This window comes from Pagrus pagrus, assembly GCF_965226575.1.
Source record: "Pagrus pagrus genome assembly, chromosome: 17".
Lineage (NCBI taxonomy): Eukaryota > Metazoa > Chordata > Actinopteri > Spariformes > Sparidae > Pagrus > Pagrus pagrus.
The window spans coordinates 28,600,970-28,653,524 of record NC_140201.1 but is presented as its reverse complement, the minus strand read 5'-3'; the positions used below and the strand labels follow the sequence as shown (position 1 = coordinate 28,653,524).

Below are 52,555 nucleotides of genomic sequence, written 5' to 3'. Positions count from 1 at the left end.
CAGCATATCCGCTCTGACCGCAACTGCAGTGCAAGAGAGCAAGAACCCCCCAATCCCCCCCCCCCGGCTTGGCGGTGAATTGAACGCGTTCCCTCGACGCAGAACTTCGAATGCTCAATGACGGCGTAGGGTCGACGACGTAGCTCCGCCGTCGCCGCGACGCAGAAGCATAAACTAGGCAGCGTACACGAATGACGTCAGAGCATGCGACCGACAGATCGAAGGACCCACCCGGAAGTGTGTAGAAGTAAGCATGCAGATTACTATGCGGATGCGTAATTTACAGTAACATTAATTCTTTTACTGAAAACTGCGTTTTATTTGTGGGTAGCAACATTAACACATTCAACAGGTAATTCACTAAAATCCCATTTTGAACTATGCTTGATGGCTAAAGTATAATGTAAGCTGTAAGCTGTAAGTTGTAGATTTTATTCTCACGTGTTTATGTGACTTGCTCCCTCAGATATTGTGCTACTGTTGTGCTATAAATTCGTATGGATACGAAATGTCGCGTTAATATTTAACTTTTGTAAGGTATGTCCTGATATTTGACTTAGAATAACATAATTCATGAATGGGAACAAAAGTTTCACCCCAGCAAAAACTCCAAACACAATACTGTACTGTTAGACCTGACGCCTTTTAACTGGGCAGATGTTTCAAACAAGGACTAACACTACACAACAGTTACAAAGTTTAAATTATTGCCCATATGGAAATTATGCTAATGTACATTGTAGAAAACAACAGAGCCAGAGTTTGTCTTTTTAAACAGTGTCATTGAAGATTTCTGTGAACCTAACTTTATCTTCCCTGATGCACAATGCTGATGTTCCTTTTCTTCAAACAGAGATGTCGTGTTTTGGTGGTGATCCCAACTTCTGCCCAGAATGTGGGAGTGTCCTTCCTCTCCCGGGAGTACAGGACACAGTGCGCTGCCCTCGCTGCTCCTTCTGCATCCCGGTGGCAGGTACCTGTCACCTTCTGAACGCTCCCTAACTTTGAGGGAATTTCTTCAAATTTGGCACTAATGTCCACTGTGACTTAAAGCAACACTAGGTAGTTTGGACTCATTACTACCCCCGGCTGGTTGAGAAGCGCAATTATCTGTTACTAGTGTCGTAAATACTGTCACTGTATGAGCATCCCTGGGGAAAATGAATACATGTGAATTTGTTGACGGAGCCGGCGAATCACGAAGCCTCGTTTGGAAACATCAAAAACATGAAACCTCAATCGAGTGCCAACAATAAGCTAGATTCAGAGATAGCAGTTGGTAGTTTGTTAGCATATAGGCTGCACAGCACATTAGCATGCTAGAATTATTCTCATACCGAGTTGGTTATAGTGATTGCACCGACTAAGTTACTTCCAAAACACGACGCGTGTGCGTGAATGTGTTTAGTAACGTCTGAAAATATAACTATGTTTTCGGGAGTTACTAAATACAATCGCAAGTTGTGACGTTGTGTTCGGCGTAATGACTACAACCAACTCGGTATGACAACAGTAAGTAGCACGCTAACGTTACCTCCCGATTACACTGTTCAACAATTACGTTGATTATCTGCATGAACTAGGGAATCTACAACTTTTCAAGACAAGACGTTCATAGTGTTTTAGTAAGTTAGTCATCGTCTACAGTCACTACATGAAAACGTGCAAGCTGACGTGTTTGGTGCAATAACTACAACCAACTCGGTACAACAACAGTAGCTAAGTGGCATGCTAACGTTACCGATAACAACAATAGCCTAACGTTACCTCCCGATCACACTGTTCAACAATTACGTTGATTATCTGCATGAACTAAGGAATCCGCAGCTTTTCAAGACAAGACGTTCACAGTGTTTTAGTAAGTTAGTCATCGTTTACAGTCACTACATGAAAACTTGCAAGCTATCGAAACGGACAGCATTAGATTATCTCCCGGCTTTATTACGGTTATAAACTGTGGAGAAATGGTGCCCCAATGAACCAACTATAACCAACTCAGCTTTACCCCTTTTAGTGGGTAAAGCTCAAAGGTTGAAGAGACAAGAAACACATTTTTGGCCATTCCTTGACATTTCATATGACAATAACAACACAATCTTACACAGATCTTTTAGTATAAAATGATTAAGTGGTGACATTTTATATCCAAAAAGGTCAAACGTGAACTTCACTGAGACATCATGTCGTTGCAATCAGTGTGGAGTCTGAAGTAGTTTGGACGAGTGGCTCTCAATGAAGCTGCAGTGACCAATATGATATATAGCTGCACCTTTGTTCACTGTCAAATTCAAACTGTGTTTCATTACCAAACTGGGTTAACTATATTGAAGTTTATTTGGCAACTTAATTTCCAAACAGAGCATGAAGTTTCTTGTAGATATTGTTAATTAGAGTATGTTCTTTTTCCATGTTCAGGTGACTTAAGAAGCTCTTCAGCCAAAGTAACAGTTGGCATTTCATTTTTTTTCTCTGCAGTGAATGGCAACACAGTATTTTTCCAAAAAAAGATAAAATGTAATAAATTGTGAATAGAAGCCAGTAATCTATCATACTCACAATACAAAGACATAGGCAACAAATGTCAATCTGAAGTAGCCTACTTTTTTAGCCAGATGTTTTGCTTAGTAGTGTCTGAATGATTGTTAGGTTGGTGCAACATATGATATTTTTGTGGAAAATCAATACATGCAGCAGAAATTTCAACCTAGTAATAATTGTCTGACATTAGGCATCAATTGTTGCACAAAAGAAGTCTTGTGTTTGTTGAAGATTCCACAGCCCTAGAGATGATGCACGAGAGCCTGTCTAAGACTGAGCGGAGGTGGTTTATGCAGTTATGGTTGTGTCACAGGAAGATTTATTTCAAATACAATATTCAAATACAATATTTCAGCTGAAATGGAATTTAACATAAGTTTTGTCTTTCCTTTGAGATTTTGTTTTAGCCTCCTAATCATGCTCATGCATACGTCAAGACAATCAAGACGTACACTTGTCATTTCATAATGCACACACACCAGCAAACCTTCATGGTCAAAGTTGTTTAATTTTAGGTGGGTTGGTTTATTCATGAACTCAATCATAAAAGTCAACTCATATAATAAATAACAGTCCACCTCCCCCAGTGTTTCCTATACGTACATGTGCTCATTGTAGTATGAATTGACATTACAAGTCCACAGCTGTTTTGTTTCATTTAAAAGTATGTACAATGTAAAGTTAAAATAGCAATTCAGTTTCACTTTACTCAGAAATTAATTTTCTGTAAAGGTTATGATGATAATGCATTGTATGTTCATATTTTGTCGAAGTTAAAGGAATAATCATTTCCTGACAAATCAGAAGGACAGTTTTGACTGTAGGTCAGGTTTTTTGAGTCAGTAGGATAAACATTATAAACTGTGCAAGGCCAGCACCTTATAGGCCAAAAAGAGTTATTCAGAAACGTCAGACCTTAGTTTGTTTATCATTGAACTTGTCCATCACACACTGTACAGTCAAACACGGTATTGTCACACCGTGCTGTCACACAGCACGCCATCACATGCCGCACCACCTGCCATTACCACCACAAGTAAATCGTCAACCTGTGGGAAATGCTTCAAGTTATAGCCTATATCTTGCCAAGACCTGCCCTTAGCAACATTCTTTGGTTGATGGTGGCCATGTTTTTTGACAGATCTTACACATTTATAATAGAAATGTGTATATCAGTCCTGCAGTGCTGTTGATGGGAGTCAACACTATCACCGTTTTTCAGTTTATACTAATAAGCAAAAATTCCATCAGCCTTTATTGTTAAAGAAACCTTTTTATAGAGCACATTGAGCTGGACTTGTGTGTCTAATTTGTGGCCTTTACTACAGCACCACCATCTGTCTGATTGAGCTGATGTTTTTTTGGCAGCCAAGTCAAATTTCACATCCCTCTGTAATTCCAGCTCACTGCAATTTGAGCCACAGCATTAGAAAAATCAATCAATCAATCAATCAATCATTCAATCAATAAACCAAGACAAACACAATAGGGTTCTGCCTCTTCATGACTTGAACACTACAACAGTAATGCCTCCAGAGACCCTTTGTAGAATTTCAGCTACATACCATTTAAAACGTGGGAGCAAAGCAGTTGGCATCTGAAAGGACATCTGAATGCATCTGAATCTGTGAACACACACACACACACACATATGTGTATATGTATATATGTGTGTGTGTGTGTGTGTACACACACACACATGTGTATACAACAGCTTATTCTGCTATTGACTCTTGTTTGGTGTTGTTTGGTGGATTGGATGATTGACGTCTGAAGAAACAAGACATATTGGCAATTTAACAATCAATTTATTAATTTAACAAACAGGAGCCTCAGTAGCCAATGTGGTTGTGTTGGTCACTCTGGTTGAGGTCAGGACTGCTGGCAGGCCATTCCATCCTCTCCACTCCCAACTTCTGGAGGTAGTCTCTGAGAAACCCGGCTCTGTGTGACCAGGCTGGTGACCAGCATGAGGAGGAGGAGCCAGGCTGTTGTGGCTGTGTATGGTTCTTCCACATGATACTGAGGCTCCTGTTTGTTAAATTAATAAATTGTTAAATTGCCAATATGTCTCGTTTCTTCAGACTTCAATCATCCAATCCACCAAACAAGAGTCGAAAGCAAAATAAGCTGTTTGGCAGAGAAGATTTGGTAAATTTTTCATGGGTGCAACCCACATACTCGGCTCTGCTGCTCATCCCACAAATGCATGTTCCTTACAAATGTGGCACCATTCAAAAGGGAAATAAACAGGCTTTCCAAATGTATAAGATTTATTGCCAAGAAGCATCGTTACAACAAAGAAATAATCTACCAAATGCAAATTTCCTTACATTTTGTGCTATGTTTATAATATATATATATTATATATCTTTGACTGTTCAGAGTTCTCAGGCCAGGAGATCCATTCTACAGTTATCTTCAACCCTGTGGAGCAGTCATCGGTGGCTCTAGAGGACGAGGAGGACTCCGAACTGAAGGGACCTGTGGTAAGAACAGACGGTCACTGACTACTGTTTGTGATGGTGACAACTGGACACTGATAAAAAAGGCAACTTGCTCCCTGTAGATTGACAGACGCTGCTCACGTTGCAATAAAGAGGGGATGGTATACCACACCAGACAGATGAGATCTGCAGATGAAGGACAGACTGTTTTCTTCACCTGTACACACTGCAGGTAATCAACACTGTGTGTTGTGGGACTCAATTGGAACATTTTGAGTTGCAGTGTGATATTTTGCTGATCACTTTGATTTTGGTGGGACAGGTATCAAGAGAAGGAGGACTCCTGAGAAGAAATGCAGCTCACTGTCTCCATTCCTCTCCATGCAGCTGATCTAATGTGTGCCAGTGTTGGATTTTATTTCTTCTTTCCAACAACACACAGATTGTAAATATAAGTTTGAAGGAGCAAACAGTCATCTCCTCTGTTAATTGACCCTTTGCACTGCAAAGCTTCTCAGTGACTGTTTCTAAACTATTGGCATTCATACTTTGCGAATAAAGTTTGACTAAATAATCTTCAGAGTCCACTTCCTAGCTTTCTTTTTCCAGAGCTTTCAGTATAGGGTCTCTCAACTGAGTTTTGAATGGAACTACTGTAGTTGCTGTCATTGATGATGTACTGATGAATGATAATGCGAGGTACAAGTTAAAGCTTTCAGTGTTTCAATTCTTTGCCATGTCAGTACAGTTGATAGGAATTCTGCCTTAGTGCAGCTCTTAAAAACAGACAAGAGAACAAACACACATAGGAAGATACAATACATTAACAAAGAACAACAGAAACCGTTATACATTCAGACATACATGATATATTAAGTTCTAAAGTGCATAGTGCTGCCATACTTGTATTCAAGTGCTGGTAGCCCAGTGTCGCTACCTACCAGTGGCGTCACACCTGTGGGGGATGGGGGTGTTGCAACACCCCACTTTTACAACAAGGTGATTTCATCCCCCCCCCCCCCCCCCCTTTTTCCTAAGGTATTAAACCGTTTGCTTGCCTTCGCGTACCAGCGTACTGAAATGGAGCGCACCTCAGTCCCCCATACATGAACTTACAGCACTTTGTAGAAGGGCGCTTTATAAAGTTCACTCCATTGACTTGTATTAGTTCACGGGGCAGAGCTGCCTCCTCCAATATGGCGGGGACATCGACGTACGGTCCAGCGCTCAATGAGATGTCCATGTATATATGTCTACGGCTGTGTCTGAAATCACTCGCTACTCCCTATATAGTGCACTGCATAGTGAGTACGCCATTTTGTAGTGCTGTCCGAATGTCTAGTGGGAATTATTATACCCTATATAGTGGACTCAAAGTATCCCACAATGCATCGCGAAAAGTAGTGTAAAACCGATGGTCATTGCGCTGAGAGAAAAATGGCGGACGAACGCATTATTTGTGTGTGTTTTTATATGAGCTATTTTTACCTTATTTATTCATGTATGTTTTTATGAGCTACTGTGCTACAAAGTTGTGACATGTCTGTTTTGACAGGAGGGGGTGTAGTCTGACAATACGAGTGAATTATTGACACTGACAATGCAATAATGATTTAGATGTCTTGTATAAATGTAAAATCCTTTATATATATTATAATATCTTTATACTTACAATGTGATGACGTCTTGCTAGATTAGCAAGAGCCGCAAATCTCACTCTTCTTTGTCTTGTTTGTTGGGTTCTTATTCTCCTTCTGAACAAAATCATCTGGATGATGGTGAGTAAGAACACATAAATTTATGTTTGGTGGCATTTTGGGGAGCTCTGAGACTAGTATGAAATTGCGAGGTAAATGGGGTCTAACTATAGCTCTTTGATCGCACGGAACAAGATAAAAGAGACAAAAGATGTGGCGCGAAAATGGTGTGTATATATACACATACATGTATATAGTATATATATTTTAAATATAAATATAATTGGGATGTACACGAAAATGCTTGTGTTTTGACTCAATATTAACAGTATACTTTTAAAATACTCATTTTAATATATTTAAGTATTTATTATGGATAGTCCACAACCGCCGTTTCAACTGTGCGACAGCAGTGACGTAATTAACAGCGCCTGAGTAGTGTCCGAAAGTGCTTTTTTCTCTCTGCCGATGAGCTCCCTATATAGTCCACTATGTTGGACTCCCTGTGTAGTGACTAGGGAGTAGGGAATGAGTGAGTGATTTCGGACACAGCCTACAATCTACACCACTTGATGTCGCCATTTTCTTTCTTTCTTTCTTTCTTCTTTTTCGGGCGCGCAAAGAATCTTGGGATATGGGAGGCCGCGAAGGATAGTAGCGGTGCATCCTCCAAAAAGACAAAAAGAGGGAAAAGAAGGCTGCATTTGTGGGGTGCATTTGAAGGAGCCTTCGAATTGGGACAGGCTTCGCGCGGCGTTGTGATGTAATTGGCCTTCAAATGTGTCCTTTGAAGGATGCAGCCTCTGAATTTGGACACAGCCACTGAGGAGTAACTCCACTTCAGTAGTGTCAGTCCACACGTATGACTCTCCTGCGAGGCGCCATTGTTGTTGTGCCTTTTCTAGTAATTACGTCAGGCCAAGTTGGCTTTACAGTAGAGGTTATATCGCCACCTGTTGCTTTGGCGTGCGCTTGACAATAGGCTCGTTCGAGATGAGCCAGGCCTGCGCAGAATCGATCACCGGCGACCACCGCACAATGCATGCCGGTTAGATTTGTGTCCGACTTGATCCCGACTTGCTCTGACGTCATTGACGCGCCGGCAACGATAACCTCGCGAGATCAAGGCGGCCGCAGTTTTTAGAGCCAGGCGCCGCAGTTGCTCTCCACCGACTGCAAGACCTCAGGGCATGATGGGAAACGCCTGGCTGTCGCCTGATCAAAGAGCTGATTGGTTCTTAGTTAGACTACAAACACTACGTTTTGTCGGAAATCCTAATTGGGGCCCGAGCAGGGAACCTGCGAGGTCCCTATTGTTTTTGCAATGATTATTTATTTTTTTAGGGCCCGAGCACGAATCTCGTGTGAGGACCTATTGGATTTGCTTGGATTCTTATTATTAGGGCCCGAGCAGGGAACCTGCAAGGACCCTATTGTAATTGTAATGATTATTATTTATTAGGGCCCGAGCAGGGAACCTGCAAGGACCCTATTGTTTTTGTAGTGATTATTAGGGCCCGAGCAGGGAACCTGGGAGGTCCCTATTGTAATTGTAATGATTATTATTAGGGCCCGAGCACAAATCTCGTGCGAGGACCTATTGGATTTGCTCGGATTCTTATAATTATTAGGGCCCGAGCAGGGAACCTGCAAGGACCCTATTGTTTCTGTAGTGATTATTATTAGGGCCCGAGCAGGGAACCTGCGAGGTCCCTATTGTAATTGTAATGATTTTTAGGGCCCGAGCAGGGAACCTGCGAGGTCCCTATTGTTTTTGTAGTGATTATTAGGGCCCGAGCAGGGAACCTGCAAGGACCCTATTGTTTTTGTAGTGTTTCTTATTATTAGGGCCCGAGCAGGGAACCTGCAAGGACCCTATTGTAATTGTAATGATTATTATTTTTAGGGCCCGAGCAGGGAACCTGCAAGGACCCTATTGTAATTGTAATGATTATTATTATTATTAGGGCCCGAGCACGAATCTCGTGCGAGGCCCTATTGGATTCGCTCGGATTATTAGGGCCCAAGCACGAATCTCGTGCGAGGACCTATTGTATCTGCTAGGATTATTTATTAGTCAGGGCCCGAGCAGGGAACCTGCAAGGACCCTATTGTTTTTGCAATGATTATTAGGGCCCGAGCAGGGAACCTGCAAGGACCCTATTGTTTTTGCAATGATTATTAGGGCCCGAGCACGAATCTCGTGCGAGGACCTATTGAAACTGAAAGGATTATTAGGGCCCGAGCAGGAAACCTGCGAGGTCCCTATTGTTTTTGTAATGATTATTAGGGCCCGAGCAGGAAACCTGCGAGGTCCCTATTGTAATTGTAATGTTTGTTATTATTATTTTTATTTATCCCAAATGATCGCATTTTTCACTGCCTGAACATACCCCAAAACTCGCCAAACTCTGAATATACGTCACACCTGCCGAAAAATTTTATAATCTGTCGTCGTTGTGAATTTTCACCACTAGGTGGCGCTGTTATCAAGGAAAGTGCGTTTTGCCTAATAACTCCCACATACTTTTTCGCACATTCAAAAACCTTATATCCACGCGTTCAGTGAATCCTCCTGAATCTCTGGGTATAGGCCACGCCCATATCCGCCTACCGTTTTTTTTCGCTAGCTCGCAAAATGTCGAAAACCTACTTTTTCGAACTCCTCCCAGGCAATTTCACCAATTTGCACGAAACTTTGCACACAGCATCTGTGGACCCTCCTGACAAAAAGTTATTAAAAGAATTTTGAAGTTTCAGACCACTCAGCGGTAGTACTAGATCTCCGTTTTGACCTAAAACCCAAACATTTTAGGTTTTGGCGTCTTGACCCTCTCTTACTTAGAGAAGAAAAATTTTGTAATTATATTTCTGACTCCATCACTGTCTTTTGCGACACCAACAAAAATAAAGAGACCTCCCCATCTTTACTATGGGATACCCTGAAGGCTTTTCTCAGAGGCAAGATCATTTCATATGCATCTTATGCTAATAAACAACGCAGAAAGCGTAAAGAAGAACTAGAAATATTAATTGCAGATTTGGACAGATCGCTTGCAACAACAAATACTCCGGACTTGTATAAAGAGAGACTTAGACTTAAGACAGAACTTGACTTACTCCTTTCAACAGAGGCTGAAAGACTACTTCTGCGCTCCCATGGAACGCTGTATGAACACGGTGACAAGGCTGGGCGCCTTCTAGCACACCAGTTAAAAGCCAGACAAGCGTCTAACCAAATTGTTCAGATCAGAGATGAATCAGGCACGGTAGTGACCGACCCAATTAAAATTAATACCTCATTTAATTCGTTTTATCGTCAATTGTATGAATCTGAATCCCCCGGCGATGAAACCCAAATGGACGCCTTTTTTCAAAAACTAGACTTACCAAGTGTTTCACCTAATGACAATCAGACACTAGATGCTCCTTTAACACTTCCCGAGATAAAAGAAGCAATAAGCTCAATGAATAGTGGCAAATCACCGGGCCCTGACGGGTACCCCGTTGAGTTTTATAAGCGATTCTCTAATCAGTTGGCCCCTTTACTTCTAGAGATGTTTAACTATTCACACAGCCATGGCTCTCTACCAGCCACTTTAATGCAAGCCTCTATTTCCCTCATCCGTAAAAAAGACAAGGACCCTTTAAACTGTGCATCGTATAGGCCGATTTCCCTTCTACCTGTTGACGTGAAAATACTCGCGAAAATTTTGGCTCGTCGCTTGGGGTCCATTATGCCTTTAATCATATCGGAGGATCAAACGGGGTTCATTGGTGGGAGACACTCCTTTTCCAATGTCAGAAGGCTTCTCGGCGTCATCCATACTCCATCCTCACCTATAGATCCGGAGGTGGTTATATCTCTTGACGCCGAGAAGGCCTTCGATAGGGTGGAATGGCCCTACCTCTTTTCTTCCTTGCGGCGATTTGGGTTCAGCTCCTGTTTTATTTCCTGGATTAAATTGTTGTACTCCTCTCCGCAGGCGTCAGTCTGTACGAATACACAGCGCTCTGATTCTTTCCCCCTTTTCCGTGGCACACGCCAAGGGTGCCCCCTTTCTCCACTGTTGTTCGCGCTTGCCATTGAGCCGTTGTCCATAGCATTGAAATCAGAAGGAAGATTCAAAGGAATTAGGAGACATGGAGAGGAACATCGGGTCTCGCTGTACGCTGATGACCTACTCCTGTATGTAAGCGATCCCCTGTCAAGCCTTCCACCGATTCTCTCAACTCTAGACTCGTTCAGCGTGTTCTCCGGGTATAAATTGAACATCTCCAAAAGTGAGTGTTTCGCGATAAATCAATTGGCTACAGAAATCCCAACTCACCTTATACCATTCAGGACCGCGGCGGTGGGCATAAAATACCTAGGTGTGACGGAGTGGTTCAATCAGTTGCCATGACAACGCCACCCAGGGGAATTTCACCCCCGGGAAATTATTGAGAGGGGGTTACTATTTTACTATAGAGTTTTCACTTGATATTAGCACGCAGGACACAGGTTCGATAAAAGATTTCACGGGGGCAGAGAACGTTTTAAATGCAAAAATGATTTATTAAATAACCAACACAAACCAAAAACAACAATAAAGGAAAACCAACAAAAGTAAAGACAGGACTGGGCTTACCACGGCAGCAGGGATCAAAACGAGGAATGGGGGTCCACAACCAAACAAAAATCACCCGTGACACAGCAAACCAATCAGGAGTGTGAAGAAACCCACCACCAGAGGAGTGGGCTGCTGCCTGGGGCCACAGCACCTGTCAAATAAACAAAGAAAATTAACACAAGTCTGAAAGTAAAACAATACAAAGACATTAATAAAGGCAATAACGAAATCCAACCAACCAAATGAATATTAACAAAATACAAGACAAGATAAACATATGTTTAAGATTCTTGAGAGAATGTAAAGCAACAAATAACTAAATAACTAAATAACTAAGGAGTGAAAATGAGAAACCAAAAGCATCAAAACGAAAAGGGATCAAAGCAGCGGTCAGCAGCAGCGCAGCCACGTCAAAACTGCGGCGACTCGCCGCTTCAACCAGTAGTAGTGAGCAGTTGCAGTCAGTAGCTGCACAAAACGGACATCAATGTCATCCAGAACGCCTCCAAAACAGCAGCAGCCGTACTTGGGGGTGGTGGCCGATGACAGGCCAGGCACCTTGACAGCCCCGGCGGGCAACGGCACAGTCTCACTGACAGGGAGGAGGAAGATAAAAAGGGCAATAAGCCATCAGTCAGCCGAGTCTGGTGCCAGCTGATATAGCCGGGCAGACCACGCCAACTCGCCAGGAGGCCCGGACGCCAACCAACCCAGGCTCCAAGCGGGGCGATCTGTCCCTCCGCACCAACAGCCAACTCGAGACAACCGTGAAGAGCGTTGGCGGCCGCGTTATCGTGCCGCACGGACTGCTCCGCCACGCCAGGCTGCAGCCACCACCACAGGGATCATTCAGCGGAGAGGAAGAGAGAGGAAGAGGTGTGGTCAGGCACCTGCCTATATAGGTGCGCATGGTGCCGCCCAGCGCACAGCACAGCGAGACCCCAGCGCAGTGCCGTACAGAGGCATGGCGGGCCACTACATCTTCCGGCCACATAGGCATAATGGTAACACGATCTATGCGCACACTGAAAGAACGGAACTTCTCAGCACTGACGGCAGCAGTCAAACAAGATCTTCAGAAATGGAACCGCTTACCACTGTCTTTAGCGGGTAGAGTGCAAACTGTAAAAATGAACATCTTACCAAGGTACCTCTATCTCTTCCAATGCTTACCAATCTACCTCCCTCGATCATATTTCAATCTTATCAACAGCATCATATCCACTTTCATTTGGGCAGGTAAACGGGCCAGAGCGAATAAATCCTTACTTCAGAGGAGCAGATCACTGGGTGGCCTGGGATTGCCCAACTTCCTAGGGTACTATTGGGCAGCTAACGCACAAAAGATTTTGCTCTGGTTCACCGCACCTCAACATAGTTGGTGCCAGTTAGAAGCAAACTCTTGTTCCACGTCCCTTCAGGCTCTAGCTTGTAGCACCCTCCCCATCTCTCTTGCGAATTTCACATCCAACCCCATTGTAACTCATACATTAAAAATTTGGACTCAAATCAGGAAGCGGTTTGGATGGCTCTCTCTCCCTCAAATTACACCTCTTTGTAATAATTACTTATTTGTACCAGCCAAGCTTGATTCGCGCTTTGCAGCTCTGGAAAATAAAGGCCTGAAATGCCTGGGAGACTTGTACATAGATGGACTGTTCGCCAGTTTCAACCAACTACGCTCAACCTTTGGACTAGGTAGCACAGACTTTTTTCGCTTCTTCCAACTCCGCGACTTTGCACGAACTCACTCCCCTCAGTTCCCCCAAGCCCCACCCCGCGCGCAGAAAGATTCTTTTCTTATGGAAATCCTCCCAGCCACCTTCCTTTAAATCCTGGCTACAAGATTTATTATTTTTACTGAAACTGGAGAAAATCAAATTCAGTCTTAGAGGCCGTCCCGAGAAGTTTTATTCACACTGGAAACCTCTACTTGAGTATGTCGACAAACTCCCTGCCACTGAAACGTCCCCCTGACTTTACACTCACACCTTGCTGATCCACCGACCCTCCTCCTCTCCTTAGAGATGACTCTTTACACATAGATTGGCCGACCGGCTAACTGGCTAACCTGACATGTAGAGACGCAGGCAGCAAACAACAAATGTTACACGTGCTGTTGTTTGTTTTGTGTTTGTTTTTGTTTTTTGTTGTTGTTGTTTTTTCTTTTTTCTTTCTTCCACTTACTCATCTGAAGGTAACTATCTGCATTTTATTTTTATTTATTTATTTATTTTTTAAATTCTAATCTTACTATTATTAATATTATTATTTATTATTTATTATTATATTATTATTTTTGGCTCTGATGTATAGGTCTCCGGGATGGGTAGGGTGGGTGTTGGGTTATATAGAAAATGGAAAAACGAAAATGTGACTTTTTCTGGATGTACTGTCCACTGCAACTGTGAATCAATAAAAAGATTTTGAAAAAAAATAAAAAATAAAAAATAAAAAATTTTGATATACCAAAAAATACTCAAGTTATTAAATTACAAATTCCTGCAGATTTCGCTCAAAACAGGAAGTTTTGCATATCTCCACATTGGTGTGTCCGAATGACTTCAAACTCAGGATCCTACTTCCCTATGAGGCCCTAAGGCTCTGTTCAAAATTTTGGCCGATGACCACTAGGTGGCGCTCTTTAAATTGAAGTAATTTATATCTCCACATTGGTTCGTCGGATTAACATGAAACTTGGTACACTCATTGCCAATGCCCTCCTGAGCATAGCTGAAAAAGGGGTTACAGATCTGCCACTAGGTGGCGCTCTGGTGGCAGTTTCATCTTACATTTGGCACTGTGCCCACACCATAACACTTATGGATATGAAATTCATTGGGGTGTTAGAGACTGGCCCCGGTAACTCACACACCAAAAATGACGAGCAGGTGGCGCTAAATGGCTCCATAGCGCCCCCCGGAATATTTCAAAATTGAAGCCCTGCCCCCTACATGCACGTACATGAACAAAATTCGGTAGGCTTATGTATCATCACCAGCCGCACAAAAAACCCTCTTGGACACATACCCTCAGTCCAACAGGAAGTCCGCCATTTTCCTTCAAATTCAATCCTTCGCCATCAAGCAGGAAGTCCTGATAACTTCAACATACAATTTCCCATCGGCATCAAATTGCTCACACATGTAGAGGGGCTCGCCCTGAACACGTCTCTGCATCAATACTGTGTCATATCTATAGCGCCACCCTCTGGACACAGGAAGTCACTGAAGATGTCACTGTTGTGATTTGTTTGACACGGACCCCATTTACATTAGGTAGGACAGTTCCACAGGCAACGGGCAAGCACACAACTGGGCGCACAGGCCTCCGACGGCGCCACAGCCCAACGTACGTGGACTGCGAGGGCCCGTTCATCGCTGCTTGCAGCTTTAATTATTATTATTATTTTTATTTTTAGGCCAAAATGATTGCATTTTTCACTGCCTGAACATACCCCAAAACTCACCAAACTTATTGTCGTTGTGAATTTTCGCCACTAGGTGGCGCTATTATCAAGGAAAGTGCGTTTTGCCTAATAACTCCCACATACTTTGTCGCACATTCAAAAACCTTATATCCACGCGTTCAGTGAATCCTCCTGAATCTCTGGGTATAGGCCACGCCCATATCCGCCTACCGGTTTTTTTTCGCTAGCTCGCAAAATGTCGCAAACCTACTTTTTAGAACTCCTCCCAGGCAATTTCACCAATTTGCACGAAACTTTGCACACAGCATCTGTGGACCCTCCTGACTAAAAGTTATTAAAAGAATTTTGATATTACAAAGAATGCTCAACTTATTAAATAACAACTTCCTGCAGATTTCGCTCCAAACAGGAAGTGTTGCATATCTCCACAATGCTGTGTCCAATTTACATCAAACTCAGGATACTACTTCGACATGAGCCCCCAAGGCTCTGTGCAAAGTTTTGGCCAATGACCACTAGGTGGCGCTCTTTAAATTGGAGTAATTTATATCTCCACATCCGTTTGTCGGATTAACATGAAACTTGGTACACTCATTGCCAATGCCCTCCTGAGGATAGCTGACGAAAATCTTACCGATCCGACACTAGGTGGCACTCTGGTGGCAGTTTCATTTTATATTTGCCACTGAGCCCACACCATAACACTTATGGATATTAAACTCAATGGGGTGGTATAGACTGGCCCCTGTATCTCACGCACCAAAAATGACCAGCAGGTGGCGCTGTTATCAAGACAAAAGCGTTTTTGGTTAATAACTCCCACATAATATGTCGCACAGTTTAAAACCTTATATCTACGTGTTCCCTGAATCCAGATGAATTGATTGATGTAGGCCACGCCCACTTTCGCCCCAAATTTCCATTTTCAGAATCGAGAAAACTGAAAAACGTAGTTTTTCGAACTCCTCCCAGGCAATTTCACCGATTTGCACCAAACTTTGCATACAGCATCTGTGGACCCTCCTGACAAAAAGTTATTAAAAGAATTTTGATATTCCAAAGAATACTGAAGTTATTAAATAACAACTTCCTGCAGATTTAGCTCCAAACAGGAAGTGTTGCATATCTCCACATTGGTTTGTCCCAATGACATGAAACTCAGGATAGTCCTTCCCCATGAGCCCATAAGGCTCTGTGCAAAGTTTTGGCCAATGACCACTAGGTGGCGCTCTTTAAATTGAAGTAATTTATATCTCCACATCCGTTTGTCGGATTAACATGAAACTTGGTACACTCATTGCCAATGCCCTCCTGAGGATAGCTGACGAAGGTCATACCGATCCGACACTAGGTGGCTCTCTGGTGGCAGTTTCATTTTTTATTTGGCACTGTGCCCACACCATAACACTTATGGATATTAAACTCAATGGGGTGGTATAGACTGGCCCTTGTATCTCACACACCAAAAATGACCCGCAGGTGGCGCTATTTTCAACACAAAACCGTTTTTGGCTAATAACTCCCACATAATATGGAGCACATTGTTAAACCTTATATCTATGTGTTTCCTGCATTCAGCTGAATTGTGTGATGTAGGCCACGCCAACTTTGGCCCCAAATTTCCATCGCAGAATCGCGAAAACTGAAAAACTTACTTTTTCGAACTCCTCCCAGGCAATTTCACCTATTTGCACCAAACTTTGCACACAGCATCTGTGGATGCTCACGACAAAAAGTTATTAAAATAATTTTGATAGTCCACTAAACACCCAAAATACAGAATTACAATTTCCTGCACATTGTGCTCAAAACAGACAATCTTCCGTATCTTGACGAAATACAGTCCGATTAGCACAAGACTTTAACTTATTGTGTTCCATGGCCCACTGACGGTTTGTGCAAAATTTGGTGCAAATCGGCCGATAGATGGTGCTTTTATTTCTAAATGATGAAAGAACAGCTTGACTGCCATCACTTTTGATTCCTCAACAGAAGTTGTTGCATGAACAAGCCCCAACAGCAGCATGTAGCGACAGCAGCACGCCGCGACATCAGCACGCCCTGACGCGCGTGGACTGCGAGGGCCCGTTCATCGCTGCTTGCAGCTTTAATTTTAATTGTAATTTTATATATTATATAAGTGTAATGTATGTTCTGTATTTTGTGTGCTACTGGACACTTGAATTTCCTTCCGGATAAATAAAGTATCTATCTATCTATCTATCTATCTATCTATCTATCTATCTATCTATATATCTATATATCTATCTTTTGTTCCTCTCTGCTTGCGCCCCAGATGCGGCAAATTTCAAGTTTTTTTCTGTGTCAGAGGCAGGGTTTGATGACCCAGTAAGCTTTTCAGTGCATCAACAGATCTCCGACTCTTTCAAATCACGTTAAATCTTAATAAACAACATGAAATTCTTGGGATTTGTTCTTTAAATAAATATATGAATATTATTATTTTATTTTATACATTTTTTAAAAACTTTTTTTTATACTATTATTTTTTTCTACACGAGAGGTACCAGATCTGCCCAAATAAGTCCCGGAACACCAAAAGGCCAAAACCAAGAGGTGGCACAAATTAACCCCTGCGTAGATGTCATAATGTTAGAACTGTTTTGTCTTCATACATTCTGTTTAAGTGACATTATGAATGTTCTCAACCAAAATTCTTCCATATTGCAGAAAAAAACCCATTACAAACACATCATTTCATGAAATAAATGAATAAATAAAGGAGCATGCCCAGTCCACTGCTCCTGTGTGAGCAGTGCTTGTGCATTGTGGAACCTCTTGCTTTTCTTTTGGGCACCATGTGAACAGCAGCCGCACAGCTGGCATCAGCTCAAGCAAGGCTACAGCAGTGCACCAGCTAGAGATTATCGTCTTTTTTCATGTGCGGTTGACAATCTGTGGATAGTCATATCAACATCATACTTGTTTCATACTGTTTCACTACAGTTTCAATGTCTATATCTGTAGAATATATCACAGACATGAAAAGAATATACACAAGGAATGAAGGGCAGCATTTTGCCATTGTGCTTTCTTTTTCTTTTTAAGGAAGTTAAAGGAAAATCATGTCATCATCTTTACTGATAATTATCAGCAGCAGTTCAGCAACACTGCTGTTGAACGCTGCTCCTGCTGGCAGTGTGGACCAGGCATAATCTGGACACTGCTTTTATCAGTGCATTGTTTGGGACTAGTCCCAGCAGTGGATTAATACACATTTGGTGCTCTAGCATATTCAGCTGCAGGACTGTGAGTATACAATACCAGCAGCTTGTAAAAGTGTTGTAAGTCCTGAGAGATACAAAATGCTCCTGTGCTGGATTCAAACCTGGAACACATTCTGCTGTATGCTTGTTGGACAAGTGAGCCATCAGGGGTTGGACGAACAAACAATATGTTCAGTATGCACCTAACCCAAGCATGTGCCTTTTTCCTTTGCATACAATGTAAAAGAAGATTGTGTTCACCTTACACACATTTCAGAGCAGCATACACAAGTTTTTTCTGGAGACAGCTACAGGTGAAATGATGAAGTTTATATGAAATAAAAAGTGAGAGATGTGACCTCAGAGTTACGCATTGTTTTTTAAGGTTGTTTTTAAAATGTCATTAGCCTTTTTCACACAGAGACGCTGCATTATCTCCGCAGCGGCAGTTCGCCAATTCTCCGCCTTTGTTCACACAGAACCAAGCAGCTCCGGCGTAAAGCCGCACCAGTGTGTAATTCACACAGCAAGCCGGCACTGCCGATCCAATAAAAGCGTGACGGTACACATCATGATGATGACGTCTGTGTGGTTTTTCAACATGTATCCCCCAGTGTCCTCCTGTTAATCTAAACATGTGCCGCTGACTGTTTATAATCACATGGATGCTGTTATAATGTGTTGTGATTGAGATCCTGACCCACCATGCATCCTGGAAAGTGACAAAGTTACATTTTTTGCTCTAAATTACATAATTACATAATCGCCATCAGTAAACAGGACACTGTCTGACTCTCACTCGCGGGGAGGGAGGCTGTTTTCTGGGGGAAAGTTCACTGAAGTCTCGGTCAGGAGGGCTGACCGTCACCATGAGACAGTAACTACAACAACACAATAGTGGAAGGAGACAAACACTTAGTGAGTTAAAGTTTTATTGCTGGGGACAGAGTTTTTCTGGCAGAAATGTGATGAAGAGTCGGTAGGACAGACAGGAGGACAGACAGGATGACAGACACTTCTCCAGGTATAACTGTGGTATATCTGTCCTCATATAAGTTGCCAAAGACACTACCAGTTACCACATTACTGTTGTTTGGTCCTGTAATGTTGCTTTGTGGGACATTTCTCTTTTATTTGATTAGTGAAGGATCTGTTTAGCTGTCAGACTGTGAACACCGTCAGACGGACACACCCCTGATCTACGCCTCCAGCTTTTCTATTCACACAGACGCCGGCTCCCCTCTGCTGTGGCTCTGATACTACCTCCGGGGGCGGATCACAGCTGCAGCCAAACTGTCCCCCCTCTCCGCATCTGAAACTTTCACACACAGGAACATGTGGAGAATCAACGCATGATTCCCGCACTGAAAGTGTGTGTGAATGGGGCTGCTGACTTTACAGTCCACAGCCATCTGTAAAATGTCACTCAGAGGCACATTAATAAACTTAATGAAGTTTATTTAATTATGAGGGTTGAATTTATCATTCTTTTTTATTTACAATGGGACCATTTCTTCCCTGTTAATGATGAATGTTAATCTGTTTCAGCTCATAGATCAGGCCTATTCAGCTACTTTTTAGAAGGGCCTGATTTAAAAGTGAAATGCCAAGGGGCCAGACTTTTATATTCCTATGTCCAGTAACCCTGACCTGTAAAACTCTTTATTTAAATGTGTTTAAACTTTTCTCTTATTTTTTATTAGTTTTCACAATTGAAAAAGAATGATTACATGTACAAAAGTACAGGGAAACAAACAATGCACCTTTTTTAATATTAGAGGTTGGTTGTCAGTTTAAGTCTCATAAATTCCCCCTGCTTAAACAACCTGGGTTAAAACTTTTTTATGAAATTAGAGTATTTTTGGGCTTAGCAACAGACATACAGTAATAGTTGTTAAAGGGCCGTAAGGTTAGTTAAACTTGCATCTTAACTATATGACTCATACATGTGGACGATTTGCCACCATTTGTGAGGCCCTGAGCAGCTAACTTTAAAGGGGCAATACATAGTGTTGAAAAAGAAATTCAAACTCAGAATTTTAATATTTACAATATTAATGAGGTAATAACACAAACAATAAAACAAGCTGTTCTCAGAGGAAAATAAGGTCCCAGAACACTGTTTGAAGCTAGAAAGGTGGCAGGGTCCGCCACATGTAAACAAAGTAAAACAGTATAAATTGTGTTGTCCTTTAAGGTCAGTTTGTTTATTCAGTCATGAAAACAAAGAGAGTTTGTTTATTTAGTTTGTTTATCAGTCAATGAAGATAACTAACTAAGATAAATAACTTAAAATTGCTGAACAAAGCTAATATTCAGGGTGATGCCAGGCTAACTTGTTAGCTTCTCACTATGAATACAATAAAACATCAATTGTGCAATATAGTTGGGTCGCCTTGTTCAAACTAAATGATAAAATTAATAAAATGACAAAAATGTGGAAACAGTCCACCGTGTCAGGCTAAAGCTAGAGGGGACTAGAGTGTGTCTGGTCCAATGGGCCAGACTCCCAGCCATGCTATATCTGAGCTATGAGCTCAGAGTAAACAACTGCAGAAAATCTGAGGACACCTTCTGGGAGTTTTAGAACTGACTGCATAGATGGTCGGGACAGGAGCGTGACATTGTGTCTTTGTGGTTCCTCACCTTTAAAACAGGTCATATCTTCAAGGATGCAAACAGGGCATTCATTAGTCCACTACAAACTAACGGCAACACTGGAAATGTTCTGGACGGTGTAATTACCTAGCAAATATTTTACATTTCTTTCAAATATCCCTCAAATGACCACAATAATTACCTAGAAATTTATTGAAAAGTACCCAAACATCATTTAATAATAATATTCTGCTTTTCTTCAATAAGCAGTTAATACATTTCCAGGAAGCTTTCAACTGGTTTCTACTTAATTTCTGCTGATCATGGTATTTTCATATCTGACTAGTTTGTGTCAAACTTCCCCTCAACAGTTCACTAAACTGAAGTGAGTTGTTGCAGCTTCACTGAATGAGAATGTAAATGCTTCAAATCTTTTACTTCAGTTCACTGACTACCAGAAGTTCATCAGAAACCAGTTGGAAGTTTCCTGCAAATGTATTAAAGAAATTAAAAGTTGTTTTTATTATTGTTATTATACTGCTTATATATTATAATACCAGAATTAAATCATGTTGGGGGTTGAGGTCACTATTGTTGTAATTTTGGGAGAATTTCAAAGAATCTCTTACTTGATAATTACCACCTAGTTACCATGACATTTGTGGACCTGTAAAATTAAGTGTTACAAAACTGTTAGGCAGGCAAGATGCCCGAACGGATTGTTCAAAACAGACCAACATGAACATGACACATGCCACTGTTAAGGACTGCAGATGACACAACCGAATGAATGCTTTCAATGAACGAGTGACTCCTTCAGCATGTAGACAAATATCAAAATAGCTGATTTTATTTATACTGTATTAAAGTTATAAACACATCAGGCAGTGGTTGTACACATCACCATACAGACATGGGAATCAATGTCACCTGTGGATATCTCCCAAAGCTAATTACAGTACAGTGATAATTATTTCTCCTCAGCCTTCTTGTTGCACATACAAATAAAAACTATCAATCTGTGGTTTTTCAACAAACCAAAGCTGACCAAACCATGGTTTGGATGTCATGTAATTACAACTGCCCTGTATCAGGGCTTCAGGGTCATCAGTAAAATGTCAGACTCAGTGATGACTGAATCTCATTTGCAGCTTGGGAAACTTGTTAGACCCTCAAGTTCAATGACAGTTCAATCATTTCAAAATAGCCATGCCATAATGATTCCATACCAACCTTTTTATGATCAATTGAGACACGAAGTTCACTCACACTAATAAAGCGGTGTAGTGGAAATGATCCTCTGAAAGCAGAAGGGAGCAGCAGAATGAATATGGTGCTGCCCACAGTCATCACATTAACAGAGTTTTAACAGGGCTGCTCTGCAACACTTAAGACTTTACATTACTCCCACACCCCCCAACAGGCCTTCCAAGAACCAGCTCAAGCAGGAGATCAACCATTAAGGCCTCAGTGCTCTTAAACAAAGTGCTAAAGGTATCTGAAAACCTTTGACAGTGGAACAGAGGGAGCTGCGTCTGACAATGTTCATGAGCCATCTATAACACCGACTTCAGGCAGTGATTCAGCAGCAATAAACATGGGTTTGTTTCAAACTTATCTCTTCTGCTCTCTACTTCAGGAGAGTACTCTGCAATTTTGTCACTCTGTCCCATTGATGAAGAGGCCTTTGGTCTTTAATATGACCCATCAGGGCTATGACTTCATATAATGACTTCATCCAGCACTGGATATGGCCACTGTTTAACACACTGTAGCTTTTCATCTTTCTTTGGACACAACTTGTAACTAGTCTGAAAAACTTGAACAGTAACGGGACCCAGAGAGTTGAGTCAATTTCAACAACTTCTTTCAAAAACTTTACTAAATGCAGGGGCAGATCGAGAGTAATATTCATGGGGTGGCAAGAGGGTGGCAGACATTATACAGACGATGTGGATTTAATCCCAAACAATCACATATATCAATATTTGCTTGGAAAACCCCCAAATGTAGATATTATAACAAACATAACATTATTGTGGTACACGAGTAAAGGATTTAATAGATTTATCTAGGCAAAGATGGCACTAGAATCTTTTAAAAAATGCTTAATTCCAAATTATTAGTCATTTTTCCACATGTATCTTTTTCGTTGAACATAAGTCAAACACTCAACCTAAAATGTGTGCCAAAACATTACCCTTACTTATATGTGTTGAGTTACTTTTTTAACGTGTTATTTACAAAATGTATCTAGCATGTCTCCTCTCTACTGCTACGCGTTTTCTTTAAAAGTCGCCATTAAGATATGAGTAATGGAGTACTTCACACTAATTGTTGTGGAAAGTTTGAGTAGATGTGTGTTGTTTTTCAGCTGCTGTCTGTTTCAAAACTCCTGCATGCCCCTCAATGTTCCCAAATTCCAACAGTTTTCTGAAACAAGATTCAAAATGAGTTGTTTTGTGCAGTCGGGACCGGGAGAGGCTGCACATGAAACTGCTGGGGCCAGGTGAATATGGAGCCGCTGCCTGTTGCTAACGGCAACTGGGTGGAGTGCACTGGGAGCATCCTCTCTTGTTGCATACACTTGCATTCAGTTTTGCTCTTGTAAAATTCTTAACAGGCACAACTTCTTATATTAGATTTTCCAAAAGATGCTTTTGGCAACTGGGGTAACAAAGCATTTTTTAGAGGTGGTAGCTGCCACTCATGCCACCCCTGTAGATCCCCCCCCTGTAGATCCACCCCTGACTAAATGCAAAAAATGACAGCTCAATATTTATGCAGTTCTAGGGATGGTCACTTTTCTTGAGTTTACCTCCAGTATAGCATCACTGAAACATGCTCTTTCTGTTGACAATTCAAATTATTTTTTTGCAACCAAATAATGTTAACCTACAGTAAAAAAATACATCAAACAAAATGGACCCAGGCAGCAAGGCACATTGCCAATAGCCATTAAAAGCTGAAAATGGAGTTCTCTCATCTCATCTCATTTTCTTGTCTGCTTGTTTACTGATTAGGGTTGCGGGGTGTTGCCGCTTTTATCCCCCCTTTCGGGGGGTTGCAGGGCTACTGGGGCCAAATCCAGTTCTCAATGGGCAGAGGCCAGGGTACACCCCTGGATGAGACGCCAGCTCATCCAGGGCCCTCTGATGGCAGAGGCTGCCTTGCAAGGTGCCAAGTGCGCATCGGGAGCAATTTCAGGGTTCAGCATCTTGCTCAAGGATGCTTCAGCATGTAGCTCAGTTCCGCCCAGGGGAGCCAGGTTCGAGCCAGCGACCTCGAGTCACCTGCTCTACCCACTGAGCTAAAATGGAGTTTAAAGGTCAAATTTTCATGTCCTACCAGTTTTAACTCTCTGTGAAGTCCGGCTGGCCATTGAACTTGCGATCCTGAATGAGCACCCTATTTTAGAAGCTCCCCTAACAGGCATTGATCTCCCAGCTTGACTGATTTGCAGCGCAATCTGTGCTGCTTTAATTCCTTCATGAACCACTGAGTCTGCTGATATTCTTTGGTCTGAGAGGGGGCTCCTTTGAGTAATGATGTGTTCTTTCAGAAAGCAAAGTATATTTTTTGCATGAAAGATCCCCTGGAGGAGAGTCGGTGCAGAGCCAGACCTTCTGAAGGAATAAACACCTGGAGTCACATCAGACAGGAGGAGAGCTCAGAGATTACTTTTTAACTTTTAAGATTAAATGTGTATTTATTTTCACTCCTGTTTATCAACCTGACTGCAGCAGTGATCCATGTACTTTATTTTTCACTGTGACTGGAGCTGAAGGGGAAATGTACTTTACTTCATGCACGTAATGTTCCAGAAAAGGTGGAAAGAAGAGATTGAACTAAGTCTCTGGTAAGTGCAGTAAAAGGCTTAACTGCTTTCAAAATGCACAGAAACATATGCCCTGTGTGTTGTTCCTCTCTAGCTTACAGCTAATGTACGGTAAAGTATCCAGGCTGTTTAAACACTCCTGCGTATAAACACAAATAATCTTGTGGTCAAACTCGAGCAAGTAATGTGAGGCAAAAACTCACTTCACTTTCTGTGTGAACACACCATAAGGCTCTCTCCCCTCTTCAACACCATTCACATTTTAGAGTCTGGATCAGTTGCTCAGCTCCAGCTAGTATCATACCGTGACCAGCCCTCTGGTGGAGCCAAGAACACCCTTCGACCCCGGTACAGGAAACTAACTATGCCCCTGTAACCTGTACGAGGAACTCCAGATTTCAAGTCGTCCATAACCCCCAGATTTCGAGAGAAGACTTTGAAACTGTCCCTGCTGGAGTACTGGATCCTGTACGGTCCAGGGCCTTTTAAGTTGCCCCCTTGTTGCAGGTCCTCAATCTTCACCAGTGGGGCACTGTAAACGTCTTTGATAAACTTTTCATCATACTTTTCTTTAAGCAAATAAGACAAATCCTGTTTGGTAAAAGGCACAAATTCAGTGTTTAGCTTAATATAGCGAAGGTACTGGTCAAAGAATTGACCTAAACTGACGCCTTTCCGGCCAAAGGTTATAGTCCGGGATATTTCTGGCCGAATGCAGGAGCGGTCCTTGCGCTGTTCGGGTTGCCGCATCCAGTCATCCCAGAAAGCTGAGGGCCATTTGACTTCCAGTTCGTCCCACATCTCCTTCAGCAGCATCCAGCCCAGCCCAGGGAAGAAGTCTGTTCTGTAGAGGAGCTCAGCTTTGGATGGATCCACCAGGGCATCTCTGCCATTATCGTTCCAGGCAGAAACACACCACAGGCTGGGGTCAGAGTGCAAGATTGGGTACAGGGCTCGGAAATACTCAAAGAAGTCTGGTGCCACCTAGAGAAAGGAGATTCACAGGAGTGAAATGGAGCTGCTTCAGAGATACAATCCAAACAGATCTAACTCTTCACTGAAAGGTCTGTTAACAGAGGTCAGAGGAGAAAAACATCAGTTCATATAAGCTTTTAAGGAATAATTCTGCTCATTACAATATGGGTCTTGTTTGTGTTATTTTTGCCATCAGTTCTTTTAGTTTTAATAATATTGCACTTCTTGACCCATCAAGTTCTTTTTAGTGATGTCATAATGTTCCCAGCTATTAACTTGGTGAGTAATGTGTTATTATTACTGAATGAAATGGTGGCCAAAATTACACAAAAAAAAAAAAAACAAGTTACATAATCTCAGCACAAACATGACACGTGTCCGCTTAGCCTTTATAATCAGCATTAGAATCCAATTTACTGCTAATTACGTTTTAACATATGTAACTCACTCTTTAAATATATTTATATGAAGGCTTAAACTTCAGGCTTTGACATAATTAAGGGGGTGGCTGCTTTAAGTGATGGTTACCTGCGAGCTGTCTGCTCGGCTTCACCTCAGCTCATTCCACTCACTGATCTTTATCTCTCAGCTGCATTTGTAGTGTTGATGCCTTTTGGAGATTATTTGAATGCAAATATCGGACAAATAATATGGCTTGCTGTGTGGTTAACTGGACTAACAGACAGAGCAGAAGGACAGATGCTGGTGTTTTGGATTGCCCAGCGATCCTGTCAGTGTTAACCCGCAGACAGCTGCTGGAGCCGGCGAGCTCTGGAGGAGACAGCCATTGGCAGAGCTTCTGGAGAAATAAACACCTGGAGTCAAGGAGAGCATAGAGTCTATGTTTAAAACTTTTACTCTAGCTTCTTAACCTCTGCAGCAGTGAGCGCCGTGCTGCTGAAATCCACAGTAATGTATTGTAGCTTGCCTGCTGAAAGGAGGGGAAATGTACTTTACTTTATGAATGTACAGGAAAAAGAAAAGGCAATGAAGGATAAGAGAAACAACCCAAGTGTCTGGTGAGTTCTGACTTTGGTCAGAGATGAAACTGAACACAGACACAACAACCATCTGTGCCTGCTGTTTCTTGCTAGCTTACAGCTAACGTACAGTCAAGTATTCCGTTTGGGGAAAATAAACCCATGGTCAAACTCACGTGAGTAACTCGAATAAACACAAATGATCTCACGACTCACATGAGGCAACTAACAAAGGGCAAAATTTGCTTCTCTTTCAGTGTAACCACAGCTACTGTAGCTTGTTAGCCTTAGCTAGCTTGGACCTAGGTAGACGTGTTTCAATAGCCGATTCTTTTGGCTTGCCCTAGCTCAACCCACACTCCCAGCTTGCTCATTCTTGCATTAAAAGAAGGACAATAAGCCTGAGTCGGAGGCAGTTAAACTAGCAACAATAGATTTCTCCCATGGGTGCTTTCAAAGTGGCTAACCCATCATTGTTTATAAAGTAGCATAAACTAGAAGTATTCATGTCAAGTTCTATTACCTAAAAACTGTAATACAGTGCTTGAGTAGATGTACTTTGTAACTCTACACCACTGCGTCCTGTGTAACATATAACACCCTCCATCTTCAGACCCTTTTCAAGAGGTTTGTGTAATTGAAACATCCTTAGTTCCAGCCAGCCAGGGGACTTTATTATGTGTCATTCCCCATCTCTCACCACACTAATTTCCAGGTCCAGTTAGTCCCTAAATTGTCAGTAATAAAAAAGACGAAGCCAGCAGAGAACAGTTACATAAGTAAACCCAGATATTCCCTGCTCAATGGAAAAATAATTGCTGAGTTTCTCTCTTGAGCTGTTGTTCGAAGTCGAAGTTCATTATTTCCTGACATTGTGGCCAAATGTTCACTTTGATGTTTCTTGTCTCTCTCTCCCCAATATCAATTATTGTTGCTGTGATCCAAAACACACGCAGCTATGCATTCTTAAATATGATACGCATGCTGTAGTGGCTCTGAAAGGAAAACAGTCTGGGTTTTATGAAACAAACTAAAATGATTACTGCATAGTGTGCAAAGGTATCTGAATAAGCTGCTGCTACACACTTTGAGTTAACTGTCTTTAGTGATGGATACTTGAGACAAATGTGGGACCAGCCCCAGTTGTTATTAACCCACATTTGATTGTAAGACACATGTAACTACACGTTTACCATGGAAAGGCAATCAAACCTAAACCTCAGAACTTCCAGTGGGAGCATAATTATGAACTCATGCTGTGTCTCCAGGTACTATTTGAACCATCAGACTTTACTTTATCATTTCATTCCACTGGAGATCCCAAGTACTCAGATGTACTGTAAATGTTATATTTAGGAAATATAATGTGCTTTCTTTTCGATAGCAAGATGAGAAAATGGATGATAATCTGATGTCTGTGTGTTAAGCACAGAGCTGGAGTCGGGACATGGTTAACCTGACTTGGCATAGACTCAAAGCAGAGGGACACTAGCCAGGCTGTATTCACCGTACAAAAACACACACCAACATTTAGACAGCTCACTGATTAACATGTTTTTAGTGTGTCACTATTTTTTTTTTTTTTTTTTATCAACAACAGTTCAGTGCAGCAACTGTGTCCAGTTTTTAAAGTTTTTTCTTCAAAACCTGTGCTCACTGACTGTATCTGGCTAATCGCAGTGTGCCAAAGACTGCACAGAAATACTGGACAGAGAGATACACCGTTGCTCATGAAGAAATAGTTCCAGCATGTAAGTTCCCCTAAAACACCAAACTGATGTTTTTACATTTCTGTGTGTGCACAGATTTTGTATGGTTTGTATGTTGCCAGGCAAGTTTTTTCCATATGCTTCTAATCTAAGCTAGTTTAACCATGTCCTGACCATAGCTCTGAACTTAACACAAGCTTAACTTCTCACTAACTGCAAGAAAGTGAATAAGTGCATTTCTTAGAATGATAAATATTATTTTAATTTTAAGCCTATGCTATTAGCCATGGTACCTCCAGGCCATCTATTATTCAGAAAACATAATATTTCCATGAAACAGACAGACTGGAACCTTGTCATATGGATGAAACGGATGTGTCATATGCTTGTGGGTGGTTAAAGGGGCACTATGTAGTTTTGGAGAAGACGTTCAAACTCTGAATTTTAATATTTACAATGTTAATGAGGTAATAATACAAACTCAGAAATATGTATTTATTCCACAAGTGAATAAACATGCTGTTCTCAGAGGAAGATAAGGTCCCAGAACACTGTTTGTTTATATGTGGCAGACCCTGCCACCTTTCTTTTTTCTTTTATTTTTATCATGGAGAAACATACAAAATCATTTCAGCACCATTACACACACACACAGAGCAAAACAAAAACATGCACTGCAATTGCAACATATATTCTCCATGCTATTACTCTCCCTTTCATTTTACAATGTGTAAAATGATATAGATTTCATGAACAGTTCCTTGCCAGTCTTTCAGTGTCGGTGCGTTGGGTTGCATCCACTTCCTTGTTACAGCTTTCTTCGCTCCAATCAATAATATCTTCATTAGATATTTGTCTGCTATTGATTGAGTATATAATACCATGGTACCAAAATACATTGCGCTTACATCAAATTGTATAGTAATTTGAAATATGTATTCCAGACAATCACAAATGTGGCAGTGGCAGTAAGACAAACGTTTCGGACAATCCCAAAATAAATGATAATGGTTGGCTATATCTGAACCACACATCCTCCAACAATTTGTTCCACTACCTTGATGTCTCTTCTGCACAGGTGTTATAAAAAATCTCATAATGTTTTTCCATCCAAACTCCTGCATGCTGTGTGAAATTGTGGTTTTCCATTGTAATTTACAAATATTTTCCCATTCATCCTCAGCTATGACCAGATCTCCCTCCCATTCCCATCTACATTTAATATGCAGGGTGTTCGAATTCGAGGAGTCTTGGAAACTTTTGTATAATCTATCTATCTAATCTAGATATTAGTCTCTTTCCACTCCCAGATTTGTAAATTGAAACAAAGACCTTCAGGATATCACTTCTCAAGTCCTCTTTCAAAATTGTATTTAATCGATGCCTAGCTTGAAGGTATCTGAAAAAATCTTGCTTCTCTAAACCATATTCCCTTTGAGATTGTCAAAACTTTTCACAGACCCATTATGTATGAAGCAGCAGTAAGCCATAAGGCCCCTTTCCATCCATATTTTAAATCTACTGTCTGTCCTATTTGGAATAAAATCCATGTCATATGCACACCAACGTAATATGTTTTCTGCACCCTTTAAATTGTATTTCCTAACTATTTTGTGCCAGGTTTTTAGTGTTGTTTTTATCCAGGGGTTATTCTTATTTATAAGACTGTCTACAATTTTTTTGTCTGCCATTGCTGCCTGTATAGGTGGACCCACAGATCCTCCCTCTTCCATTTCCTTCCACCTGGCCCTGAACTGCGGGTCATGGAGATACCCCAGGGTTCTTATCTGAGCCGCATAGTAGCAATCTCTTAAATTTGGCAGTGCCATTCCTCCTGTGTCTTTTGATAGTTGCATTACTTTAAATTTGATCCTTGTTTTTTTACCCATCCAGATATATCGAGAAATTAATTTCTGCCATTCAATGAACTGTCAATCACTTATTTCAATTGGCAGCGATAGGAAGAGATACAACAGGTGGGGCAATATCACCATTTTGACCGATTCAATCCTTGAAGTTAGACTGAGAAAAGGTAAGTGATTCCATCTGGAGATGTCAGACTTAATTTTAAGGTTGAGAGGAATATAGTTGGCTTCAAATAATTTTGTAATGTCTTGGGTAAGATTAATTCCCAGATACTTCATTGATTTCTTGTTACAACTCAGGCTGTATTCAGTTATCAAATCATCTGGTGAGTTAAAATTAAAGGTCATAGCCTGGGTTTTCTGGATATTTATCTTATAGCCTGATAAGTTACCAAACATATCCATCGACAACATTAAAGTTGGTAGAGATGTGGATGGTTGCAATAAACAAATTAACACGTCATACGCGAACAAAGATATTTTGTGTTCCTGTCCTGCTATATTTATACCCTTGATTTGCTTGTTTCGCCTAATATATTGACTGAGAGGTTCTATAAAGAGGGCAACGAGAAGTGGGGAACAGGGGCAACCCTGCCTACAAGAAAGCTCCAAAATAAAAGAATCTGAGAGGCTGCCATTTATTTTAATTCTTGCTGTTGGATTATTATATACAAAGTCAAAGTCAAAAGTACTTTATTATTCCGTAAGGAACTTCGTTGCGGAAGGACATCAAATACAGCTTTGAAAGCCTTGATAAGAGTATGATGAAAACCAAATTTATCTAACACCTTATACAAAAAAGTCTCTGCATCCAATCACATTAACATAGCTTGTGTCCTGTTTTGCTGGATATGCCACATAATATGTAGCGTCCTCCTCAAACTGTCTTGGGTCTCTCTCATGGATAAATCCAGTCTGGTCCAAATGGATAAGAGATGGCAAAAGTTTTTCAATTCTCCTAGCCAATATTGACATATACATTTTATAATCTAGATTTAACACTGAGATGGGTCGAAATTGTTTACAATCTAATGTATCTTTGCCTTCCTTTGGTATTACTGAGATTATAGCTTGCTTCCATGAGGGGGGAATCTCTCCCTTTTTGAGTGCTCCATTACATATCTGGCACAGTTTTGGAATTAACTGTTCCTTGAAAGACTTAAACCATTCGGCTGTGAAGCCGTCTGAACCTGGACTCTTATGTGGTTTGAGTCTTGATATTGCTGCCTTGACTTCTATTTCAGTGATATGCGCAATCAGGACTTTATTTTGTTCTTGTGTGATTGTGGGAAGATTTAGAGATTCAAGAAACCTCTTCATCTCATCTTCGTTATCTAGCTTTGGTTGTGAATATAATTCCTTATAATAATTTTCAAAATGTTGTTGAATTTGGTCTAGTCTATGCTGTATTTTCTTAGTTTGAGGGCATCTTATCTTATTAATAGTGGCATCTGCCTGTTGTTTCCTCAGTTTATATGATAACAGTTTCATTGCCTTGCTGCCTGCCTCATAGTACCCCTGTTTCAGAAATGCCAGTTTCTTCTTAACCTCTTCTGAGAATATCTCATCTATCTCATTTTGCAGTTTTTTAATTGATACTTCCTTGGTCCCTAGTCTAGCTTTATGGTCTTTTTGTAATTCTCTGGTTTGGTGTATAGAGAGTTGAGCCTCTCCTGTCTAGGTTTTTTTTAGTGATGAGGAAATAGAACTTATTTTCCCCCTCAGGACTGCCTTAAATGCATACCACACCATAGGAGGAGACACTTCTCCATTGTTGTTTTCTTTAAAATAGGTATCTATTGCCTTTTCCAACTCTCCTTTTACCTGAGGGTTAGTCAATAAACTTGAGTTCAATTTCCATAGTGTAGATTTTGGGTTATTACTAATATTAACTGTCATTACTATTGGTGCATGATCAGACATATCAATTGTTCCAATACCACATGATTGAATTCTAAATGGTTCTCTCTTAAATGCAGATAAGTAGTCAATCCTTGAATAAGTAGATTGAGGTGCAGAAAAATAAATGTAGTCACGGCCTGTTGGATTAAACTCCCTCCAAACATCTATTATGCCGATTTCTTTCATTATAGAGTTTATTTTATTAATCGTGGGTTTACTATGTCCTAAATTAGAGGTGGAAGATTCCATTTTTGATAATCTTATATTCATTTCTCCTCCACATATTAGCACACCCTGAGCTTCAGCAGACATCATATCAAATATTTTTTTATAAAAGGTCCAATCACTCCCAGGAGGAGCATATATGCTGAAGAAAGTTATCATCAGCCCATCAATCCTTCCCGTTATCATTACATATCGGCCTTCTTTATCTTTAGTCTCTGAAATGTGTTCATATTGGACTTGATTTGAAATAAGGATGGCAGACCCTCTTCTATGTCCTGATTTATAGGATGAGTGAAATACATGTTTGAAGCCTCCTCTTCTCAGTTTTGCATGCTCAGTTTCAGATAAATGCGTTTCCTGGAGGAATGCTACTTGAGCACCCTCCCTTCTCAGTTTTGAAAATATCTTGCCTCTCTTAATAGGATCAAGTATTCCATTTACATTGAAGGAGACCACTTTTAAAGTATTACTTGCCAGTACCGTTACTAAGATTTGTTTCCCAGTTTTTAGATGGAGTTTGTGCGACATCTCTATTTCTGCTCTGAACTGCAGCGAACACATGAACAAAACAACAACCAATGAGGTTTGGAACTGTTATAAACTGTAAATTTTCGTTTCCAAAGGTGGGGTTAAAAGAAAAACCCTGTATGAGGTGTTTAAGTGCAGCTTTAGAGAGGGAAAGCCTCTCTTCTGCGAGAGGGCCCTCATTTGTAATGGATTCAGCAGGAATCTCATCCATAATGTCAAAAATGTGCCCCCAACATATTGATCATCCTCAATTAGGCTCTTTGATAACTAAATGAAATAGAAAAAAAGAAGCTTTGAATAGAAAATATGCCCAAGAAAAAAATAACCTTTATAGCAGAATCTACCCTCTCCCACCTTTACACTTCACTTTGAGATATTAGTTAGGCGCCTCTGTTACATGGAAAATAATTTGAAAAAGAATTCTATCTCTTCTAAACATAAACCTAAAATATCAAAATAAGTGGCTTATTGCTTTAAACATTCTTTCTCACAGTGGGGAGGTTTTGCATCATTTTTAAGAGTCTTACACTCGCTCATTAGACAACACGTAAGTGAGGAGCTCCCACTGCTTCTCAGAAACAGCTGAGAAATATATAAATCTATAATCAAACTCCTTTTAAACAATTCTTGCGTGGTCATTTTCTACTCAGTCGTATCTTGACCTCTCTGCTCTGGATCCCAGCTGAATCTCTGGAGCTTGTCTCTGATCATCGATCCTCGGTGTGTATGAGTCTGTGTTCGTCCTCGTCTGTCGCTCACCGACCATGACAGCCTCCGGATCTGCTCCAGTAGCGTCTCGGGTGGTTTAAGCACTGTGACCTGCAGCCCCTTCTCTGCCATCTCTTTCATTGGTTCCTCGGCCGTGTTGTAGGAGCGTGTCCCATCCGCGTAAAAAACTTGAAGGTCTGGCCGGGAACGGTGTCTGAAAGCGGATTCCTTTTTCCTTCAGAACCCTCTTAGCTTCCATGTACTGTTGCCTTTTCTTCAACACACTTGGTGTGTAGTCATTTTCCAGATTGATTTGTTTAGCCCCTTTTCTGCCGCACTGTTCGTAAGATTTCCTCTTTTGTCCTGTAGCACAGAAACTTAATAATGATGGATCTCGGAGGTGCTCCTTCTTTCGGTACGGGTCCAAGTGCCGGTGTGCCCGTTCGATATGAAGATCCATGTCTTCCGCCAGAGACAAGCAATGTTTCAGCAGTTTTCCGACAAACTCTATCATTGATGAAGACTCGTTCTCTGACCCCTCCGGAATGGAATCGACTCTGATGTTGTTTCGTCTGGATCTTCCCTCCTGGTCCTCCTGTCTTCCAGGTGGGTTTGAAGTTCTATCAGCTCCTCTGTCACTTCTTCTAGCGACTGCATTCTCTCCTATGTGTTTGAGACATGCTCCTCTACTTCGTCAAGTCTATTCTTTGATTTCCTCGAGTTGTTGCTTATTGTCTTGTCGGAAATCTTTTATCTCAGCGAGAATGATTTCCAGGCTAGCTTCCATGTTTGCTTCGCCTTCCTCTCCGTTATCATTAGCTGGTGAGCTACAGCTAGCTGGGAAAGACTCCGGACTCTGGTTTCTGCGTGTTTCGGCGTTCTGTGCAAAGTTTGATTTTGCTCTGCCTATCTCGCAATGAAGTCTTGCCCTTATCCATGTTTTACCTTCAGTTTTAAATCAAGTTCATCAAGTTTATGGGCACTTAAATCCTAGTAGTCGGGGGAGATTCTCTCTCAAGCTGCCATCTTAGCAGCTGCTAAACCGGAAACCCCTGCCACCTTTCTACCTTCAAAGTAAAACAGTATAAATTGTGTTGTCCTTTAAGGTCAGTTTGTTTATTCAGTTTATTCAGTCATGAAAACAAAGAGAGTTTGTTTATTTAGTTTGTTAAGGCAGAACAAAAACAGCCAATGAAGATCTTCTGCTCATTAACATTTCTTCAACAAAACTACAGAGTCCTGTCATTTTTCAAATTCAGGTTGATGCTTTAAAATGCTTTGTTAATTGGGTATTCTAGACTGATGCTACATCCACAAAAACACATTTTAATTTTAAAATACATAAGTTATGCTACGTTCACAATGCTGGCATTTTTAGATCCCCTAAACTGAAGACTTTTGAAAACGCAGCTGATCGTGTTTTAGTTTGAAGTCTTAGTTTGAGTTTGAGTCTGGTTGGGCAGAATGAAAGTACTGTAAACAATGACGTGAACAAAAGTGTTTCTTCTTTATTTACTGCCGCTGCAGTACTGCTTAATGATTGTGCATAGTGAGTGTTTGGTTGAGCGAGGGTGAGAAAGCAAGTGGCAGAAAAGTGACAGTGAATGCAAGCGGAGCAGTGGAAAAAATCTTCAGTAGGTTGTCCATCTGGCAGTAAGTGTATTTTATAGGCTACAGTAAGCAAATGCTACACCATCTCAGGACCAAGAAAAGTCTTGTCTGTTGTTGCAAACACCTGGGAAAGTTTTATTTGAAACTGCTATAAAAACGAACACAATTGCCTCACATGAGTTAAAATCAAAACAGAAACTTTAAAGGTTCCAAATGAGAACAACAACTTCAAGTGTTACAGATTAACAGGTGTAAATAAATACCATCATGACAGCCAGGTGGCAGGCTGAGCTGCACATACACAGAGCACAAAGGCAAACAGCAGACAGGATAAATAAAAGAATATCTGTTGCCTCTGTACCAGCCTTTGTATCTGTAAATTATAATAAAAAATATAAATAAAAGGAAGAGTGTGTAAGTAAAGCCTAAGCATCCCTTTTTTTATGCCTGTAACAACCATAGAACACACTATATAGACTTCTTTATGTGTCATTACTGTCAAACTATCCAATCCAATCCAAATGACACAAAAAAGTGAGCTATCACACATGATTATGTCTATTGTAATGCCTGGTAACAGGAATAAGGCAGAAGTCTGACAGCACTCACCTCCAGGTCATCCTCCACTATGACCACAGTAGACTGGGAGAACGTGTTGAATACTTGGTTGAGTGCCCAGCGGTAATGTCGGGCAATTTTGTAGTAGCCCTGGAACTTCCTGTGCTCTGGCCGAACTCTGATGTCTGAGAGGTCCGGCTGACGCAAGTGTGTCACTTGATCTCCATATGAGCCAATCACACGTGCTGTCTCAGTGTGGCCACAGTCCTGACTGACAATAATTGGATATAGCTTTGGAGAAGGGCGGTACTGTATCAGTCTGTCGAGGCTCCGTTTCACCGTCACTCTGTCACAAGCAATAACTAGAATGGGAATGACGACTTCTGGGCTGTCAACAGAAGTCGTCAATTCATTGTTTTTAAAAACCTCCTTCTTTATTTCAATAGCCTGGTGCTGTCCCAACTTAGTGTCTGAAGCTACTGTATGAGCAGGACTCTGAGTATGTTTTAATTCAGTTTGGTCCTTGTCACCAACATCATCTTTGAGAGGACGTGGAGGTTTTGGTGGCTGGTGGACAACCCCACCTTTGACATCTTTTGTATCATCTGCTTCTCTTTTCCCAATGTCTTTCTGCTGAGCCCACACTGCTCTGTGACTTTCAATCTGCTTTAGTAGCTTTTTCTGGGTCTCGAGCTGAATTTCAACCTCCTCTGCCAGCCGGATCACCTCCCCTGCCAGGTTGACCCGGCCTCCTTTCCCTTTGCCCATGCCCCACTCCTCCTTTCCTCCTGGTTCTGCTCCACCACCTTCTCCAAGCCGGCCGATGGGAGGGCGACCCCAAAGATAAAGTAGAAGCAAAGCGTTCCAGGCGACAAACAGGAAAGCACCACATAGTATAAGAGAACCTTTCTTGCGAACCATGGCCCAATGACGCTAGATAAGGGACGGGTTAGTGGTAAAAGCTGCAGGTAGGGAACAAGTGATGGAACCAGGGTGAGAATCCTACAGTCCAAAGTGGCAAAATCAGTTGAGCAGGAACTTGACATCCGGTCGCATTCTATTGTTTTTTTTTTAGAATTTGAGGGTCATCCTGTCTTTTGGTCAGCAGGAGGATTGTCAAAATTAATTACATGATCCTACAGTGGAATGCATGCATTCCCTGAAATTCCATAGAGCGGGGGCAATGAGCAGAGACAGGACTTGCTGAAATTCAGCAAACAGAGGTGGCTAAAGAACAGGAGAAAATAAAATAAGGGAACGGTGGTGTCAGTTTCAGTTGAGGAAATGTAAGTCCTTGGATGTTATCTTCAGACATTATCCTGAAAATAGAGCAAGAAAACAGATCATCAGCAGAATTCATGCAGCTCATTTGAACATTAAATAATGAATCAGAAACAAAAGTCCCTTAGAGACATATAATGCACATCTGTATAATTCTGTACAAATGTAAATTGAAGCTGTCTCTCAGAATCTTATGTATGACATGTTTGTGTAGACTGGAAAGATGGGCTTAATTACTCTGTCATTAAAACTGCAGGCCTATATTTATAATTTATTTAACAAGACACATTTGTACCAAACATAATTGTGAATTATGAAAGACTAAATTCCTATTTTCTATTTCAATTTTCTATTTTATTTTCTATATTTATTAATTTTTATTATATATCCTGTGCAATATGTATCTGGTTAAAGTGCAATAATATTCTTCTAAGTCTTATTAAGTGCAATACATATTATATTGATGTATACTCTCTATATAAATGTTGATGAAGGTTCTCAGTCATCCAGGTCATGGTAAATCTAGGTGCTGTATCGTAGTCAACTGGACTTGTTTCAGTCTGTTGAAGACGTTTTACCTCTCATCCAAGAGGCTTCTTCAGTTCTAACTAACTGTTCTTCTTCTTCTTTAGTTAGGCAGACTGGACACAGCTATGGTGTATTGCTGCCCCTACTGTTTGTTATTAAGACCTACATCAAATCCTTTTGTAAAATCCTGTTTTATGAAGATAGTCCACCAATTTCTTTGTTTTAACCCAAGAATCCAGATTTAGAAGCGTGCGCATACTAAAAACAGTTTCTCCATCTGCTCCAAGTTTCCTGAAGAGAGTCCTTCTTTGACTGGAGTATATTTTACACTGGAGTAGTACATGTTTTACTGTCTCACTATCTCCACACTAGGGATGTAACGGTTACCAGTGTCATGGTAAACCGCGGTAAAATTCCCGATGGTGAAGGTTACCATTTAAGTTTTAATTACCATGGTAACCGCCGCGGTCGATAACCACGGTGTGGAAAACTCGCGAGATACTTTATCCAAGTCTCCCTACGCAGGCGCAGCGTGCAACGTGCGCTTGTTATGTAGCGAAGAAGACATGGCTGAGGGAGGACGTGATAATAGCGGCCCTCAAGCCATTTTTCCGCCTTCAAAGCGAACCAAATCCGAAGTCTGGCCGTATTTTGGCTATTATAAGAATGCTCAGGGACAGCTGGTCGAGGATGGCAACCCTATCTGCAGGAGCTGCAAGAAAAAAGTTGTTGCGAGGGGCGGCAACACGTCCAATTTATTTACCCTCAACAGTTCAGCGAATGCAAGGTAAGTTAACCTTAAGCTCGGGTGCATGATGTAGCCTATGTGTATGTTGAGTTTTCTCTGTCTAATTTGCTGTTGTCACTAATGTAAACTGACCAGATAGTGGTATTACTGAATGAAGTTGATCCGTGCTTTGGCACGTTATCTGAACCGCTTATTAATTGTAGATTTCACTTTTTAAAGTCGACCTAATAATTCCCCAAATATTGATGCAGAGCTGCAGTGAGGAGGATTTGAGACAAACACGTACTCGGTGGACTGAGTTAGTGAATGCAAACTGACTGAGATGACTGACTTTCATCTGAGCTCCGTTCACCGGAGCAGCGTCTACCTGTGGCTCAGCAGCCATTTGACCAATCAGATTGACCGAGTCCATTGACAACAGACGAGCAAGCAGACAGAGAGACAGCCAGCCAATATATATAATATCATATAATACTCGTGGATTATTTGTAGAATAGACTATATATAAAGAATAATATAAAATGGTGAATATAACAAGTGTCTAGATAGAGATAAGAGCCAAAATAGAGTATTCATAATTAATTTAACAATAATCCTTTTTGTTTTGATCGAAAAAATTATCCAACCTGCTTCTCACAAAAGTGATATGATCTAAATTGTGAGTTTAATGATCTGTTGGTCGCACCCTTAGTATTAAGTAATAATGACAGTAATAATTAATAATGACATTTTCTATTCATTTTTTTCACAGAGAGGGTCTGCTGGCCAATCGAGTGCTACTGCCAGTACATCACATTCTTCCTCTGTAACGCAGACATTAAAGGACGCATTTCAAAAACAGGCTGCTTATGCGCCCTCATCACAAAAAGCCAATGACCTAAATGCAGCCATTTCTTTCTTCATTGCTAAGGATATGATGCCATTCCAAATTGTGGAGAGGCCTGGCTTTTTGAGGCTGATGAAAACTGCTGTGCCTCACTTCAAAGTTCCGTCACAGATTTTCTTTTCCAAGACTGAAATCCCCAAACTCTACAATCAGGTTAAAGCTGATGTATGAAAAAGTTTAACTCAGGGGAATTTTTTGCTGCAACAACTGACCTGTGGACAAGTGAAAGTGGAGCTGGTCTACCATACATCAGCTTCACCATTCATTACCTCACCCCGGACTGGCAGCTTGAGGCTCAGTGCTTGGAAACCCGGTTCTTCCCGGATGATCACTCAGCTCAAAACATCAGAGAGTTTTTTGAGAACATGCTGGAGGAGTGGGCTATAAAAAAGACAGACCTGGTCTCCATAACCACAGACAATGCAACCAACATGATAAAGGCTTTTGAGGACTTCCCAGAACTGTGGCTTGGGTGCTTTGGCCATAATTTGAACCTGGCCATCTCAAAGGCTCTGAAAATTCAGAGAGTTGACACAGCAGTTCGGGCCTGCCGTCATCTGGTCCATGGCTTCTCACGGAGCTGGAAGAGAAGGAGGGCTCTGAAAGAAAAGCAAGCTGCCCTCAACATGCCACAGAAAGCTCTGATCCATGATGTGGTCACCAGGTGGGGATCTACCTACAAAATGATTGAGCGATTCCTCAGCCAACAGCAACAAATCTGTGCTACACTGGATGGAGAAAGGGGAGTATGGCATCTGATGCTGACATAAGTGTCATGGAGCAAGTGTGCCAGCTCTTTGAGCCACTGAGCAAGTTTACGGATGCACTTGCCTCAGAGACACAAGTGACACTGTCAGCCGTCAAGCCTGTCCTGGACCACATCACCTGTGAGGTACTGGTGGAAAATAATGACAACTCATCCTAGACTAAGGAGATGAGAAGGGTCATGAGAGAAGACCTTAACAGCAGGTACACGGAGAGGGCAAAGAATGTCGTGAAAATGGCTTGCTTCATTGATCCCCGCTTCAAAATGAGCTTTTTGGATGAGCCTGAGCCAGCAACTGTTGACAGCTGTGTCCAGGAAGCTTTAAAGCTGACACCTGCACACACTGGAGAGGAACCACAAAGCAGCAGCTTTGTGTCATCAGAGGGGAAAAGCTTGGCTGGGTTATTGAAAAAGATCTCCTCAACTAGACAGAAGAGAGGTGAAGAGGACAACACTCCAACCACCCCAGAAAATGGAGTGAGAGAAGAGATCAAGATCTACCTCTCTCTGCAATCTATTCCAGCAGAAGACGATCCACTGGTGTGGTGGAGGGGCCATGCATCAGAGCTGCCTTTTCTTGCCAGGATTGCCAGAAAGCTTTTGTGCATCCCAGCGACCTGTGTGCCATCAGAGAGACTGTTCAGTGCCAGCGGACACATTGTCTCCCCCAACAGATCCCTCCTTAAACCAGAAAAAGTTAATATGCTGACATTTTTACACTTTTATCTGAAGTGAACAGAGATGCATGCATCCGTCTGAGGAGATATGGGAGGGAGAGAACAAGCACACCCACTGTGCTGTGCTGTGTGCTTGTTTACATATTTTGTGTTATTTTAACATAAGTAACACTTTTGTTGTTATTGGTGCAATATGTTATCATGACTGTTGCTTTCATTTGAATTACAAGTTTACTTAATGTGAAATTAAACCTGCATTTTTTTTAATCTGTTTTTCTACTGTGGTAATTATTAATATTGCAGTTTTGATACATATTTTTTTTTTTACTATATCTAATGTTTATTTTGCACAGTTTTGATACGTCTTTTATTTACTGTATTTAAGGTTTATTTTGCACAGTTTTGATACATCTTTTATACTTATTTAATGTTGATTTTGCAGTGTTTTGTTAAGGTTTTGGATTTGGACTATTTTAATATATAATAAATCTATTTAAATATAAATCTTGGTGAAATTATTTCAATTTATCAGTGTATCAGTATTTTTCAACATTTTGAAGACATTTTAAAAATACCGCGGTATACCGATAACCGTGATAATTTTGATCACTATTACCGCGGTGTGAAATTTTCATACAGTTACATCCCTACTCCACACTCACATTTGCCATCAGGATGCTTACCAATCGGAGCCAGCCCACTCCTCAGCCCACAGTGTCCAAGCCTCAATCTTGAGATTACTACAGAGTCTTTTCTACTACATCTAAAAGTGCACTTGTCTTTACTTACACTTTCCTGCACTGAAAAGTATGCCCTACCCTTCCTTTCCTTCTCCCAAGAAGTCACTTCTCTTTTAGAGACCTGTTTATTCTTTCTGTGTACTCTGGTGCCCCATATTGTAAATTAATTTGTACTCTTTCCTCCTTCACCGCCTTCTTTGCCATCTCATCCGCCGCCTCATTCGCTTTCACACCCATATGTGCCGGAACCCAAAGAAACCCCATATCCTGCCTTGTGAATTCTGAACCAGGACTGTAAAATTTCTACAACTACATCCGGTCTGGACTTGGATTTAGTTTCTTTTATTGTAGTTAAAGTTGCTGCTGAATCACTGAATATGATTGAATTTCCCTGTTTATTGTCCTCAATCCATCTTAGTGCCCACAGAACTGCCACCGTTTCTGCTGTGAAGACTGACATATGATCTGAAATTTCGTTTCGTTTCGTTTCGTTTCGTTTTCTTGTCCGCTTATTCCTGAGTGGGTCGCGGGGTGTTGCCGCTTTTATCCCCCCTTTTCGGAGGGGTTGCGGGGCTACTGGGGCCAAATCCAGTTTACAATTGGCGAAGGCCAGGGTACACCCCTGGATGAGACGCCAGCTCATCGCAGGGCCTGATCTGAAATTCTATATCCTTTTTTATAACCGATTTCAGGTATGGTAATACCAACTGCCACTTTCCCACTTTCGTGAGTTTACTGATCACTGAAGAAGCTGCTGATCCATAAACCATACATCCATAATCAATAGCTGATCTTATTATTGCTCTGTAAATCTTCATCATTGATTCTCTATCAGCCCCCCCGTCAGATCCAGCCACACACCTAAGGACATTAATTATGTTCCCACATTAACGAAACCATTTCAATATGTTTTTTCCCTGTCATCCTTTCGTCCAACCACATTCCTAGAAATTTAAAATACTTGACTTTTTCAAGATTGTTATTGTACAATTGTATTTGCTGTGTGACGGCATACTTTCTTATTTCCAAACACCATATATTTAGTTTTATCTGTAGAAATTTTAAAACCCCAATCATTAGCCCACTCAGTCACTTTCTCTAAAGCACCTTGAATTTGATTAAACAGATAGGGGAGGTTCCTCCCTCGCTTCCAGATAGCCCCATCATCTGCAAATAATGAAAATCCAAATCCTTTCCCCACTCTACTAAACATGCCATTAACTAGAATATTAAAAAAAACTGGACTTATCACGCTTCCTTGAGGGGTTCCATTCGCCACCTCAAGCTCATCTGATAGTTCATTTCCAATCCTCACTTGAATTGTCCGGTTACATAAAAAAATCTTAATCCAGTCAAACATTCTCCCTCTGATTCCAGCATCATAAAGTGCAATTAGTAACCCTTCCCTCCAAAGCATCTCATATGCTTTTTCAATATCCAGAAAGACTGCTACAACTGCTTCCTTATTTGCAATAGCTTTCTTTTTGTCCATGTCTAAACTTAACCATAACTACCGTTTTTTACAACCTGGACCTTATTTCTAGCATAACATACGATGCTTTACTCACCCAGATAACTTTGGTGTCATTTGGCGTCGTTTGGACGAAAGTAGATCCAGTGGAGCGCCGCGTATATCCATATAATGCGAGTGATCCGGGCACCAAAGCGTAGCCTCTATGAGCATTATCTGACGCAAAACTAGTTCATTTCACCAATATTTTGTTACGATACGCTAGTGCTATTCCCCTCTGAGTCCGGGCTTGTCTGTTGTCAACATCCGGGGTCTGTAGGTTGACCTACTACCTCTGACCTGGAAGATGTCATCTCTGAGCTGCGCGCGCACCCGCGACAGCCGGCTTGCTTACCTGTAGCTGCTACTGCTAGTTTGACCCCGGATGTTGATAACAGACAAGCCCGGACTCAGAGGGGAATAGCACAAGCGTATTGTAACAAAATATTGGTGAAATGAACTAGTTTCGTGGTAGATAATGCGTTATATAGAGGCTGTGTTTCAGTGCCCCGTCACTCGCATTATATGGATATAGCGGCGCTACACTGGATCTAACTTCGTCCGAATGACTTCAAATGACACCAAAGTTATCTGGGTGAGTAAATGATAATATTTTTTGCTAGAAATAAGGTCCAGGTTGTAAAAAACGGTAGTTATCCTTTAAAACAGCATCCATTGTTGACCGTCCCTGCCTAAAACCACTCGAGTCACAAAGAAACCACTTTTCTCAAGCTTATCCCCAAGTCTATCCATTATCATACGTTCCATAATTTTGCATAAGACAGAGGTCAAGGCAATTGGTCTATAGGAACTAGGGTTATCTGATTGCTTTCCAGTTTTCACAATTGGAATAATTGTAGCATGTTTCAATTCTTTAGGAAGGCATCCATTCTCCCACACATTATTAATTAGTGCAAGCACTTCCCCCCCCATCAGTTTTCCAGAATGTTTAAATAATTGATACCCCAATCCATCCCTACCTGGAGAGGTATCTTTTCCCTGATTTGTAGCTTTTTGTAACTCTCCTAGTGAGAAAAACAAATCGATATCATCAGAATTATCACTATTAATTTGCAGTTTATCCAGTTGCTTTCCTAATACTTCACATCGTCTCCTCCTATTTACATCACTTACATTGTTAGAGCTATTTTCTTTATGGAATTGTTTAACTAACATATTTGCTTTTTCTTTGTTATTTACAGCTTCAGCTCCATCACAGTGAAGGACAGGGATTGCTGTCTGCTGAAAAACCCCTGTCATTCTATGTACAAAACTCCAAATCTTTTTTATGGGTGTATCTGGTCCTATTTTACAACAAAAATTTCTCCAACTTTGTTTCTTTGCCTCCTTGATGACACGTCTAGCCTTAGTTCTAAGTCTCTTATACTAAATAGCATAGCTCTCTAATAGATGTTTTCTTAACCTTTTATGGGCCCTGTTTCTAGCTCGGACTGCAAAGTTACATTCTTCAGTCCACCATGGAACCATTGATCCTCTTACAGGGACTTTTTTCTAAGGAATATTCTGGACTGCAGCTGACCTCATTACCTTGGTTAAAGAACTATTCCACTCATCTACCCCTTTCTCACTATCTATTATTGATAAACCCTTATTCACATTGTCCTCAAACTTGATCCAATTAGCCCTTTTATAATTGAGCCTCAAGGACAGATTTTCTGGTTCTTCTGACAAATTTACAAATGATTGGAACATGATCACTTCCCACTGTATACAGACCCATTGTCTCCGACCTACTAACTGATGCCAACTCTGCTGATGCAAATGTAATATCTATGGAGGAAGAGAACCATTAAACCACCAAACTAGCTGGTTTTTGTCAATAAAATCTTCTACAATTTTCCCATTTCTAGTTCTCTTCTTGCTTCCCCACAGCTCATTGTGAGCATTAAAATTCCCAATCCACACCACTGGTACACTTATCTGATCCACAATTTCCTGAAAATGATTATCCTCTAAATTAATGCAAGGGTTATACAAATTGACAATGGCGATTTTCCCCGTCAGTCCATACTTCTGTGATGACACATTCTAACACTTTATTCATTTCCATTCTTCTATACTGAATTCCATTTCTAATAAAAGTTGCACACCCCCCTCCCGCTGTATTCTTTCTGTCTTTCCTTTCACATTTATATCCCGGTATTTTAAAATCAAGTCTCGGTTTCAACCAAGTTTCCTCAATGCAAATTATTCCTGGTTTATCTTCAAGCCCATCTAATATGTGTTTAAATTCTTGCCCATTTGCAATTAGACTTCCAGCATTCCATTGCATTATGTAAAACATAATGCAGAGGACACTAATCACCATCATAGTCCTCATATGTACTTCCCATTTCTTCTTCATCATTATCATCTAAGCCTAGATGTTGACTTCCATTTGAACTTTGATCTGCACTGTTCTGAGAGTAGGTAACCTCCCATATTTCCTTTGGATTTATTTCCTTGAAACCTATAAGTCTTTCTGCAGCAGAAGAAATTTCTCGTGCCACATCTGATTTTTTGTTTGCCACCATTTTAATCCTCCACATTGTTTCAACCATGAATGCCAGTAGCCCCTTCTCGCTTATCAAAACTGAATCATCATTTACAGCTATGTGTCCATTTACTAGCTCTCTTGCAACAGCTGCACTTTGACTTTGACTGACCACACTGTTATCCTCCACCCTTCTGGCTGCCTCTGCATAAGATATTTTGTTTTCCTTCTTTCTTCTTTCAACATTTTCTGCTTTGACATAGTTTTGACATCCCCTGTAGGAAGCTGGATGATCACCCCCACAGTTACAGGAGAGCTGGCTCAGTAGTGGGCACAGAGCTGGACTCTCTGGTGACAGTGGCAGAAAGAAAGACCCTGGACAAACTACTGTCCATACTGGACAACACCCACCACCCTCTGCACAACACCTTCACCAGGCAGAGGAGTTTGTTCAGTGCAGACTGCTGTCCCAGTCCAGCTCCACCAACAGACTCAAAAACTCTTTCGTCCCCCTGGCCATCAGACTGTACAACAGCTCTCAGTTGGGCAGGGAGGACAATAGATAATAGACAATGGACAATTTCTACCTCTATTTGCACATCCATTTGCACTGTTTACTATTTGCACTGTTTACTGTAGCTACTGTTAATTTTAACTTTATATATTATATATGTGTAATGTATGTTCTGTATTTTATATGCTACTGGACACTTGAACTTCCCTCGGGATAAATACAGTATCTCTCTATCTATCTATCTATCTATCTATCTATCTACAACATTTCACAGGTTCATTACACTCTTTTCCATCATGATCCTTGCTACATTGTCTGCATCTTTGCTTTCCTCTACACACAGCCGCCAAATGACCATACCTCTGGCACTTAAAGCATCTCAGAGGAGGTCTTTCATACTCTCTCACTGGGTAACTCGTGTATCCAAACATGATTAGGAACCACATCATCTTTAAAGGTAAGAAGGGCAGGTGTGGTTCCTCTTCCATTCTCACCCCTTTCCTTGCGCTTTGCAGCTATAACATTGCCCCCCTTTATACAAGATAACAACTCTTGCTCAGACACTTCCAATGATATATTATATACAACTCCTTTAACCTCTGAACTTAACCGTGGCTTGAACACCTCCACTCCCTTACCCATCACATTTTTTAACTTAAGCACCTTGTCTTGTTGCTATCCAGACTTGCATATGATCGATTTATACTGTTTTACTTTGTTCACATGTGGCGGACCCTGCCACCTTTCTAGCTTCAAACAGTGTTCTGGGACCTTATTTTCCTCTGAGAACAGCTTGTTTATTCACTGATGGAAAAGGTTTGTATTATTACCTCATTAATATTGTAAATATTAAAAATATCAGTCTGAATTTCTTCTCCAAAACTACATAGTGCCCCTTTAAATGGTCATTGTAGCTCTGTTAATGGTGCTGTCAGGTTGGAACAGAATGAACATGGAATGTTTCCATTGAAGAGACCAAATCCAAAAACCCATTACTTTATGAGACTAAGCAGTGACATGGTACTTCTGGATGCTCATGACCCTGAGCAGACACCTTATCCGAGATGTTCAGTGGGGCTGACAGGACATCCTGCTCGCCTACATATAATGACCGTACTTAGAAACTCTTGTTAAAAGAATAAAATAAAATAAAAAAGCAGTCAAACTTTCAAGACAGCCTTCCTGCTCTGCACTTCCTGCTTCATTCATCTTTACTGATCACAAGGATTCTTGTCAGAGGGGAATGCCATTTTCAGAACATTCAACAGTTCATATTGTTTTAGATAACATGAGTCACTTTTTTCCACTGACGCCAAAAACAGGACATTACTGCTATCTTTTCCTGCCTAACAATTACTGGGATGAAAAAGGTGACACATTGCTGAATAAAACAGAAAACAAGTTGCAGGAAATGTGCTGACACTGATACCATTACTCTTCCAAAGAAACAATGAGAGCGGTGTTAATACTCCATTAACAAACACGTGGGATATCTGAAACTCTTAGCTCAGCAGTAGATGACTAAATTAGGTATTGACAGATGTGTCGCCAGAAAATACCTAGTAACTATATTGTTGGATTTTGTAAACATAGCACAAAATGTAAGGAAATGTGTGTGCCAGCAGTAATAAGCTGTTTGGCAGAGAAGATTTGACAAATTTTTCATGGGGGCAACCCACATACTCAGCTTTGCTGCTCATCCCACAAATGCATGTTCCTTACAAATGTGGCACCATTTAAAAGGGAATAAACAGGCTTTCCAACGGTATAAGATTCATTGCCAAGAAGCATTGTTACAACAAAGAAATAATCTACCAAACACAAATTTCCTTACTTTTTGTGCTATGTTTAGTTAAAACAAGTACTAGCAGTCACAGCATTTAGACATGTTAAAATATTCCACACCCTTTATTCAACTCTTGTATAGCCATTCCAAGATACACACAGACACTACTGTCCTGCTCAGTGGCCGAGAGGTTAGAGCATAAAGCACATGTTCATACACTGGACGGCAAGATCAGCTTTTCCAATCCTGACTGTTCAACAGTTCAATGCACTTAAGCGTTCAGGCAGTTGATTTCCCCTGCAATACATTCACTTGGTGTGTCACTATACAAATCTTTTCAACAGTAACATCTCAACTCTGCTGTGCTGATCAGTGTCAGAATGACAAATGGGTCATTCCATGCCAACTCAGTTCATGGCATGGATTTTCTTGAAAAAATTCATGCTGGAACTTGTATTGAATTCATGGGACCTTGCAAAATCTTATAGATCTACTCCAAATACTTTGTAAGTTATGCATTTCTGAAGTTTGGTCCTCTGAGCTAAATTTCAGCATTTTAGTGATTCCTTGTATGTGTATTCTGAACCTCTGCAATAACTTATTTTTCAACTGGATTGGGTGGAAATTTGTCCTGAACATCCAAGAGACCCTGAGGAAACTTGGCAACATTCACTCATTTAAATAGTTTAACTAGGTGGAAAGAAAGTGAAAAGTGAAGGCACTTTCCCCAGAGACATATCAAAAAATGAGATGTCTCAAAATTTGGAAAAACGTAATTGTAATTTGGCTGAACTGACCTTTAAAGTTAGCCCTTTATGTAGTGTCTGTCAATACCTGGTTTTACTGTACAGTTTATGTCCAACTTCACATGAACAGACTATCATGATTGTGTTGAAATGCTCACACAGTGATTACCAGTTAAACAAAGTCACTACTGAGTGTCAACTGTGATTTTGACACTCAGTTTTCTTCGTTCAGCTTGTAAACAAGGTATAAAAGAAGCCAGCAAGTGGAAGGAAAAGAAAGTCACACTGACTTCTCCACAGGAGCTCCTCGGCTTTAGAAAGACCTAAACCAATTAGTGCTGATAAGTATAGGCCTGTAATAATCTTGTAAGGATAGATGTGTGACTAAATGGAACAAATGCTCTGATAAGCAATAGCTTTCATGCTGTGCCTCTCTGCTCTGGGATAGTACAAACTCAACTCAGCAAGCTATCAACATGTAAGCCCGGTTTATCTTCAAATTGCCATCACTTTACAAAGATCCCCCATCCACCAGGATTCCACATTTGTCCAAGACACATATCACATGTTTGAGAATCGCTTCCAGAGCCACAGAGTCACATGTTTGAAGAGTGACAAATGGAAAGGGTGATGGTCAGGGTGAGGCAATTGTGTGGATTGTGGACAGATCCAATTGGAATCTATATCTAAAATACTACAGCAGATGTCATGATATTTCAAAAATAAATCTAAATTTACAGCCATTATCAGAGAACCTCAAGTCTTAAAAAACATTTTTAGACGTTTTTAGATGAGCTGCAACCAACAATGTTCAGCATAACGGTAAACTGATAAACAAGTACACTAATCAATTAACCGACCAATCGTTGCAGATTTAGTTTTTAAAATACCAAGAATCTTTTGTTTCATCATGAAAAAGTTGATAACTTTCCACACTTCAGAAGTTATAAACGGGAACAAAATTGTTCCACTTTGTCTCCACTTTTATTCTTTAAAAAAAGAAGAAATAATAATTCAAATGTCCACTGAACATTAGAGCCTTTATGAATGTATTGCAGGACTTTTGTATTAGACTGAAAACGTTTTAACTTTATGTGCCTATTAAAGGGGCTGTCTGTTGTATTTTTATCACTGTGTTTTGAAGGAGTCGAAAGAATCGGAAAAATTCTCAATTGATCAGCCTGACAGACAGTCTGTACGCTGAAAACAAAGACTGGCCTACATGCAGACAGACACACAGTAACGCTGCAGTGTGAGTAGTTCGGTCTGGACCTGCTCCCAACAACTGAACTCAACAGTAAAATGAAGTCTAAGCTTACCTGAGCTCGGAGCAGCCTACAGATCTGCCATGTCTCTCTGTCAATACTGTAGTAAGTTAAGCTTTGCACGCAACATGATATACGTGTACGTGTGTGTGTGCGCGCGCGCGGGGGCTCTCCTCTCACACTGTACCAGCTGAAAGTCTATTCTTCTTCATCCCCCTCCTCCCCCCGTCAGACAACGTGGAGCTGACGAGTAACACTAGGGCCATCTGTGGCAGGAACCAACAGGGCTACCAGACAGAGTACCATCCAGCTAATGGTTCACAGGACTACATTGTGGACGGAGACGACGACTCGAAGCCTCTTCATGCGAACATGAAATATTATTTACTACAAGTGATGTTAAGTGTACAGTGGAAACAGCAGCTCAGCTCAGCGGTGTCTGTGTATCAAACTCAGCAGTTACACTTCACTTACTCTACTTTGAAGCTACTAAGCTAGCTGACACCAAAGTACCGGCCAGCTCCGTTATAACACAGACATAAGGGTTGTTCAACGGCTGTCATCTCAACAACAATCCCTGAGCACCAGACACATCAACATGTCTGTAGCAAGTAAGCTAACGGCTGACTTGCTGTTAGCTAGCTGCCTGACGCCGAGCAGAGGCAGTGAAGGATTGTTCATTCATGAGCCGTCCTGACCGACCGGAGACACGGTGGAGCAGCAGCTGGAGCCTTCTCACTCACCTCTGAACGAGTCGGTGCAGCTTGCATTTAAGAGGAAACGAGGCTCACACCGAGCAGCAGCACTGACCGGCTAGCTAACGTGGGCTAGTCGAGCCACTGTTGTATCTCGTTCGGTGTCATATTCACTGCACATCTCTGTGTTGGTGCACAGCGGATCTAGGGTTGCCTGCACGTCCACCTATGATTTCCATTATTCCCCAGCAATGCTCTTTTATCCAACACTGCCGGTGTTAGCAGTTGACAGTGTCTGCTCCGCTACAGATGTCACCCTGCCACTGGCTTCTATATCCACAGTGGCACTTTGCAGTGATAAGTCCTCCGTCCTAGTTCAGTTTCTCATACTCCAGCTGAGTCTCCTCAGAGACGGTTCAGAAACCAGACGGTCCACTGAACAGTCATTTCCTGTATAGCTGTCACGTGGTTTCGCCACTGCCCCGCCCCTTTCCGAGGTCCTGAGTCTGTAGAGCAGTTTGTTTTTTTCTCTTTGAATTTCAGATCCATACAAACAATCCATACAAGGTCAAACTTCCGGTCCACCCTCAGCACAACTAACCACCAACAAAGCTCTGCTGACTGAAAGGAGAAAATTTGAAATGTAGTTGAATTGTTTTTGCCTATTTGTTTTGTTTTTTTCCAATTTTCAATGGAAGTCAAATATGATTTCAAATCAGTTACTTTTTAAGTGTGACAGGCGGGCAATCTTTCAAGCCATTTCATTTTATGAATGTAATATTTTGTTAAAATAATAATTAAATGAATGAAATACATTTCACCTGGGGAGAAGTTGGACTTGTTAAAGATGAGTTATTATCAATCTTTGTTAGAGCGACATCTTTTTCAAGAATTTCTGAAAGGTATTTCTGTAAATCGAGCAGAAAGGCAGTAGTATGGAAACAATCAAAGCATGTTCAATAATTTCTCCCTCACAATCACAAAAAGAGCATCTGTTGTTTACATCAGGGAAAACTGACAAATATTGTCTGTCTGTAGAGCAGAGTGGTGTAGTGGCTGATAATACTGAGATCAAATGAAGCAGGTCTGACTGATTTCCACTGATGAGACAAGAATTTCTTCATCAGAAGTCATATGACGTGATATAATAATAATAATAGTAATAATACATTTAATTCATATAGCGCCTTTTATATGTTGGGTTGTAGTGTGCTTCTCCATGTATCTCCCGACAGTTGCGGTTGCTAACAAGTGTTTAAATGTGACTACAGAGGTTGTCGGGGACATTAAACGTCATCACAGCGAACACGGAGACTCGTCTACTCACTAGTCCGTCTTTACAGGCCCACTTTAGTTACAAACTATTCTAACTCTGACTTTACAACTTGTACATTGATCAGTTTACAGAAAACCTGTATAGTAATTGTGAAGTAAGACACTTAGTGGTGGTGACGTTTAAGTCATGTGACCGTGATGTCGTCCGTTTGTAGACTAACATTAGCTTTTTACTGCTACACATTTAATTTATGCTTCAAACATCACAAAATGGTGTTCATCTGTGAAGATTATCTTGATGAACAGACCCTGGCCGCGTTTCCCAGATTCGTTAAGAAGCTCTTAAGTGCTAAGATCTTCTTAGGAGCGCTCTTAAGAACGCTGTGAAAGAAGGATGTGTTTCCCAGAGTCGCTCTTAGCTTAAGAAGATCTTTCACTAAGAAGGAAATGTAAGATCGAGCTGACCCACTCTTAACAGCCTTCTTAGCGACCAAATGCTCAGTGATCAAGCGCGTCAGGGAAATTTATATCCTCCACCTTGCGAAATAATAAAACAATGCTCAGTGTTGAAATGCGCTCATAGCTGCGGACCACTGGCGCAAGAAAAAAAAATAAGAAAATGGTAGATGAAAAAAAACCTTTTTATTGAATTACACGTTTAAGTTTTCCGCAACAGCTGCATATATGAGTTTATAGTACTACACATAAAAAAAACAACACTGTGGCATTTCACAGATATCAAGGGAACAGATGTATTAAACTCAGCTGAACCTCATCCAGAGAGGCTTCCCCTGCTACTCTGCGTTGCCAAAGTCCGCGCGTGTGAGAAACCATGGCTGCAATACAGCACATCCTCCCTGCGAACCAACAGCGTCGCCGTGCGCGAAGCCAGACGGTTTACATAAATGCATACGTGCGTCAGCACTTCTCCCCACTGGACGTGCTGTCAGACCGGGCTGTCCAGGCAAAGAGATCTAACGCCCGTTGGATCTCTTTGCCTGGACAGCCCGGTCTGACAGCGCACACACACACACACACACACACACTTATGCGCTGATAAAGAGGAGGGTGATCGATTTGCCTGGCATCGATTGATTCAGCACAGCAGCACCGCGGTGGACAGCTCCCACTAAGAGCTTCTTAAGAAGCCTCTTTGGCTTGATCTTAAGGTTCTCCTAAGAAGGCAGTTAAGAAC

The 52,555-nt window shown here is 41.2% G+C and overlaps 2 protein-coding genes across 5 annotated transcripts; one reads left to right on the top strand and one right to left on the bottom strand.

Moving 5' to 3' along the window:
- Positions 1 to 110: 110 nt before the first annotated feature.
- Positions 111 to 5,561, top strand: polr1h (RNA polymerase I subunit H). 2 transcript variants are annotated; one of them, XM_084378949.1, is made up of 5 exons: positions 111 to 247; positions 854 to 973; positions 4,924 to 5,027; positions 5,108 to 5,217; positions 5,308 to 5,561. In XM_084378949.1, the coding sequence occupies exons 1-5, from the start codon at positions 205 to 207 to the stop codon at positions 5,330 to 5,332; spliced, it is 402 nt and encodes a 133-aa protein (XP_084235075.1). In that variant the 5' UTR covers positions 111 to 204; the 3' UTR covers positions 5,333 to 5,561. The 2 variants fall into 2 exon arrangements, with proteins under 2 accessions (XP_084235075.1, XP_084235076.1); XM_084378950.1 differs by having other exon boundaries at positions 233 to 352.
- Positions 5,562 to 21,382: 15,821 nt separating this feature from the next.
- On the bottom strand, positions 21,383 to 50,823 carry mgat1b (alpha-1,3-mannosyl-glycoprotein 2-beta-N-acetylglucosaminyltransferase b). 3 transcript variants are annotated; one of them, XM_084379378.1, is made up of 3 exons: positions 49,865 to 50,823; positions 35,501 to 36,768; positions 21,383 to 25,372 (listed from the first exon to the last, which is right to left on the bottom strand). In XM_084379378.1, exons 2-3 carry the CDS (start codon positions 36,368 to 36,370, stop codon positions 24,671 to 24,673), a joined length of 1,572 nt encoding a protein of 523 aa, XP_084235504.1. In that variant the 5' UTR covers positions 36,371 to 36,768; positions 49,865 to 50,823; the 3' UTR covers positions 21,383 to 24,670. The 3 variants fall into 3 exon arrangements, with proteins under 3 accessions (XP_084235504.1, XP_084235503.1, XP_084235505.1); XM_084379377.1 differs by having other exon boundaries at positions 50,134 to 50,823; XM_084379379.1 differs by lacking the exon at positions 49,865 to 50,823 and adding an exon at positions 41,019 to 42,273.
- Positions 50,824 to 52,555: the final 1,732 nt, after the last annotated feature.

Bases quoted from the DNA above. Each gene is read 5' to 3' on its own strand.
- mgat1b (XM_084379378.1), bottom strand. From the start codon at position 36,370: ATGGTTCGCAAGAAAGGTTCTCTTATACTATGTGGTGCTTTCCTGTTT. The intron at 25,373-35,500 runs GTGAGTGCTGTC...TCCTTTCTCTAG, and splicing joins TAGTGGAGGATGACCTGGAG to GTGGCACCAGACTTCTTTGA.
- polr1h (XM_084378949.1), top strand. From the start codon at position 205: ATGCGACCGACAGATCGAAGGACCCACCCGGAAGTGTGTAGAA. The intron at 248-853 runs GTAAGCATGCAG...TTCTTCAAACAG, and splicing joins CCACCCGGAAGTGTGTAGAA to AGATGTCGTGTTTTGGTGGT. The intron at 5,028-5,107 runs GTAAGAACAGAC...TGCTCCCTGTAG, and splicing joins CCGAACTGAAGGGACCTGTG to ATTGACAGACGCTGCTCACG.